We start from the raw sequence: 72,089 nt of genomic DNA, 5'->3' as shown, positions 1-72,089 counted from the left end.
TCGCTTTCATTAGGTTTCCTGAAAATCATTTAGTAAAATAACTGACAGCTTATAATTATGCCATAATATCCTGCAATTAAACTGTAATTTCATCTATAAATTAATTTTCTGTATGCTGCATCTAGCATTCGTTTTAGAGCAAACAACAACAACAGGCCTACACACATTTGCACACTTGGAAGTTTCTCATCGCGGAGGTCTTTCTACACAGTCATTTCTGCCACCGAAGAGCCATTGCAGTCTCTTGATGCTAATTTCACTGGGTTAATTGCTCCCTTTGCTTCTTCTCCATAGCTCAAAGTTTGAATCATTAACATGGCGACAGTAATTCACATTCTGTCTGCTTGCTTGAGCCTTTACTCAGCTGTAAACCAATCAGTCAGCTGTATTTAAATGAGAGGGGAAAATGACTGTATATTTCATGAATTAGATTTTCTGCCTGAAACAGTTGCTTTAATGACTCTCTTGAGCAAGGAGTTGGTGGCGGGGGGGAATAATTCGCAATCTATGTCAAGGTTAGAAGAACATTTATATTAGTTAATCCAGCCTTGAATGAAGTAATCATATTGTGAAAAAGTAATTTAGATTACAACTAATGTATGCAGGCAGTTTCTTAGTAACAACATTTGGTGAGAGATGACACACACACACACACACACACACACACACACACACACACTGTGAGTTGCTTTCATTTAAAATCTGGTTTGGGAAGCCGGGAAAGATCTTCATCATTTAATCAAAAAATGCCTTTTAAAAGTTGAAGCGGAAAATGAAATGAATTGCAGCTGGATAACAGCCATCCTCCCTCAGCATTAACAAATCATTGTATCAGAATAGTTGAACATATTATTTACTATTTAAAAAAAACCTCACTCATGTCTGGCCTGAACTTATGAAATTAATCCTATTAGTGTGACACAAGGTAAATTTAGCATATTTGCATATGTTATGGTGTCAGGTATAATTATGAAAATCTAGAATCGAAATCTAAGTTTCGCTTTTATTGTTTACATTTTCTGACTTTCGTGTTTGTAAGACAGGTGAACGTCTGTAATGAGTATATTTAATGTAGCCATAGAAAAGTTGCATTAATGCAATGAAAATTGTAGGAGTGAGTTGAAATCCGTCACCTTTTAGGTCACCTTCTTGTTTCCAGCACATTCCAGCTCTCATAATTATGTAGGTACAGGAAAAATGGATGGTGGTGAAAATGGAGATGGATGGTTTGATTGAGTTGGGAACCCTGCGTTAAACTCAAGTGCCGCAGCATTTGGATGTTCCCTTTCAAAGTTTAGCAAAGTGAGTAAAAAGGCACGTTCAATTTTTTAAATGGACGTTTCATATTATGCCAAAAAGAAAAGTGGTCTATGCTAAACAGGCAATGAAGCCAGCAACTGCAATGATTCTCTGGGATTGAAGCCCCTTTGTATGAAGCTAAATTGCAGAATTTTGGAGCACATATACAGCCCCAAATGTTCTTTGATCAATATGATATGTCCAAACTATTGTATAGAACATTTGAACACCGGCTTTGTTTCAACATTTCACAGCGTTAAGCTACATTCACTAGTGTTCATTTATGCTATAAAGCAGCGGTCCCCAACCTTTTTTGTGCCATGGGCCAGTTTATGTCCGACAATATTTTCATGGACCGGCCTTTAAGGTGTCGCGGATAAATACAACAAATAAAACCAGTACTGGTACTCAAAAAAAATTTTCATTCATAACACACGGGAAAAGACCCAAGGAAACCGAGTTAACGATATAAAAAAATAATGACAAAAACTGATAAAAACCCTGAAAACCATAAATTTCACACCCGAACCTATCTCACATGTTGATATGATTGTTTAAACTTGGAACAAAGTAGATTTTTTGACATTTATACCCTTTAAAATTCAGAACTACAAAGGATACTAGGATGGTCATGCTTGTTTCTGTCACTATAACTCACAGATATCACATTGGTGCAGTTCTGCTGCGATAAATTACATACAATTTACATTACAAATAGATATCTCCTGTACTTAAGAAGTTATGACAGGTCACACACTGATGCAAAGGTCACCTTGTGGCCGATAGGAAGACACTGCAGATTCAACAAAAAAGCAGCAAATGGCAACCTAGGAATGAGAATTTTCTAAAAACATGAAAAGTCTAAACTTGATATTTTCAAAACTCTACAAACCATGCAATGTATATTTGATTTGGGGGCGAACTATCTCTTCATTTTAGAGGTCCAAGATGCTGTTTCAGCAGTCCTCCAGCAGAGAGAGCAGTTAGCTACAGAGTGGATGCCATAAGAGAGATGAAGAAAGGAGGACTTGTGAAAAAGGAGACAGAAGGAAAGAGAGAGTGTTGCAGAGAGATAGAGGAGAGGGAGGATAAAGGTCAGGAAGAAATGGGGAGAGCTCATTCACACCCCACCAAATACAAATGCCCCTTCAGATATGGTTGAAGGTCACAGACAGATAAACAGGAAGAATAGGGGATTCTCCATCTCCTTGCTTTTGTCCCTGCTATCATTTCACAGATACTAGCAGTCTGTATTAACTATTCACCACTAGAGTCTCAACATTACAGAGAGCAATCTAACCTGGGCTATAAAAGGAAATTTCTTCCTAGCTGTCCTTCCCAACATCTTTCTGCAGAGCAGCAAAGTGATGTCCCCACCTCATGATGCAAGACATTATGCAACCCATTAAACTCATATTGTTGCAAGCATATGGCACATTTGGGAATTTATGCTCTTATGCTTGCTGATGCATACTAAGTGTCTCTGGCTGGCCTTTAAAAATGCCCTTTAATTATCATGCTATTTAATCAAAGAATTTAAAGCAGCAGTCCGCACTACAAGAAATAAAATATAAAAACTGTATCTAGACATGAGCCGACAAAAACAATATGTTGACCCTTGTTTTTCTCCAGATATATTTCCATTAAGACTCAGTTTGGGGAAGTTCCAGTAGATAAAGTCAAGTCTAGTCAAGTGGCTTTATTGTCATTTCAACCATTTGCAGTGGTACAGTACACAATGAAGGGAGACAATGTACCTCTAAGACCACGGTGCTACATATAACATATAACAGACAATGTGTCTGTGAAGGTTCTCAGTCATCCAGGTCATCGTAGTCAAAGGAGCTTGCAAAGAAAAGCGTCTGGACTTCTTTAAGTTGCTTCTTGAAGTTGCTTGAGCAACTTCAAGAAGCAAAAATAGCAACAACAAAAAACCAAACCAGGACAACACCAGACAGAACAGAACGATACAGACACAACAGTGCGATAGAAAAGTGCATCAATGACACTGGGTTGTGCAAAAGACTGAGCATTGTGCAAAAAGTAGCTTGACGTATGAGATTGTGCAGATAAGTGCTTGATAGATAAATAGCTTGTTAGACTCAAACCAAATGACATTCAATTGAGAACTGTGTATTCATACAAGCAGCAGAGTTGGTGTACTGGAGCAGCCATGACCACCACAGACTACAGTGTGCATCAACAAGCTTCTAAGAAGACCACAAACATACTCACAGAACTGGAGTTACAGTTGAGGTCAGAAGTTTAAATACACTCATCGTGGGTATAAATGCCACGTATACTTTAGGCTTCAGTGTAGTTTGAATGTATTTGGGATTTTCTGAAATCCACGCAGGGTTAAAATTATACATAGGCTCGCATATATACAGACATCCTCACTAATATCTATTAAATGTTCCCTAGCAAGTTACATCTTGACCCGATGCTTTTGACAATCTGGCAAAATTCTGCCTGGATATTTGAGTGTGATGCTACCCCCGCCATGCTTGATCGCTGGTACGATATGTGTTTATGTTTGAAAGCCTCACCTTTACCCATCCAAACATACCTTTAAATCAAAAGCAGGACCATGAATTCATCTTAAACAGTTTCTTTTTGTATACTTGTCAGATACTATGAGGCTACAGTGATTTGAAAAAAATTAACAAGACATCTGTTTCTGTATAAGTAAGGACCTATAACACTCAGCCTCTGTTTTTATTTATTTGGCAAATGGACTGGTTCTTGGATAGCGCTTTTCTAATCTACCTGAGCACTCAAAGCGGTTTGTACAACATGCCTCATTCACCCAAGCACTATTTTCTTTGCTTAAGTGCTTTCTGTCTAACAGTCACACTCTGATGGGTGCATTGGAGAGCAACTTGGGGTTATCATCTTGCCCAAGGATATTTGGCATGCAGACGGGAGCAGCCAGGGATCGAACCACCAACTTTCCAATTAGTAGATGACCTGCTGTACCTCCTGACCTTTAGCCACCCAAACAACTAAAACAAAAACAAATAAAACTGGACTAGCAGCTGAATATGATAACGATAAATGTTTGTATATTGTTTAAAAATGAACAACATGGCTTCTAAGGTGCATTTAAAGTCTTGCTGTCCTGGGTTCTGTACCTCGTTTTGATATTACATTTGCCTACATTATGCTTTCACTCTGATCTTGTTAGTTATTAAGGTTTTCCTGTCCTCCTAGTTTCCTCAAGCCTAGTCTGTGTTTCTGTGATGTTTCCTGTGTTTAGTCAGTTTTGTGTTTGTGTTTACTTTGTCCTGTCATGCTCATGTGTTTTAGTCTCTGTCTCTGTTAGGCTACGTTCACACTGCAGGTCTTAATGCTCAATTCCGATTTTTTGACCAAATCTGATTTTTTTGTCTGCTTGTTCACACTACAAATAAAATGCGACAGCAAACGCTCTCTAGTGTGAACGCTCAAAGCGGCCCGCATGCGCAAAAGAAGACGTCACACACAACGCTCTGTGTTTAGACCCAGAACAAACAATATTGTTTGACTGATGGCCCTTAATATAAAGACTTCGGACTTTACGTTTCCCAATTTTTTCTTTAAGTTATTTTGTTATTTACATAATAATGTAAATAACCTAATAATTATCCTTATTGCTGTTTTAGAGGAGCGGTGCTTCAAAGGATAGTTGCAGATTTCTGTCAGAATCTGCAGATTATACAGTATAAATAAAATGTTCACATTTCTCCAACGTTGTCTTCCCAACAGTTTCACTAACATCTACACTGGATGGACAGGAAGCGTTCGCGATGTCTTCTCGGGCGCTGATAATTGGCGTCTGTCTTGTGTCAGTGACGTAAAAGACGGATTTAATGCGACCTGACCGTTCAAACAGCAGTCGCTTTCTAAAACATCGGATATGTATCTGATTCAGTACCACATACGAAAGTGACCCAGATCGGATTTGAAAATATCGTAATGTGTCGTTCACACTGTCATACCATGACCGGATATGGGTCACATAGGGTCAAAAAAATCTGATTTGATGCGCTTTCGCCTGCAGTGTGAACGTAGCCTTAGTTTCCTGTGTGTTCAGTTTTCCTTCCCTCTGACTCGTTAATTGATTCTGTTCACCTGTGCCTTGTTTTCCCAGCTGTGTCTCTTTCCCTGATCACCTTGTGTGTATTTAAGCCCTCAGTTTACTTCATGTATTGCCAGCTTTTGATCATTTTTTAACCTTGTGGCCTTCAGCTATGTGGCTATGCCAGCTCACATAATAAAGGTTTGTTTTTGTTTTTGTTTATTAAATCTGTCCTTTCGAGTCTGCATTTTGCGTCCAGATTTTCCACAACCTCGACACTTTCAGTTAATTCCTTAGATCTGCACCTTTAACTGCACTTTACATTCCAACCATTCTCATCAGTATTGCTTCAATGAAATCATGCAGCTGTTTTATAAAATAAAACTTGATCTACCTGCTCTGCACATACAAATTGCCTTATAGCTGTGAGTGAAGCGTTTAATATCTAAAAAGCCAGATATTTCCCTCAGGAGTGAAGCTAGCAGAGCAAATATTGGACTTAAGATATAGACTTAAACTCCTCATGTCATGAGAAATGGTAGTGAAATGAATACTAATGTTGCCCCTTAATTGCAGGATCAATAAGTAACTGCTCGCAATATCACATGAGAATTTGGCAGACGGCAAATATGGCAGGTGGATTATTATTCATTCATATTTAAAACCCAAGATTGATTTGCCTTTAAATCCCAGTCTCAGTTTTGCTTGCTAGCTTAATAGCTTTGGTATTTCAAACACACATACAAAATCTGCCTGCTGGAAAAATGCAGCTTACAATGACCCAGAGTTTAACCACACATGTTGTCAGCGTGGTATCCTCGAATACCCCGACTATTTCCTTTCCTTATGCATATTAATTTGCCCCAAACTCAGGCCAAGTGTTACGTTTTTTTTTTCTCTTAACTGGAAGTGGATTAGAGTACCAGTTGTATTTTTTTTTTAAACATTAGTCTTGAATTTCCACTAGTATCGCTTCAATTTGCTTCTATAACAAATTCTGACACTAAGAAAAAAAGAATAAGCAGTTCTCTCTTCACCAACATGATCCCTGCGATCAAGGCTCTGCAGGAGAGCTGACGGATGTCTCACCAGCCTGGTTTACACCTTTATTCTAACAAACAGAATCTGGCAGATCTGATGAATGTCTGCACTGCAGGCTACCAGACAAACTAATACAAATATTCTCCACTGTGGGAAAACAGTTTCATCCAACATTAGAGAGGAATCTCATTCATAGCATTCATATGCAACATGTGCAATATTTCAAGCCCATAAATCAGAACTCAGCTGTATATTATAAAAACTGAGTGCGTGTCTTTGTGGGGCTTAAACTGTGCAGTGCTGTTATTCTGCAGCTAATTAAGTATGCACAGTTCCTTTTCTTTGTCAGCCCCCTCACCTTCCCGTACTGTAACATCTATCACTGCCTCCTGCCTTCTGGTCATGTATTCACACATCTTCTCTTTTTTCTCTCTCTCTTTTTTTTTAATGCTTCAAATATCTCTAAGCAGCCATGTCAGCTGGGCTACATCACTGGATCTGATATTGTTTTTGGATCGCCAAAAACAGCTGCTGGTTTCTTCAGGCTGTGCTGTGCCGTGGGTTCAGATGAATCGACTAGACGCCATTAGGGATTCAGTGAGCTTAGCTACAGCAAAAGAGCTCTGAAGGAGAACATACTGGTAAAAATGAAAGATGCTGATGTGTAATTACGCCACATGACGATGCTGTTTAATAGACTGAAAGCTTGCTGTTATAATTCATCACAGTTTCATTGTGAGCACTAATTCACTAACATCTCTCTCAGACGTACTCAGGGCACTAATTTTCTATATTCAGACGTTTTTATGTTCAGGCAAATTGATATTTGGACTTGGCTCTTCTGTTATCTAATAATAGCACATTAGACTCGTATTAATCTGTGTGAGTATACCATTGAACTCACCTCTATAGTGAGTATGCTGGCATGATTTCAGAGAGTATTACAATCTTGTTTTCTTATAGGTCTGATTCTTTGGATGCTCTTAATTTGCTTTAGAGAGTAGAACAAGCAGAAATGGGAGGGAAGGTCCAGGATAAAGGTACATGGCGTATTAGGACATGCCTGCAGCTGCTGTCAATATGTTGACTGCATGTCTGCAAAAAGAAACATCATGATACATCATGATCCTCAACATATATGTCCAACTCCACTCATTTTTAACTAATTTTTCTCCTTACTGCTTCACTGACACACAGACAGACCCTTCCATCTCTGTCTCGCCCTTATTCCCAAATCGAATTACTCTCTTTTCATTGTCATCATTTGTCTCTACTTCCCATCGTTCCCTCGCTCTCTCTCTGTCTGGATGAGGCAGGGGAAGAGGCGATAGTGATCTCCATGGAAACAGCCCAGCAACAGGCTTGGTCCTGGCAACCAATCAGAGTATGCTTTGGCACAGTCTCTCATCCAATGAGAAGGGCAGAGGAGGAGGGTGTGCAGGGGGGAGTTGTGGGTTCGTCAAGGTGAATATTCGGGGAGGTGTGAACACTTCCTGGTTGGTCTGAGAACATCGGCATCTCAGAGTTGAGGAGAGGCAATTTTCCAGTTGTATAAAGAAGTAATCAGCTTAGTTAATTCAGTTTGAATTGAAAATAAATTTACTTTTCAGCAATTATGCAGGACTAGTGGGAAACAGTTACACCACCTGCCAGCTAACAAAATGGATTGTGCACATTAGAGCTGCTCAGATCTTATTCTTGCCAGGCTCATTGAATCCCAGCCAATCTGCCAGGACGCTGATCGAGTAATGGGGAGGCCTTCTGCAAAGGATTATGGGACATGTAGCAACCAATGACTCATGGTTTGATACTAAACTCATTTTGTGCAACTTTACTTGTGCAAAGCATGTACATTTAAAAGTATCTTTTTATTTTTTGTTCCAAAATGATTTTGGAACAAAAAATTGATTTTTAAAGTTGATTTTTAAAGAATCTAACATCCTGTGGCGAACTGAAAATGTCATTTTGACTGTACGCGGTAAAGGGAGATATAATTTTCAAACTGTTAATTACCTTCTCTGAAGTGATTTTTATAAACCCAGTAATAAAATATACTGCAATAAATTCTGCTGTACTTGAGTGCTTACCCACCATTTGTGTTATCATTTTTATGTCGCACTACAATCTTGCTTTGGCAGTTTGAGAATGTTCTTCCATGAAAAAGTATTTATCACTGTTGGCCGGGTGGTTTGGCAAGGATGTCAATGTAAAGTAATTCAAGCACACACGAGTTAACTGTTTGGTTCCCATTTCCTACCAACAGTTATGCTGGTCTCTGAAGAAGGTGCCGGAACCTGAAGTAAGTTCTTATTCTACCCACACAGCCGCGATCTCCACTTAAAGCTCAATAATTTCACCTACAACACAGTAAGCATTTATCTGTGATAAGATCTAAGTACTTCTATGCAGTGTTAGGGTCATTACTCAAAAAAAGCATTAAATTTAATTGCTCAGCAGAGAAAGTAAACTGTTAACTACACTCCATTAAAGCTGAAATCAGTTGACTGTAGTGCACGGGAAGAAAAAGGTATGTCTATTTTTTTTTCTTCTCTGTTCATAAATGAAGAACATTTGTAAAGCAAGTGAAGATAACATTTTTCCCCTCGTCTGTGTGAATGAGGCCAGCATCATTTCACAACCGCACAACTATTCATTATTATTATTATTATTATTATTATTATTATTATTATTATTATTACATCTAATTTCCAGGGCACATTTGCATCTACTGGCAGTTCAACCATATTATTCATGAAACTAAAAAAATCATTGACAAATATGTAGTTCCTGCATTTAAATAATTATTAGCTATACAATTACAGCAAAAGGTTTTGTGGAACAAAAGTCAGGCATTACATGGTTCATGCTTTATTTTAAGACTATTAGAGTTTTTTCACTTCCAGCAGTTTTTTACTGTAGCAAAGACAGATACTACAGATTTATCAAGAAGTTATAAAAACAGTGAATACATAACCTATGCATGAATTTGAAACCACTGCAGCTCATTTATAAGTCATGTTTGTGATTTAGAGGCACAGTGTTGCAGCTCTCTTACTTGCATATATTTAAACAGCCTCCAGACTTCCCTGGAAGTACCTTGTTAAAAGGATTTAAAATGCAAACAGTGAATCAGCACTTAGTCAGAGTGCCAGTACAAATTGCCAAAACAACTGTGACTTCTAACTGGACCGATCATTCATTACAACCAGAACACATACATGTAAAGCAAGATATTGTTTTCAAACGTTTAACTTGTTTTATATCAAACATGATAAATATGACTTAGCCAGACCTTGTGGGTAGTGCAAAAGTCCAAAAATCCCCTGACGTTTCTCTAGGGTAGCATATATAAATAGTACTTTGAAGCTTCACTCTGAAGTGATCCACTAAGTGACATTTCCACAGTGCAATGATGCTAAAACTTTGACACAGGAAAGAGACATCAACAGTAATGTAGCCCACTGAGGTGATAAAACATCTGGCACCATCAGCATATAACATGTGACAAGCTCTAAAAAATTAAGCCAACATGGGAGCTGCAAAGCTGCAATTCCTCTTATGGCCTCATTAAATACCTGAGTAGCCATATTCATGTCTCATATACAGTCCACAGTCAGGTCATTGCACTCCTAGAGGCTCTGCTGAGACTGAATATTTGTTCAGGAGTCATGAAATGTGGAAAAATTACACTTTTCGTAAATGCGGCCTGTTTTAAAAAATAAAATAAAATTCAAACTGTAAAGCACATTATCTGCCACATTTTTCTAATTTTCTAATGTAATTATCTCAGCTTAAAGGTGTTAGCTAAAAAAAATACTCCTGTAAAGAAACAAACATCTTAATTGCCATCAACAGTCAGTGGGTAAAAATCCTGACTCTGACAGCAATGCTTTGCATCACTGTGACGCTACAAGTCCTGTTGCCAGTGATTCATTAGGAAAATGGATATTCCCCCTTTCTCCCCATTTGTAATGGCGCTCATCACATCAATTTCACTATAATGTTGTTTTAGGCAAAGTGTTGTGCTAATAGGCTCATGTACAGTACATTCAGTTCTCTTGGTGGTCCATTAAAGGAGCCACACACCCATTATCCCTCCTCCTAAAAGCCTTGAGACTCCCTGTTACATAACATTGCAGTTAAACCAATCTAGAAGCATCAGGCGGTCGCAGACGTTTCTCTGTCAGCCATGTGTCACTGCTCAATCTGACTGATTTATCAACATATTCAGTTCAATATATAATCAACATGTACAGTTAAGGTACTGTTGTGACAATGCATCAATGGTTAATGACATCAATTCACTCTGTAAACTGAGCCTGGCTGAATGAGTGAGAAGATCTAACTGTGTATATTTCTAATCCTTTACTTTTATGTCTCCATGTTTAAGTGTATGTGTGTGTGTCTGTGTGTCACTATGCATGTGTCCTGCTCTGAGGCACAATTGTGCTACTACCACATACGGTGCCAGTCATTTCCCAGTCACATGACTTGCCAAGTCAGGATACAGTTGCTAAGCAACACCCCCACCCTCCCTTTTTGTCCATCAAACAATGATTGCGTGGGCAAGTGGGGGGTTGAGCGGGGGGAGTGAGCTGAGTTTATTTATAGAAGCCATGCAAAAGAGGGGGAATTACGTGTCGTGTCTAAAATTAAACTTGCCATTTCCCCTTCTCTCCCTCGCTCTCTCTTCTATCTACATTTCACTCACTCACTCTTCTTCGCTGATTCATTCATAGATGCAGTAAGGAGAAGGGTGTAAGATAAGATGACAAGGATGTATGACAATTGTGGGAGTGAGAATTCAGAAGAACTAGTTGTAAAATACGATCCGGTCAATACAGATAAATCACTTTAGATAACAGCAATCATCTAAAAACAAAAGCACCTCTTTACATTTACATAAAATATGTAAATATTTGCATGTTAAAGTGCTTCTCATCAACATACTAGTCATGCTGTAATCCTCCAACTGTAAATCACACAGCGACACAGATTTCCTGCCTGCCAACAAAGCTTCTAAAACACAAACCCTAAAACACTAAATCATAGATTTTCCCATTAACGTTCCTGTCATAGTGAGTTAAATCACCCTGCAGCTTCCACATCCCACGAGTCCTGCGCAGGGGAACCATTTTAGACGGTGCTGTTTGGGAGCTGGTGTTAAAATGGAGTGCCCATCAGAGTGTAGCCACAGCTGCATGTGTAATGGATGGATGGGATCTGCAAGATGACAGGGTAGTAGGTGGAGTAAAAGATGTGAGGAGACAGCAGAAGAGAGTGACTAATAGATGTGTAAAAAAAAAAAAAAACAGGAAGGAAACAGATACACAGAAAAAGATTGACTGAAAGATGAAGGCAGGAAAACACGAGGGCCAAAAGTGCACATAACATAGTTCAGATAATTGTGCTTCTTCCTCATTGAAGGAATATTTTAAATAATATAAATGTGAGATACTTTTTAAAATTACACAAAATAAAGGTTATGGCTGATAAGTGTATATTGTAAAGTAAAGACCCTGCAATAATAGTGAAAAAAAAGTCCTAGCAATCAGATGACCTATTACTAAATCCTTGGTGACTGTGGGAAGGAAGAACTCCCTTTTAACAAAAAGAATCCTCTGGCAGAACCAGGCTCAGGGAGGGGCAGATCTACTGCGACCAGATGGGGGGTGAGAGGAGGGAGATAAGCATAACAGATAAACTATAGAAGAGAGCCAGAGATAAATAATAACTTATTATTTAATGCAGAGTGATGTATAAACACACATAGAGTGAAAAGAGTTGAGTGAAGATGAAACACTCAGTGCATCATGGGAAGCCCCCAGCGCTCAAGGCCTACTTCGGTCTAACTAAGGAAGAGTTCAGGGTCACCTGACCCATAAACTTTTTCAAAAAGAGAAATTTTAAGCCTAATCTTAAAAGTAGAGAACTTGTCTGTCTTATGAATTCAACCTTGAGTTATCAGTCTGATAAATGCACTGTAGATGAAAGATTTAGTGTCTGGATCTTAAAACTGAAGCCAATGCAGAGATTAAAAGATAAAAGTAAATAAGTGTATGGTCATTAAATGTGACATGTTTGTTTTGTATATTAAAATCCTCATTAGTGTCCAGAAACATGATGAAGCTTTAGGTCAGGCCTGCCTTTTGAATGACAATCTCTTATGATGTTGACAACAAAAATGCTCAACTTTAGCTTTAAAAAGCAAGATTTTGCAAACCACTGGGTGATGTCCATCATTTATGTACAGTCTATGGTCAGAATGAGTGGCAAAAATTCTCAAGTCAAGGCTTCAAAACAGGACTTAAGAAACCATAGGTGACGTCCAGGTGTTTACATCCATCTTTTATGTACGGGTTATATATACAGCAGAAAAAGGCACGTTGTTACATGTTGCTGTGTGCTGTTTGATACGATCTTTCTAGACTCCTTATGTCACTTAAGCTGGGATGAAGTTCCTCCCAAATTATGTGACTTCTGGATTTCTGATTTTGAACCAGCAGTTTTTTGAGTTTGTGCCAGTGTGAAAATGTTTGAACAAAATGAGCAATGGAGAGTTGTAACAGTTAGTGAGTTTAGAGGAGCTACAGCCCGCATGTTTGAAACAAATTGACTGAAATGTGAATAAGTTCTGATACGGCCCCTTAATGAGGACTGAAGGTTGCTGTTTTTCTTTGCAGGTTTGTGGTGACAAATGTTTGTCGTGACTGTTGTTTCACAGCTGGGCTCATTCTAGGCTGATTCGTGAAGCTTTTCACTGAGTCACAGCACTCGTTTGTACTTTGAAAATGTACTTTAAAGCCAAAATAGCAGTCGGTTTCAAAAGCAACAGCATCACAGCTTGTTTTTCCTGTGGTCTGTCTTGCGGTCTCTCATCTGTCTTTTTGTCACCTTCATTAAGACTCTAAAAATGAGCTGTACATGTATATGTATGGAGTAACACCTGTACAGTTTGATGCAGTCCAACATTTCAGCATGCAAAAAAACACCAACAAATAGTTGGTGTAGAAAATAACTAACGATGGCTGATTTCCATTAATTGTCCTTCAAATTCGAACGTGCAGAAAAGGGCTCACATACTGTCTGCTGTGAGAGAGTGCTCATATGCCATCATTAATTTGAGATGCTGTTACACCGTGATGCATTTAACTTTAAGTTATTATTGTGTCCACTGGCGGCTTTTTTTGTTTTTGTTTCCCCAAACATGTCACATAAGACAAATGCGAAGACATTTCGGGGCTCGTCCCAGAGCTGCTTCTCCTCATTACTTTGGAGGAAAGGCCAGTGAGTGAGAGGCGTTGGTGTTTATCAGCCTGCACAGGAAGAGTGCAGACTGACAGGTGGATGCAATCTTTGAAGAGATGATTTATTCAGGATGTGGTTTTGCACTTGATTCTTCTGGCACATGCCCACTGGAAGATAGCGAAGCATTTTCAGCACCCGGCCCAAAAATACTTCATTACTAACCCTTCCCTAACTCCCTAACTCCCTAACCCTAAACCTGCTAGTTTCTTTTCAAAAGCATTGAACTCAGTACCCTCTGATATTCAATAATACATAGCATGCTGTCGTCAGGTGATAAACAACTACTGCAGGACCAAACGTACGTTTTTAATGCTCTCAGAGGAATACATTACTCATGCCATTGCATGTGTTACACTAATATTGCTGAGCTTCAGTGCATAGAAATTCTGTCCTTTAAATGGCTTGACTTTCATATTCACTGAACACATTTATACACAAACATCTTTAAATCCACCGACCTAAACAAAAGCCGTTATTTTCGATTTCTTATTATCTGTACCTGACAGTTGGTCATGATTCAAAATGTAGCCTATGCCTTTCACAGTCCAGAGGGTTTTCTCAACACACTGATGGAAAACCTTTATTTTTCAGGGCAGCAAAAGTAAAATCTTGTTTTATGTGATGTTGTAAAATATCAAATGGCAGCACTCTATAGAAAAATGCTCATAAACCTCTTATGTAACACACAGTGGGCTATAACTAGCTTAATGTCTGCCACTCTCTCCAATCCCCAAGTGGCCTTGCAGACATAAATCGACCAAATTTATCTCAAGGTCTTATCAAATCTCCTGCTCCATGCACCACTGGAGCCATAACATGATAAATGACCAGTGATTTCCTCTGCAAGGTCATCCTGACGCCTCTAAATATCTGTGTGTGGGTGTCGATGTTGGTATGTGTGATTCCCAGGGAGACAGAGATGGCATTTGTTTTAGAGGTGTAATGAAAGAGCAGCATCATCGAAGATGAGGAGAAACAGAAGAGATTTATGTACTGTAGTAGTAAAAAAAAGGGAAAAAATGAAACCCGGAGAAACCAAACACAAGTAAATCTGTTTATAATTCAATTATCAGGGAGGACTTTTTTTCTCCTTGTGGTAAAAACCGCAAGACTTTTACAGTGGATCCCTTTCGAGAGCTCAGCTGTGACTGACAGTATGTTACTTCTCTGCAAAAGTGCAGTTGCAAAAGCCACAGTCCATATGATTCAAGGCTAATAATACTAGTGTAGTTTATAGGCCACATGCCAAGAGGACTGCACTAGTAAAATTGTTACATAAAACAACATCATTTTCTTTTAATGTAAAATTACAAGTTTATGTCACATCTTAACTTTTCTGCATGCATAGTGTAGACGAACACAAAGTCCTTGATGATAAAATACCTTCTGGTCCTTTCCAAAGCCTGATGGTTCAGACTTTCAAGGTACTAGTTCAGTTATTTGCTTGAATTTACCATTTCTTCCCTTTTATTTTTTATCTTTTTACCACTTCTGTTATTATTAAAAAATAGACTAGTACTTATTCCTGAAAAATCTATTTTTCACATACTTGTTCCCAGTGGACACCTAGAGCCAACGCACATATTTCTTGTCTAAAATTGTAGCTGCATATTAAACATTTACACTTTCTTGAATAATAGCTGCAACACATACAATAAGTCACCTTTTGTGTAATATTTCTAAAGTGAGAATAATCTGTTTTCACACCACGTGACATCAGACGTCTCATCTCTTATTCATGATCCGTGTTATGGCTCTGTTGAGAAACGATCTTTCACTCCTTATTGGATTTCTAACGAAGCGGGCATGCAACACATTAAAATTCAAGCATCACTTGCTGAGCTGAGAACAAAGCTTAATTAGTCAATGTGAATTGTTGCCGCACTGAAAACCTGCAAAGAACATTCATCCAAAAGAAAATAAGCTAAGGATAAGTGGAAAATTGCTCCCTGATTGTGATAAACTCTGTGGCACTGGATGATTTCAATAGTTGAGCTGAGTGTGGCGTTGTGGTGCATGTTGCATCATGAGTCATTCTCCCTGCTGCCTCTCTCGCCCTTCCTCACCTCCATCCCTCCCTCCCTCCATCCATCCTGTCCTCCCTCCCCCACGCTGGGAATTATGCAACACTCTGCAGGGCTGACAGGAGAGAGGATTGAAGGGAGCACTGTGCGTATATGTGAGTGTGACAGAGTGACGTCGGAGAGGGATGGAGAAAGAGAGTATATATGAGAGAAAATGAAAGAATAACAGTGAGCGACTCATCCTCATTTATAAACCTTCGTCTCGATCTTTCTCTTTCATTCATTCACATCTGCTCTCACACATCTTCCATTCCTTCGTTCCGCTTCTTATCAAGGTCGTTGACAAGGACAGTCTAACCACATTTTCTGGCTTGTGATTGGTTTTTGCAGCAGAGCGGGGCCTTAAAGAGACAGCAGCATAGTGGGGCTTTTCACCTCAACAGCAGCCATCTTTACCACAGCAAAGGCACCAGCTGGGGGAGGCGTGACTGCATTTGACCGCTCCTGCTCACAGTCACGGATTTTCCCAAAATGCTCTTTTTCCTCCTCCTGAAATATTAATTATGAACAGTTAAAATAGCTTTTAGAGCAGACAGTTAACTTTTGTTGCACCTCCAAACAATTAAGGTCAGAGTAATTTCCTGCCCTTCAGTAGTTATTGATTGTTTTAGACTCACTGCGTATTTATAGTTACAACACATTAACATAACTCTGCAGCCACACACTGTCTGAAACCAGGAAGACTCTGGTGTCTAAACCGTGTGGGCTGACAAGTTCCATGTTTGAATGCAGAGCAGCTGAAAAAGTGAATTTAAAATTGTATCAGATATTCTTCATATGAATGTTTATTTATTTCTCGCACCATGTCAGTGTCTGTGTTAATACTAAAGGAGGGGGAAACATGGAACAGCTGTAATAGATTGCAGACTTTGCTTTCAGCACACAACACCTGAAATAGCGAGGTTGAAATTATACCTGACAGCTTTTTTGGAGACTAATGGTTGTCTCATTCTTCAGACCAAAGAGTGACAAGAACATTACAAAATCTATTCGGAGAAGCACAAAAAGGCTCTTTTTGACCTGAGAAGAATCATGAATACTCACTAAAGAAAGTTATGAATCCACTGCCAACAGTCAGCAAATACTCATGACGTAGTTTCTTGTAAAGCATGAAAAGTAGGATGTACATGTAGTGACTCATTATTCAGTCCTATATTGCTTAAGTGTCTGTGTAGCTTGGTTTATGATTATAAAAATGGCTTCAAGATGTACCTATGGTTCTAATTCCTTAATGTCTTAATAATTTACTTAGTTTTTCCACTGTACATATTTTTGAGGCATTTGCATATGACAGGAAGTTTTCAACCCAGGATGTGGATTATGGTCAGCACTTTGAAATCTGTGACTTAAGCTATACGTAGCACTGAGTTTAAAATTGAGAGAAACTATATTTTATAATGGAAAGAAAATCACAAATGGCCAATAAAAAGAAAAAAAGCCCAGACATAGAAGCCTATTTTGGATTATCTAACTGATAAAATAATTATTAAAAAAAAAATTACATTCAGTAGTTTATAGCCTTTAATGACTACAAAAGCAATGCATCAGTAGCAAGGAGGAAGACTTGTTTCAGAGAGTCAGCAGGCAGGTGTTCAGGACAGGTAAACTGGCTGGTACACCAGCAAGTGATTCCTGAGAGCAGGAAAAGAGGCCAGGTAAGTGCAAATGCTAAAGAATCAAAATCACAAATGATCCTCTATGTATGTTTTTTTAAATCGCCAAGTGACTCTACCAATCATAGTGGCATATGATTTGGCAATAGTGCTTTATCTAAGGTTAAAAGTCATTGGATCAGACAAAGATCTGTGTTCAATCTCGGAAAATCGGGTAGTGAAGAATACATTGTTAACCATCATGACCATGTTTTGTTCAGAAAGTTGCTCTAAACTACTTTGTACACTGATGTAGAACAAATAGATATTTAAAATCTTTAGTTATTAGGTCACTTGATTGATGATCATGTGAATATTAACATGCCCGTGTTATTTTACGTCTTTGGTTTTGTTTCTTACATTTATGCAAAAGTATTTGTGATTATTGTTTAAGGACTGTAAGTTGTGTGAGTAGGTTTTGTGGGTCAGCTGAAAATAAACTGCCCTTCTGTGGGATTGATAAAGTTATCTGAATCTGAATAGATGGAACACTCCACCTGGGCTTTAAACTGTAATAGATAGATATGCCCAGGCAGAAATCAGCAGAACTCAAACACAAAGGTCATACTTATACAAATAGAGAGGAGAGACAGGAAACAAGGAAGAAAAGATAGAGGACAGAGGAGACCATAACAACCAGCACTTCCTTTATGCATTTCCCATCTGTCTTTACAAGAAAAAGCATTCCTGTTGTAAATCCAGATCGTTGCAGTATCTTTCCCAGTGTTTCTATAATAAGATCAGAAAACTGACTGGAGCAGAAAGTGCACTAAGTGTAGGTGGGGGAGAAGGATGGTAAGGTAAGACAAATAGAGACATCAGAAAATGGTCAAAATTACATCTTGCTGTATAATGTCCAACTGATAAATATTATGTATACATTCTAAGCTCTAACACCTTTAAAAAGTTATCCAACTCTAAAAAGAATATTGTCCTTGAGAGCTCGTCTCCTTCATACAGTGTATGTGTCATTGGTATTGGAGAAGAAATGGGCTGGTGACTCTGCTGATAATGTGACCTCTGGAGAGATAAATGAAACTACCATATCACTCCAAAGGGGCCCATGATGGGAAATGATGGAGACAGAAAGGCAGATAGAGGGTATTTATATCTCTAATTGTTCAAACAAAGTCAGTCAGCTGCTACTGTCGTTGTTCTGAAACAACAGGATGACAGGAGAAGGCAAAGAGAGGCAGAGGGAGGTTGCAAGTCGTGGGAAGACAGTGAAGAGCGAGATCAAACAGCTGGAGGCAGATTAGGTGCAACAGAGGAAAAGAAGAAAGGCAGAAAGGAATTGAAGTGGAGAGAAAGAGGCCAATTAATTAGAACGCACAGTCATAGTTGCTGTAAATGTCTCTGGGTTATGTGCTCATAAATTATCATACATATTGACTGTTCATTCTCAAACAACCTCCACAATCCTCTTCCACTGAGTTGTCTATTTAGATAGAGACTTACAGAATAGTTCCTTGAGGCAGATGTGTGATGAGCGCTGTCCAGAGTGCTGAACCTTGAGCTGGGCAGGATATTTGCCATTATATACTACAATGACTGACATCAGTAACCTTTATGGCATTTAGATACAGTCTTTGGAAGATACTACATCTATTTTCTAATATATGTTTCAAATCCTCTTTTCTCTGGTTCCAGCTGAACGACTCACTCATGTCTGTTTCCAGGTATGCATATTGTTGTATAGCTGCTTATAAGAGTTTCTCACTACCTTCGGGTGTTTTCTATAATTTCAAAACATGCCCATCATGAGGATGAGATTTTGTCCACTTTAATTTCCCCTTTTTTTGACCTTAATTTTATAACACTCACCATCCACTTCAGGCTTAAGGGGCCCAGAAGAGCCCCTTGTTCTAAGTTGTCAGGACATTACACAACACACAGTTGAGTGTGTATCTTTGTGTGTGTGGATCCTGCAATTACCTGTATCTCTTGGACTGTGCCATCATTACAGCTGAACCATGCTGTAAACACCTGTCATCTTAGTATGGCTGTGTGTCCACTCATTTGCCTCTCAGAAGCGTGTACTCGGGTGCATTTTTCTCTGTATGTTTCTGTTTATATCTGCAGGGTATGTCTGTGCTTAGCGAGGCAGTGATAATGTTCATCAGAGCAAGAATGGCATCCTGCCCATTTCCAGGTACTGACTCACACACATGGATACATTTACACACACATACACTTGAGAGAAACATATCAATACTTTGGTATTGGGTTTTTTTATTCTGTACTGTATGCAAATAACATGTTTTTTTCTTTTATTTGTGAATTTAAATGGGAATTTTTCATATGTAATAGGAATTGTAAGGTACTATGGATAAAGACACACCCACAATGCACAGTATGTATATTTATTATATGTATCTAATTATGTACTTTGATAATTAGAGCTTGTGAATATTGTTTATATCCCTTTTATTTTGTTCTGTATTTTGTTTGAAATGCTCGATAAAGAGGTTTGGTTTTCCTTTAATAACTATTTCAATAATAAGCTAAAATTGGTGAGAGGTGATCCAGCACCAGCTTTAGTAAGGGAATAAGCAGGACAGATACTGTGGCATTTACAGAGTCTCTGAGCTAAAGGTTAAAGCTGCTGACCTGAATCCTCAGAGAAGCTGGGAATGTCTTGGCAAAGGAAATGAGAGAGTAACAACCTCCACTGAATGAATGAATAGCACAGAGTTCCCCTGAGCAAGGCACTTAACCCTGCAGCTGTTCACAGAGTGGCTTCAAGGACTTCTTTTCAGAAGCCCCCAGATGTGAAAGCTCTTGGGTGAATATAAAAATATAGTTTGTAAATAGTAAATGCTGTTAGTATATAACAGATTCTATTAATAGCAGCTTTGATCAGTGAACCATTCTAGTCCAAACTGAAATTTTCCAACTGCAAACGGATGAATTGGCTCGGCAATTAGTAGCCTATAAATAGTCATGATTCCCAGAGGATTGATCCTAGTGTATTTAATGATCCCTTTATTTTTCCATCTTGCCTCACCAGGTCAGAATAAGTCACATTACATGTACAGCCCAAAGACACTACTCACATTTTCAAAGATCAGAATTTTCACTTTTTTCCTGATATGTGTATATACATATGAACTGGCATAAAACAGTTCTTAGATGGCTTTGGTAATCCCCTAGAAAATTTACACTATATAATACATTATATGTAATTATGCTATATTAACACAATTACCGGCCACAACTTATAATCTTAGAACTCAGAGTTCTAGTGCCACAGGTACCACAAGTGTAGAAAAAGAAGCACTTCTTATCATCGTTACAATAAGCCTGCAGTTAGTGTTTTAGGTCGCTTATGCTTGAACCAGCTAGCTTTGATCAGAATTTGCTTTGGTGAACCATCCATCCACTCCAACCTCCTCACTAAGTGAAACCAATATATCTCTATAACAATAACATCTGTCTTTATGGTTTGTTTTCAACATAATTACTGGGGCCATTTTGCGATTTTTGTCAACTGAACATAAGCATTTACCATTCGGTAAACATCACATGTTATGCCACACACCTGTTGTGACTGCAGACTGCTTAAAATTAAAACATCCCCATAGTTTGTAATAAGCTGCTTCATGATTTTACTATTGAGCTTTTTGCACCTCGTTTCTACCTGTTTTATGATATTTCTCAGTCTCTGGAAAATGATTCTGGTTCTTCTTGTATGTGGAAAAGCAGCTGTGACTAAAAGGCATTCCCAACTCATCTAGTATGTTATCTACACAAAATGATACAAAATTAGAACTTTCTCATTTCTTTCACAAACAAAGCAAATCGAAGGTTCGGGTAAAGAAATTGTTCTAGGTCCTTCAGTTGTATTTGCTGGTGTGTGTGTGTGTGTGTGTGTGTGTGTGTGTGTGTGTGTGTGTGTGTGTGTGTGTGTGTGTGTGTGTGTGTGCGTGCGTGCGTGTGCGTGTGCGTGCGTGCGTGCGTGCGTGCGTTTCGGTGACAGCAGTTGTCTCCTGCTGTCATCCACTTTGTGATTATGAGAGAAAACTAGCTCCCATTTGTCTGCAGTAATAACAGTGACAAAGCTTTTTTCACCACAGGATCTACATTTTACACCTATTTGCTTAGTTTGTTCTTTTACAGATAATTAAAAAACAAAAACAAATTATAGGGTTTTTTTTTTTACCATACACTTGTTTTCCACTGCATCTGCTTTTATCTCTGTCCTTTCCTTCATCTCATCCAATTTCCCTGATTTTGTTTTGCATCAGCTAGATGATTAGGAAGTCACTGTACCTGGCAGTTGTTGCTATGGTTACCAGGTCTCTGAAATGTTTTTCTTCTGTTCTTTTCGCTCTGCCTGGCATCTCAGCTTTTCTCTCAGACCTTAAAATACACTCTTTGTTGTCTAACCTTTATGAAACGATGCAGTGAGCATTTCAGATGCTCTTTTTCTCTGGTTATTTTCAGCTGCATGCTGCTTAAACTCTGCTGTGCACCTGGGAGTTGCACAGAATATCCAGACTGTACGAAAGAAATAAAGACAGAAAGAAAGAAGAAGAAAGGGGGAGATGGGTAATGGTCAGTGAAAAGAATTGATCTTTTGTCTTGTGGAGAAGAAAAATTCATGACTTTGCAGTGGGTCATTTCAATAACAAAGCCTTGTGGTCAAAGAAACCATCCATTACTTCCAACTCTAATGGAAAAACTGGTCAGACCAGGTTTTCCTCAAGCAGAAATAACCCTTTTGGAAATTTAAAGTATAAATGAAGAGATAAATCTGTTATGGAAATGCTCTAGATCAATAAAAAGAAAGATGAGCACACGTTACTGCAGGAGTGCTCATCCCATTCTGAAGTTTATCCTTCCACCGGGAGCTTTCTTTATGCGTTGCTCCATATTTTTTCTCATTTTATGTATAGCACTTGATCAGTGCTAGCTGTTTTTTAAAGTGCATTATAAATAAAGTTGGCTTGGTGTAGCTTGGCCCCAGATAAGGGATCACACTGAACAGCCAGGCTGACTTGAGGCTTTTGGCAGAGGCAGAACAAAAGGCGCCAAACATAAGACAGTGAGGTCACTGTGCACCAAAATGATTCCTTTGAGCCTCATAGCAAAAAGTCCCCAAATAGAAGTGCCAACTCAAAAAAAAAAAAACTCCAACACCACTGATGTCTCCACACAGTTAAGTTGTTTTCTGAATGGGTTGGTCTGTCATGCTTATAAAGTGCTCAGATTGTAAAAAAAAAAAGTGAACAACTAGTTTAAAACAAGAGCCAAGTTGATACTTTGTAATGCAATAATATGTTGTTCACTTCAGCTGATATAAAAAACCTGTAATATGAAGTCAGAAAAGACCTGAAATCTGAGCCCAAAATTCTGTTTGGCTGTTTGCCAAATTAATCTCCAAAATCTGGAACTGTTGTGTTCGTCCACAACAGTAATTTCATTTGGAGAAACAAATTTGCAAGTAAAATAAGTGATTGATTGCCCTTTCTGACTTGGGTATTAGCAGTTGCCTCAAGCAGAGGAGTTCAAGTACCCCGGAGTTTTAGCACCACTGTGGATTCTCCTAATTGATCTGTTCCCATCCTCACCTGTAGCTGGTAGCTGTGGATAGTTACTGAAAAAAGAAAACTGCAGATACAAGAAACAGAAATTGGCATCCTCTGACGGGGGCCTTTCCTCGCCCTTAAATATAGGTTGGAAGAGCTCAAGCATTGGGAAGGACCTCAAATTAAAGCAGCTGTTATTTGTTTATTTGCAGCTGCATAGATTGGCACAGCTCAATCTATGAATATATTTACATACTTCATCCCATATGCCAAACACAAATTATTAAGTACTATGGCTGCTGCATAGTCTAAGCCAGGGGTTTTCAGAGTTTAAGGGACCAAATGGCAATTTAAATTACCAGCAGATGATTGATGCCTTCACAAGAAACATGTACACATCACACCCTGTTAGTCAGTGTTTGTAATGTGTCTTCTTATAGGACAATGGTTATTTTTCTGATGGTTTTTGCCTTTCTTATACATTATGAGGGGCTTTTACAGTCCTGCTGTATTTTTTCTGTATTAGCAAGATTTAACTTGTTATTATGAGAAGAACTAAAAAGAAATGCTTCCTTGGTCTTGTTATGTAAAGCTAAAATATCATATGCCATGAACTGTGGCTAAAATAAATGTGCAATTGTTATTTTTTTTTACTTGTTGTTTAAAGGTTGTTACAGCGTTCTTGCACTGAGAACTTTATCTTTACCTGCTCCCGCTGTCACGAATTACTGGTGACAAAGCAGGGTACAAACCAGGCCACACTTGACCTATGATAGAGGAGCGTATTGATCACATCTGGCCGCAGTAATGCACAGAGCCTGCAGACATAGATTTACATAGCAACACATACATGCCCATGCAGTGACATTCACACACATACGCACGCAGATGCATAATCACGTTTATACATGTGTTATGCAACATATGTTTTTCCTTTCATTCGATTGCTTACTGCGTGTGATTGCATCGCCTCAGCTAGGATGTGCACATGCATGTTTGTGCATATAGCAGCTGCACAGTATTCATAGCCTCTTGCTCCAAGGTTCTAAAAACAGTGATATAATTTTCTAATCTGCCACAGCAGGTGGTGCATACACAAATAAAGCATGTACTCTGCCCACCATTGATAACATGTTGTTTCCTTGTGGTGTCTGTTTTCATAATGTGCTGCTTACACTGTGTACCATGATTCTCGTCTTCTCTTTGCTTTCTCCATTTTTCTTATTTTTCTTCCTTGCTTCTATGAATTGTTGTTTTGTTATTGTTGTTCTTACAACAATATCATGTTTTGTGCAGCGCACTGCTGCTCACATCTGCTTCATTATGATGCAGGCTAGATTCTGCGTTTGGAGAATACTCTGTATGTGTCTGGCCTTTCCCCTGACGATACTGATGATGCAGATGTTCACTTTGTCCATGACAGATCCGTCTTTTTCACAACAGCAGAACAGCTGCACGCTGAACAGCTGATGCCAGCCAGCAACGAAACAAAACAAAAATTTTAAAAAGGTTTTCTATGCCACAGGTGATTAAAATGATATCTTTATAACTAAATCGATGCAATATGATTATGTTATGTTATGTTATGATATGATACGATTTTTTTTGTTTTCCTACTACAGTACAGACAACATTAGTGGGCTCGTTTGGGTGTCGGGACGGAGGTGTGACGGGAGGGTTTGGTGAAAGGTGTGCATGTGTTTGTATTTTTGTTTATTTTCTGCTTTTAATGTGTACAAAACTTTGCGTTGCATTAATTGTATAAAAGGAATAAGTGTAAAGTATTGATTGATTGACTGGCTTTTCGTGAGTCTTGTCTGTGAAAAGCACTTATAAATATAAGTGGTGTGAATGAATATTTGGCCTCCTTCTTGAAGGGGTCATATTTATCACGCTTACATTTTCCTTGTCAATCTAATTTTAATATTAGACAAAGATAACCTGAGTAAATGCAAAAGCAATTTTTTAAAAGATGATTGAATTTACGAAGGGAAAGAATGATCCAATCCACCCTAGAACCATGGAAACATAATAACTGATAACTGATAGCGCCACCCTTGGCAGCAAGAACTGCAATAAAGTATTTGCGATATCTCCATCACTGTGGAGGAATTTTGGCCCACTGTTGTTTGCAGAATTATTCTAATTCAGCCATCCAGGACCTTTTTTTCTTTTCTTTTTTTTTTTGTTCTTTTTTAGACTTTGAGAGGTGGACTTGCTGGTGTGTTTTGCATTATTTTCCTACTGCATAACCTGAGTGATGCCAACCATGAAACAGTGGCCTGACAATCTTCTACAGGATTTTCTGGTAGAGAGCAGAATTTGTGGTTCCATCAATTAAGGTAAGTCGTCCTGAAGTAGCAAAGCAGCCTCACAACATCACACTATCACAGGGGTGGGCAACTCCAGGCCTCAAGGGCCGATGTCCTGCAGGTTTTAGATGTGTCCTTGATCCAACACAGCTGATTCAAATGGCTAAATTACCTCCTCAACATGTCTTGTAGTTCTCTAGAGGCCTGGTAATGAACTAATCATTTGATTCAGGTGTGTTGACCCAAGGTGAGATCTAAACCCTGCAGGACACCGGCCCTCGAGGCCTGGAGTTGCCCATCCCTGCACTATCACCACCATGTTTAATTGCTGGTATGATTTTCTTTTTATGAAATGTTGTGTTTGATTTACTGCAGATGTAACGGGACACAAACCTTCCAAAAAGTTCAAATTTTGTCTCATCAGTCCACAGAACATTTTCCCAAAAGTCTTTGGGCCTTTGGGCTCACCAAGATGTTTTTGGTACATTTGAGACGAGGTTTTCTGCTCTTTTTGGTCAGCTGTGTTTTTCTCCTCTGAACTCTCCCATGAGTGCCAATTTTGCCCATGAACAATGACTTTAACTGAGACAGGTGACGCCTGTAGTTCTTTAGATGTTGTTCTGAGTGTTTTTGTGACCTCTTGGATTTTGATGTGCTCTTGGAGTAATTTTAGTAGTCTGGCATTCCTTAAAGGCTCACCACTCTTCCAAGTTTTATTCATTTTAGACGGATCCTACATTGAAGTGAAGTAGGCTATACTTCACTTTTCAGACAAATTTTTACTTAATTGATTTCTCATTTCAGCTTATTGGCAGGGTGTGAGTAGTTAAACTGAAGTCAGTTTTCCAAAACAATGTGGTTAATCACAATTAGTTCATGATTTAACGTTTTTACATAGGACATTGGGACAGCTATTTTCCATTAAAAAATGAAATCATTGTTTAAAAACTACATATTGTATTTACTCCACTTATCTTTGTCTAATATCAAAAATGATTCTGATGATCTTGATGATCTGAAGAATGTGATAAATATGCAAAAGGAAAAAGAAAATCAGGGCAGGAATTTTAAATAATACAGTGAAAATAAAGAAGATAAGTGTTTGTATTTTTACCATATTACTGCAAATTAAGACAAAATGTTATTCCAATATCAAATTAGGTCAAATTTACCTAACATTTTTTTTTATTCCAGACATTCCAGTAACAGTATTCAGAACAAACTGAAATGATTTCACATGTATTTGTTTGTTTGTCTTATATCACTCATCCAACTTGTCTATTGTATTTTACATAGATTATTTGTAAATATGTTTTCCTCTATTTTACTTATAATTGTGCGGAATGTCTGGTGACAAGTACAGATACTTTTTCAATCACAGTCTGAACTCAGCCCCACTTTACTTAGGACCTATCTGTTCATTCGCGGAGTGATAACTGGGGAACCCTGGGTGCCACGGCAGCCTGCTCACAGCCGCGGAGGGAGACGGCATCCGAAGAAGAAGCCTGCCGCCCGGCTCTTCTTTCCCCCGGCATCAGTTGAGCCTCGCAGGGACACGGCTGGTGAAGTATCACCAGCGGCTGCGTTTAATTTAACATTTTACTCAACAGAACACATCTTTTTGATGTTCATCTGAACGGGATGAAGATTTGATTAAGTGTTTTATGAGCCGTCGCTTTGTCAGGGTAACCTTAGTCCCGTTCCTCTTAAGAAATTATATTTTAGGGTATTATGATAGCTAGTTAATTGATTTTTTTTGTCGTTTGAGCAATAGCTAACGTAATCAGCCGAAGGGGGCATTTTTTCTTCTGTCCTCTGCCCTGTCTCCTCGCCTTATAGAGCCAGTTTTTCTGGTTGAATCGAGCCTAAAAAAGCAACTCGTCTGAGGAGAGCCGACTGAAAGCGCCAAAATGGGGGTAAGAGACGAATTTCTTGCGTCTTTCTTAGCTAGCATGCTATAAATGATATATATATATGTCGGCTAAAGTGTGAGTTAGTAATGTTAAAGGTCTGTGGCCATCGACGTAAGGGTTAACTGTACATGGAGGCACATGCATGATGTTACAATGACATTGAACGTGCTGGGATATGTATGACTTGCCTAATCAAGTGGTTGGCGTTATTTTGGCAGTGCTGCGTTAATTTTTCAGTCTCCCAAATGGATGCGATCGCCCATTATGTGCCTGTCACTGACGCCATTTACCACACCAAATCAGCGCACTTGTAATTAACGGGTAATGGAGGTGATTCCTGTTGCCTGCACACCAGGTCTTCTTTTTCCTTCGGATCATGCGCCAGATTTGTGAGTCAGTCCGCCGCATCCAGACTCCAGCCGGTGCGACGGAGCCAGTGCAGGGTGGAAACCCGCCACAGTAACGTTGGCCATTTAGTGTTTGAGTTCAAGTAGCATATGTGCAGCTCCCTACCATACGACAAGCCCCTTAGTGTTGCTGCTTGACCTGCGAAATCTGATTCATTTTCCCCAGTGGGTGAAAAGTGCTGTCACGGCTTCATGTTTAATCATTCAGCAGACAAAAGGGGCGTTTAGCTCACTGACCCTGCACTGCAAACCCACTGAGATTAATCCCGATTTTTAAAGATGTCATAGGAGCTTTCTCCCAGAATGGTGCTGTAACGCTTTCAGTAATCTAACGATGACCCCAAGCAGGCCCAGTGTAGACATAAGTATCGTCTCTCTCTGGTTTTAGCAAGAATTGGTGATGAAGTGACAGAAAAATGTGCTGCTTCATGCACCGGTTCCAAAAAACGGGATTACACGGACCGCACATCTGTGGCGTTGGACCTGCTGCAGACGATTGAGGAAATTCACAAATCCAAAATGCACAATTATTCAGACAGCGTAACGACACGGATAAGCCCGGTCCGAAATGAAATCTTTTGTGAATAATACGCGTGTGAAACGCGGAATTACGCGTGGGATACGTGTAACCTTTTGCCGGTAAACCCGCAGTCCGGACTGCGGAATATCATCTCATCCCTCCAAGTCTGACTGCGGTAACTCTCAGCTGTCGCAAATGTGCGTCTCCTCAGTTATTATTAAAAGAAAAAGAGCGATCACGATGTCCTGAATTCATTTGATTATTTGAAAGCCATAATGTTAAACGTCCAGATGCACAGAGAGGGTGGTGTCTGGGACTCTGAACCATAAAGGCTACGACCCCCACCCCTAAAATTTCCCCACCCGCCATTTGCTGCGTTTTCATTCAAACATTACATAATGCGACGATGCGTCGTGCTGCTGTCATTGAGGATACGGGCTCGGTGGATGTGGAGGCATCTTAGGTCTGGGTACCAAATGGGCACGGAGGCAAATGCGTCAAAATGGTTCCTCAGCAGTGGTCGACCCCCACCCCCAATTTTTCACATCCCACACACAAAAATATCAACTGCTTAGAACTCAAAGGAAGATGGGCTTATATCTACCTGTTTTACCCCATTAGACTCATAAAACGTCAGTGATCTGTCAGTTCATAATACATCCTGTTCCAGCAACAACATTTCGATGTCACAGCTTCAGTCATATATTATTACTTTGATTATAACGGGTTAATTAATATAATGACTCAGTGTCCATATTCATTAATGTAGTATTACAGCCTGTATTTTTATTAGTTTTTTTTAATCTTCCGAAGTTACTTTCACTAAATACTGAGTTTCTCCTGCATACCAAAAATGATGCCCTAATCAAAGCCACCATATTGTAATAAAAGCAGCTTATAAGTGCTCTCTTATGTAATTAAAGAATAAAACATTTTGCTTTATCAAATGGCCCGAGGTGACAGGAAAAAAACACTGACTTCTGTTCAGTAAGGAAACACAGAGTCTGTGCTTAAGTAATGATTTGTATTTCTTTGCATAGTCATGTACCCAAGGCTCATTTTACGCCAGGAAAAACCCTATTTTGCATCTTAGTGTTTTTTTTTTTTTATATATACATAAATATATTGAGTTGATAAAATCTGGTTAACATGTACGTTAGAAAACTGTAGCTGCTCTTCTTTAGTGCCTTCCCCTCCCTGTGCAATGTAGTCGCTTTCTCTTCTGTTCTACATCCGAGTTTGGATGGGATGAGAGTGGAGGCTGAGTTGTGGAAATACGAATGGTTGTAATGCTTTCCACTAGATTGCCGAAGGGGGAAACCATACACATCTTTGACCACTGCGTGAAAGAGAGGAGGAGGAAGAGGAGCTGAGGAGGAGGGTGTGTCAGTGCATGTGGGGGGAGTGGAAATTCCCATTTTCAAGCTGTGGTTTGCCTGAAGACTGGACAGATAGATAAAGCGGATTTGAGTGAAATGCACTGTGGTGGGGGTGGGGAACACCAGAGGGAGGCTCAGTTGACAAGGCAACTACAGGGTCATTTGATCCAAGCCAATCAATCGATAGAGATGGATGCTGCAGAAGGCAGCGATTGGATTGGTGGTGTGAAAGGATGGAGGTCAGCAGCCACAGGCTTCACACGGAGGTCCTTGTAATTGGTAGAGTGACCAAGATACTGTGACTGACACTAGCTGATGGAGGTAGAGAGAGAGGGTGAGAAAGAGACGGCTGTGTGGTGAGTCACCTTGAGAAGGGTGAACACTGAAAAAGATGGAGGAGGCAGAAATGCAAAAAGAGCTGGTGGGATGCTGCTCCTGTGCAGCGATGACACAGAGGAGGGAACAATGATGGAGCCCCAGCAGAAAAAATGGAGAAATAAATGCTGAGATTCAGAAAGAGAAGAAAAATGTACAAGGATGAAAGCATCTGCTCATATCCCATAATGCACTTGGTGCGGAAGCTTCAGGAGAAGAGCCAATCACAGTGGAGAATGGTGTGGCTGTGTGAGTGTAAGCATGTGTGAGGCAGGCAGCTCTCATGACTAAACCCGCTCTCACTGACGATGTGTAATTCATACAGATGAAGCTCTCGACACTGTCAGACTTCTTTACTGTAGTGGCTGCACTGAAGCTAACTGAGTGAGTTTACATTCTTGTACACCAGTTAATGTTAGTGTACAGTCATTTGTGGTTGAAACACTCATGTCAAAAAATAGCAGATGAAAGCATTAAGTGTTGTCTCGCTCTATAACCTATAAAAATATGTCAAACTGTTGTTTTAGTCATTGCTATCAGTCTCGTGTCTTAAACATTCATTAACATGATGACAGTCAGTATGAGCTCATTGTGCTAAAGTGAATTACTCAATTCAAGTCACTTATTCAGACTAAAGTGTTATCATTATTATTAAGGTTTTGGCCAGACTTTTCACATGGTCTGATTGTAGAAGCCAATTTGTAATGTGTCATAGATGATGATGTAAGATGGGTGGTGACACAGTGATGCAGTGTTTAGCATTCTCCCCTCACAACAAGAAGGTTCTGGGTAAGATTAAGAAACTGAATTTTAAATACGTTCTCACTATTAAATTTGCGACCAAGCTAAACCAAAATAAAGCAGCCTGAGCCATTCTGATGTCCAGAGGTGTATTGAACTTTACTGTAGGAGAGTTTTAAATGTAAACAGGAATTTGATTAGCCTATAAACACTGAATTCTGCTTCTTGTCGTCTGTCCTAATGTCCACTCACCTTCTACAAGAACCACAAAAAAACCAACAAATACAGCTGTGGGTTTAATGGCTGCAGAGTATAGTTTTAGCTGTAAACCATATACTGAGCTAAGGCTTTAAGTTGTGGGGTTAAAGGCCCGATATTAGTCACAGGTAACTTCATAATTGGGGATTAAAAAGTGGGCTGGAATGATCTGGAACATCATTCCAGGACCTCCAGTTAATGAATGATTCAATCTTATAAGCATCTTAGTGCATATTACTATCAAATTAGTTTAATTTTCATGTGCTTGCTTAGTGACAGCATGAAAATACCTGCTCACTAATAATAAACATCCTGTGGACTTTTTACATCTTCAACACATTCAGTTTTCACAAAATACTTCTGTGACCTAAAAGTACAGCTGATGTATTTCCTCAGGAAAGAATAAAACATTAATGTGCCAATCTGATAAATGGAAAAAGATGAAAAAAGGACAGGAGAGGAAAATGAGAGATTATTTTTAAAGGTAAGCATAGCCCAGCAATTGATATGTTATAAACTTGAAATTTAAGTCTGACATAAAATTTCAGACTAAAAATTCATTTTAAAGTTTTTAAATGAGATACTGTATCTATGCATGATGTTTTGCTGATTATTTTTGGCTGAATCCACAAATAGTTGCACAGGTTAATAATAATAATCACAGACCCTACACAAAGAAAAATCTACTGGACCTCATGAAATAAATTATTTTGTGACTTATTTCTAAGTCATTCTCTCTCCCACGATGTGTCGCTATACCAAACCTTGGTATTCCCACATGCCAATTCCTACCTAAACGCCTGACAATAACTGTGCATTGATGAAAAGTGTGATTTATTTTTATTTTTTTTAAATTAAATATATTGTCCCAGTAGCAGACGACGAATTTTATAAAATTGTGTGTAATTATTTTTTCTGTTCTTTAGTACAAATAGTCTGTGCTGCCACAGTTTGTTATTATATATGTAATAGCAGTTACAACATAGTCTGTTCTCATGGTCATGTTGTGTAATTGTTCCAGTCTATCTACATTTCATTTCATTAATACTTAGTCGTAGCTTCCTGTGTCTAACTAGTTTCCATCTGTGTGTGTGAGTGTGCAAATAGCATTGATCCACACTCCAGCAAATCAGTGATCAGGGTTTTCCGATATCACAGTTTGTGCTCTCTGGTCAGTGTAACATAAACCTCCTGGAATGTGGAGTGATGTCACCTTGACATCACTAACTATCTGTATGACGTCTCTGGTCTGAGTTAGAAATAAGTCTGAAATTAAGGAGGATAATGAAGGTGAACCACTCAATGCATTCCTGCACTACCATACAGACACACTGCATGCAGAGCAGTATTGTTACATAACATACCATCACATTAAACATTACATTATTAAAACATTTTAATTGCACCTACACCCTCCTATCAGTCACAGGAAACCTCACATTACCCACTGAAAAGTTGATGCCATCACTCTGAGCCTTTCAGCAACTGCGGTTTTCTGTCATACTCATAGACCTAATGCACTGCAGGGGGTGGCACAAAGCCCAATGGTGGAGAATGCTGCAAAATGCACTTTGTGTTATTAGGAATGTACGGCCAGTGATAACCAAGTCTAAACTGTGCCTTTGACCAAATCACAATGGCTTTACTCAGTGTTCGATGTTCATCACTGTAAATACATATTCTAAGACATTATCATTACATAGTCTGCATCATGGTAATGGTTCAAACTGTCTCCTTTTGATTAAATCTTTGCTCGAATGAGCAGATAAGAGTAGTAGACAGCACAGAAACAGATGGACAGCCTGGAGGGAGGAGAATGTAAACAAAGTGGGAGGAGAGGGTGAAGGGGGGCAGTGCCCTCTTAGTCAGTGTGTGTGAGTGACAGGCAGTTCATCTGTGTTTTCCAGGTCGGTCAGTCCACTGATCTGTGTGATAATCCATTTCTTTGTGTATGTGGTTATGTTGAGCCACTGTGTCCCCATCAGAGCTACTGAACTCCAGTGAATGCAGTACACCAGCAGCAGCATCCTTCATTCAAAAATCTGAGCTGAGACTATGATGTTCTGTTCACTGGAGCATCTTCAGATTTAGCTGAAAATAGGCTAAATACTACATACTGAACATGGTTAAATACTAGACAATTTAGTGCCAGCTGGTGGGTTGTTGTTGTTTTTTTGTTGCCAAGGTCATGTCCCAGTCTTGCTTTGCAAAGTGTGAAATTGCAGCAAAATCTTTAATTTCTTTACATTTACAGTCAGATGTCTCATTCCAAAAACTGTACATGTGAACATTTAATGGTTTCGTATTTCATATAATGTGTAATGCACATGATAAGACATCATTGAAGATGGCTCAGGCTGTTCATCCGTTTTAAAAATGGATGTATCATTGAATTTGAACTTTTATTGGTTACAATTTCAGTCTGTAGTCTAGCCCACTTGGAATTAAATTGGGCTATATGTGGCCTTTTAACTAAAGTGGGTTTGATATCCCCAGTATAGAGGCTGCTTTATGAGTGTTTGTGGGCCATTTTGCAAACCATAAATCATTACCAATCATTATACTTGATGTATTTCCAAAATAGAATCAGTAGCTAGGCTTGGGTAACAGCAGCATAATTTGCTTGCTCCCTGCTTTTTTTTTGTTCAGCCTCTATAAAAACAGGTTAAATCATGCCAATAAGACATGATCTTGATGAGATAAATCATGTCTTATTGACACCAAATGTTGATTATAAGCTTGCCTTTAGTTATATAAGCTCAAGTCTGTAGGACGAGATCAGCTGACAGGCATTTTAAGTCTGTCAGCTGATCTCGTCCAGTAAAATGTTATAGTTTAGCATACATTCATTTGCCTCTGTTCACATCACCTGGCCTAAAGTTTTGTCTTTGCATAAACTTTGAATCTAACTGCATCATGTAAAAATTGCTTCACATCTGGCCTGAAGTTCAGTTGATAATGATTCTGATAATTACTGGCAGTAAATAAACAAAAAAATATTTGTCCTGCAAAGATGTGGCAGTGTTATATGTTAGTTGTCATAGTAACCCAAAAATAAAAGTTTAGACATTTGGGGACATTTGAAGATTTGTATATATTTCATTTGATGGTTGCCCACCAGGTTGCCGACTTTGATTTGTTGTATCAGAATCCTAGTGTTGTTGTTTTGTTTTAATTCTCCTTATGTTATTTTAACTAGGATGCCTCCATAAATGTCCCTGTCTGATGTCTGAGATTTGAGCAAGCAGTGATTTCAGCAGATTAAGTAGTGGCTTATCCAGCACCTCTCCTTGCTGTGGTGTCATGAGCCAGGGGCCATACACCAACAGATTGAGCAGACTACAAATGTTCAGCATGTACAATCTGTCCCGTACCTCAGCTTACAACATCTGCTGCTCAGACCTCCTCAGGTTTTACAGCCTGTAACTAGACAGAGACTAGAAAGTGTGTATTTTAGCAGAGAAAGATAAAATCATCAGTATGAAGTAGAATTGAACTAGATCAGTTTGACAGGTGGTGCTGAGAGAAATCGACTGTTGTTTGGTGCATATTCTACTTATTGCTTATAATAGGACTTGTACCAGCTCTAAATTACCCTAATGTGACGCAGTGAGTTCATGTGTGGTCTTCTGTGGTTTTCTTCCTTTTTCACAGTATTTTCACAGTTGGATGTCAGGGTTTCTTTTGTAGGGTTTCCAGTTATTATAGTTTATATGCTTATGTCCTCGGTACCCAAATGTCACAGTAAAGCACCAGCGCCAGGTGTTTTCTATCCGTGTTGCTTACTGTGGCACTGCTGTCTCTCTCCAATTTCCATCCCAACACTATGACTTATGAAAAGTGAAGTAAATCAGGTTTTCCTGTTTAAAATTTTGAGTATATAGAAAATACTTTCTGAAAAGGTTGACACCTTTTTTGGAAATTTAAGAACCTATCCTGGCTCTAGTTTGGTTCAGGAATACCTTTAAATGTCACATTGACTGGGAGAATGTAATTAGGTGTTCTTTGTTGTCTTTTGACACTGTTCAATAAATCTATTGTTGTTTTGCATTTTGTGTTAGGAAAATCTTTAAAAAGTCATCAAGTATGTCTCCTCCAGCTGAGTAAATGTTAGGAAAAACATGACTGGGAATGAATATGCACAGGCCAATGTTAGAGCAGCAAGTGCAGTGCTCACCTGCAGGATTTCTGAATCCTACTTGTACTGAAGGAGAACAAACCGACTTAACTCTGAGACAGAAAGTGTGGATGCATTACTGATTGCCTGATTTCTGTCAGACTGTGTAGTACAGATGGTTTTATATATGAGAGCAGTGTTTATTCACAGAAATCTTTTTATCAGTGTACACTGTGAAGTTTTCTTACGTACTTTTCATCTTATGTGATCATGAATAACCATCATCACAGTAATCTGACCCACAGTTGAAAGCTGGTGAAAATCCTTCATTTGGTTAAATTTATATTGAGGCACAAACCACAAACATTTTTTAAAAGCTTAGTGATGTGTGTGTCATACTTATTCATATTAGAAACGTTGCAAAATCTCTGTGTAGAAGTTTCTCAGAGTTAAACAGTCAAGCTAAAGTATTTAAACGTTTTAAAAGATATGAGTCTGCCATTTAATTTTAGCAGTGCTACCATACTTTTCTGATAGACAGCACAATCATGGCAGTGGTGCTTTTGTAAACCTGAATCTCGTGCAGTCCTTAGACTGTTATTATACTGAAAAACTCAACTTTTTACCACACAGTAAAGAAAAGCATAATCAAGATAAAGAATCAGACTTACATTGGCAAGTTTTTGCCTAACACTATTGATATTTAATTAACAATTTGGCATTTGTAATGTACAGTAAAGATGGAAAAAAGGAAGTTAGAAAAATGCAGGATAGCAGTATCATTTTCCTTCATTGGTTCAGTCAGTGGTAATTCTCACATTTAAACATATTCACTGCATTTTTGCCAGAGACTTGATAAGAAAGACGTGCCACGCAAAGATTTCTGCGAAGAAATCTATAAAATTTACACGATTCTCCAGCAGCAAAGATTGTTTGAGAGGTATAACTTCTGCTTTCTAAAATCTTATATTTGGTGCCAAACTTTATGAGCTATTTAATGATATATATTTTAGCTGATGACTCTATATGTGCAAGTTTTTTAATCAGTGTTTTCTTTTCTTCAGACGTTTCAGTGTTGAGTAAGGATGCAAATGAGTAAGGATGAATGAGAGAGTAGTATTGGGAAGATAGTAAAGAGAAAGGGAGAGAGAGTGATGGAAAGGGATTATTGTTGTTCACTGGGTTAATCTGTTAGTGTAGTAAACAGCCGTAATCTGATGGCCTGCTGGATCAGTGTCCAGGGAACACTTCGCCTCCTGACAGATGGCAAAAAAATAGATACTCTCATACACACAGACAAATAGAAATCTATGTGCACACACTGAAACCACAAACTTGTAGCTAAGCAGAAAATAAACACGTGCACTGATTAAATCACTACTGCACACATATATACATTTTAAAATGGCCAGTTTTAATATTACTTCCTGTTATTTTTTTAAAGTAATTAATTGCCTGTCACGCAATAAAAAGGTCAGCAGTGATGCATTGTCTCTATAGAGTGGCTAAACAGTTGTTTATTTCTCAGTATCATGATGTGCAGTCACTAACACATTTGAATTATAAACACACAAGTTCATGTGTGAGGTAGTCAATAAGTTTTATTGTTTTTAAACCAACAGAAGTCATTCATTCCAAATGAACGTAAAGAGAGAATAGAACCAAACATCCAGCCATAACATTTTGTCTGTTGCACCACATTGAACAGGAGTACTACTAGGCTGGATAAGAGCTATTTGCAAGTTATATTATAGCACCTATCCTAATACACCACTTTGTTGTGTAAAGTAGCATTTAGACATTTGTGGTCCTTAAGGGTTTTCTCCACAGTAAAAGATGCTGATGCAATTTTGACATGGAACTATTTGGCATATGCACAAACTCTAAGACTGCACATAGGCAGATGTGAAAAGCAAAATGTCATTGGCTGTCAACAAGCCATCACTCTATCAGCTTTCATTCCAGTTAGGAAAAAACAGATGGTAAACAGTATAAAGCAACCATCAAATCAGTGTGAAATCTCTCGGCCCAGACTAATCCACATGAGAGCTTTCCCAAAATAAGTCACTTCTCTCATCTTATCATGCAAGGTTAAACAGAATCTGATTGCCAGTATGTGGCTGTTCACAGAGTACATTGTCACATTTGGATGGTAGCAAACATCTGTGTAGTGTTACACACAAAATAGTCACACGTTTTTCAGGGTCAAAACCCTTTCAGGAAATGTGGACTGACTTTAGACCCAAACTACATTTTAAATTTAAATTTAAACTTCATAGATCTGATTAGACTGTTCAATGTTCACAATCAGGGAAAGAGATTTCCTTTCCATGTTTTTATAAATGCATCACTTTATTGACCCAGCTTCATGAACCAAATCAGTATGTCATAAATTGCCTCAGTGTACCTCTCACATTTGTTCCTAATGATACTAAGCATTAGGTTGTATCAATGTCACCCTAATAACACATAAAAGTTAAGTGATTAACTTTTGATTAACCTCTGCCAGTGAAAGAAGCAGCACAGCAGCAGACCTGAATAAGTCACTTATAATTTTGTCTCTGAGAAATAAGTTTGCATGTATAAAGTATATGTAAAGACTGCCTTGACTATTACAGCAAAGGATCAAGTGAGAAAATAAAAATGGAAAAAAGGACCTGTCTTTTCATACAGCACATTTTATCTAATTATGTTTAAAAACAATGGGAAATATTGTTTTTTTGCTATTTGGTCTCTTTACTTTTACAGTAAAGCATTTATATATCACTGTGCTTGAAATGTAAATCACGTGGCGTGGCTTTGTAAATCATAACTTGTAAATCATGAACGTGTCATGCAAATCAAGTGTTGTAAATCTAGTGTCACAGCTACTGTAAGCTTAGCCTCAGTTTACCAGTGAGACATGCACTAATGTTGTCTGGTGATGCGTTTCATTTGGCAAGTAATCACAGCATAAATAGTGACTGGCTAGGAATGTACCACTGGTGAAAATAGTCAACTCTGGTATCTTTGTATTGCAGATTATTTTATTTCTTTTTCAATATGGACAAATTTAACATGTAGGACTGTGTGCAAAAGACAAAGAAGTAATTAGATCTAACAAGAAAATCTATAGATTTCTGACAAATAAGATGGATGAGAGTGTTTTTAATAGAACGACATAATTTAGAAAATGAATGCACAATGAAATTAAATTGTGAGACCTTGCTGGTGCATTCATCTAAATAAATGTAGCATACACACATTATGTGCAATAATTTGCACATTAGGAAACTGCTTCAGATTTTGTTGTTTCTGTCTTATCACATATTAATTTCCCTTGATCCTCCTCTCAGCCACAACAACAGTTTAAACAGCAGAAGCCTAAATAGAGACTTGTGTAAACAGCAGTTTAAGAGGAGCTCTTGATTCAAGCCTGTTCTCTAATGATGCCAGATTTAATCAGGAAGTTTGACACACCAGGGGATTATAGCCAAGTTTAGATCTCAACATTAGTGTTTTGTCTGGGGCTTAATATGGAAGAGGTAGAGACGGAATCACACAAGCCACAAAGTTTATTAACAAGTTTATGGTCCAGCCAAACAGTTCTCTGTAGTCATTGTTGTGTTATTTTGTGAATACTGGTAAAAACTATAGATTATAACAGCTACAACTCTGGCGGTCAAATCTTTTTCTTTGTCCCTTGATGGCTCAATAAAGCAGTGTTGTGATTTGGATTTTTTTTTTTGTTGTGAAGTTGTTTGTTGTATTTAAAGAAAGCTCCTGTGCTGCATTGATAAATTAAACAATGATATACATGTTTTCTTTCTGCGTTACAGTATGGACGGTCGGACAGCTACCGCGTGGCTACCACGCAGGACAAGGATGAGAAGGAGTCGCCCAAGAAGAAGGGAGGCAAGGATCTCGATGACCTGAAGAAGGAAGTTCCCATAGTATGTACACTTTTTAAAACCACTTCATCTTAGCCCACTGCTTTCACCTGCAGGTTTTGGCCAGGTGCTGATGTATAAAATGGAACTCTTACTGAGGTTTGAGAAATGAAAATTCAGAAAGACCACATACAAAGTATGAGTAGGCTTTTTTGTAGACAGAGTAAACAAAAACCTTGAAATCCCAGCTGAGTACTGAGAAGTTTGTTAAGCTTCCTGGCCCAAGTCCAGCATTCAAAGAGCTGTGATCCAACTGTAATCTAATCTCCCTGGTTAAAAAGGAGATGGCAGAGATGTGGTGTTCAGCAGCAGCTGGTGCACAGTAATGTTACAGTGTGGTTTGACATAACATGCCAGAGCAATTTAATCCTCCTGTGGAAGGATATTCTTCTGTGTGAGGTAGGAAGCCAAAGCCACAGGAAATCCCAGTGATACAAAACTGTATCAGATGTTCAGATAATAAAATCATAAATAAATGTTATCAGTCTCTATTATTATTTACAATTATTTGAAACATTTGTAAAATACCAAAAATATTGATGAAATTTTATGCTGGCAACCAGAAATCTGCAATATTTAAAACTCAGTGACTGCTTCATGTAAGTGGTGATTTGCTTTTATTTGCTTCTTGAAGTTAATTTGTAGTGTTATCAAAATAAATAAATACATTGTGACTGAGGTTTTGATTGATTTCATGATAAATCTTTATTCTTTGTAGACTGAACACAAAATGTCTGTTGAGGAGGTTTGCCGGAAGTACAACACCGATATCGTTCAAGTAAGTACTTTATTTCAAATCAAAATTACACTTTTGCACTTTTTGATATTTCTGTCTGGTGTACAAGTTGGTGTATGTTGCACCGCTTATGAAGACTTTTTAAAGTGCAAATGGATGTTATACATAAGTAGGCCATACCTACTATACTACCTTTATTTCCTTTCCTGTTTTTTCACCTCTATTCTATTTTTCTTCCACTCACATCACATCATTCAATCGTTTTCTGTCCATTGCTTTTATAATTTCTAGGGTTTGACCAATGCCAGGGCTGCAGAGTATCTGGCCAGGGATGGCCCCAACGCTTTGACTCCACCCCCTACCACCCCAGAATGGGTCAAGTTCTGTCGTCAGCTGTTCGGTGGCTTCTCCATCTTGCTGTGGATTGGTGCCATCCTCTGCTTCCTGGCCTATGCCATCCAGGCTGCCACAGAGGATGAACCTGCTGGGGATAATGTAAGTGGTTTCCCAGGATGGGTGGATAGATGATAGACTAGATTATTAATCCTCATTCATTTTAAGTAGGCAGGGTTTGTTGCTTAAAATACAAACATCAGCACCTATGAGAAGCTATACACAAAATAAGGATGAACACATTGTTTGTAGTGTGTGTGTGCTCTGTCCTGTAGCATATCACTTTACAAAGCAATTTGCTGACTCACTACTCTTTAGGGATGAGGCTGCATCTCATCCCTATGATAAAATATGTGTCAGCTGTTTGTAGAAACCATGTCAGCTGACCCATCTCTGGAGTGACAGACACCGTCTTGTCTGTATCCACTCTGGACTCGCCACAGGGAGCATATGACTCCTGGCATTGGTAATTGCAGGGTAAGAGTAGGGCATTTACAGGTCAGCACTGTTTCATGCCAGGTCAGAGCACTGAGTAGAGCAAAGGACTGAGGCTAAATGACTCTGACACACACACAGCATTAAAGGACAACATGCTTTGTTCAGACCACAGGGAGGTCTCGGGGTGAAACATCACCAGTTTTGAGTCATGAGTTACGAGTGGCCAAGAGTGTGTCAACAAACTGTATTTTCACACACTGTCAGATGCTGAACGCAAGATATGAAAGACAAGATTCAGATTTAGAGCTTAAGATGGTAAAACATATGACAGCAAACCAACATAGTCATAAAACCACTAATAAAGTACACTGCAAACAGATGGACAGCGTTCAGTTCATTGAGTCCAAATCAAACCACGTGCTGCTGTCAGCTCCAGGATACGAGACTTAAATGAAAGACTTAAAGATGATTTATGTTATTTCTAGATTTCAAACTTTACAGAAGCCTTGAGTTCCTGAAATAGCTTTGGTCTTTAGCTCTTACATGCCTCTGAAGTCCAGCATTTATTGACACGAAGTTAGCTTCTGACTTTGTATCTCTGCTAGTCTGTCTTTTTTTTCCCTTCCTTTCCTCTCATGTGATCAAGTTTTAGATAAAAGTTGAGTCTTTTGGTTATTTTCTTTATAAATATGACAGTCTGACACCTTTTCCCCCTTTCTGTCTTTCTCTACAGTTGTATCTGGGTATCGTGCTGTCAGCTGTTGTCATCATCACCGGCTGCTTCTCTTACTTCCAGGAAGCTAAGAGCTCCAAGATCATGGAATCATTTAAGAACATGGTCCCTCAGGTACCAGACTTCCTAGTCATCGTCAGGATCATGCTAGGATGTTTTTGTGGTGATTGTTGTGCCAGAAGGGGATTTCACTAAATGTATTGCTTGATTAAATCCCGTTTTCCAACTGAATTTGCTTGAAGGAGGTTTGAAATAAATTATGCTGCAGTTTGTGGAGTGACTAAACATTTAGAATTCAAAGACCAAAGGGTGCTCAAAATTAATGAGTGTATTGCTTGTCGAGTTCTGTGGTTATGTATTATATGAAGTGATCCTCCAAATAGCATGTTTACGTCTTTCTTTGTCACTCTGTGATCCAGCAAGCCTTGGTGATCCGCGAGGGAGAAAAGATGCAGATCAATGCTGAGCAGGTGGTTGCAGGAGATCTGGTGGAGGTGAAAGGAGGAGACCGGATCCCTGCCGACCTCCGCATCATCTCCTCACATGGCTGCAAGGTGAGCTACAGGCACAGACAGATTCATGATGACAGACATTCAGAGATAGTAGAAGTAAGGATCTAGAGACAGATCCACAGGGGAAGCGATTCACAACAGTGTGGATAAAGGAGACCTCAGAAAGTCAATGGCATTCGGCAACTTCAAGCAATAGCAAGAAAAATAATCACTGAAAAGCATAAGTGGGTCCCAAGTGAAACTTTTCTCAAAATCAAGGAAACCAATTAGAGTACCACCATTAACAGTGCAATACACTGTTTATTGACATGGTGGTAAGTGCATTAGAGGGTTACCTAGGCAACTGGACTCTGGAATGTCCACTAAGAGCAAACCATCAGCAACATAAATATTTGTGGCAAGTGAAACGCTTCCTGTGTGGATTCTGCTGGAAGATCTGTGTCTGTATCTCTCTCTCTGGATTTGTATGTAGCCCTCAACAAGTTTCTCTCTCTTGTCTTTCTCTTTTTCTTTGACCCAGACGGCCGATCTCACAAACTAATCAAGTGTCTGTCTTTCTTTCTTTTTTGTCAATCCTGCTCTGTCCAGGTGGACAACTCATCCCTGACTGGTGAATCAGAGCCCCAGACCAGGTCACCTGACTGTACCCATGACAACCCCCTGGAAACCCGAAACATTGCCTTCTTCTCTACCAACTGTGTTGAGGGTAAGTTTATCACCATTATCATCATCACCATTTTCCAACAGTCAAATACACCTTTATTCTAATAATGTACATAATATTGTACCTGTTGTTGGTTTTGGCGGGGGTTGTATTCTGTTATTTTAACAAGACATGACCCAGGATTTCATTGCATTTCTTCATTTTCCCACGGTGACAGTGAGTTAGATATGGAATGAGTGACTTCTCTGGTCATCAAAAGTAGATCTAGAAATGTGATCCTATTTAACCTTGTACCAGTTCCTTTCTAGTGGATCCTGTTGTAGCCATTGTATTATCAGCATTGCAGCAAAACGCATTATGAATCTCACAGTGTATTAATTGGAAAATAGTAAGATGTGGTGCCCTCTGGTGGACACGTTACATTTTTCACTACGTCTCCAATCATCATCACTCTGTCCGCTTGTTCATCTATATTAACACACTCTATTTATTTATTTTTTCGTTCTCTATTTTTTTCCCCTGCAGCCAGTGTTGAAGTGCATATATTTTAAAACCTTTCCCTCTGTTTTTCCAGGAACTGCACGTGGTATTGTTGTGTGTACTGGTGATCGCACAGTGATGGGACGCATTGCCACCCTCACCTCAGGTCTGGAGACTGGGAAGGTAAATATATTATATATAATAACTGCTCACATCCATTACAGCAAGAAACTAAAACTGTGTAACTATACACTCATTCACTAAAACTCTTGTAATATTATTTAAAGCCTATATATTGTCTTAGTTGTGTCTCCTTATCAGAAATTAAATATCAATTAAACATCTTCTTTTTTTATCCTCAGACACCCATTGCCAAGGAGATTGAGCACTTCATCCACATCATCACAGGCGTGGCTGTTTTCCTTGGCGTGACCTTCTTCATCCTCTCAATCATCCTGGGTTACTCCTGGCTGGAGGCTGTAATCTTCCTCATTGGTATCATTGTGGCTAATGTGCCCGAGGGACTGCTGGCCACAGTCACTGTGAGTTGGCAGAGAGATGTGAAACTAGTGGATGGTGCAATATGGAGTGTCTGTGTGTGTCCAAGATCCTTAGGTGTGGTTCAGGTTTTTGTTTTGTTTTGTTTTTTGAAATTCGTCAATAAGGCTGAAATGTTAGGATTGGTAGTATATGTGTGTGTCTGACATTGATTTGTCCAGACTTGGGTCAAACTGTAGCTTCACATAATATGAAATACAAAGAAATTAGATGAAGCTTTGAAAACTTTTTGTATCATGAAACCTGTTTTTTTTAAGACTGTAACAAAAATTTTATTCCAACACTCACTGGTATTAAAAATAGTAATATTTCTCATTTTTAGTGTGTTAGTAAGTCACTCTAATATCGATTTTCTCACAGAGAGAAGGTAACAGACTAAAGGTGGCGTCACCAATCACACTCCTTGGGTTGTTAGCGGTTTAACCCACGTCTGAATGTGTGTTATTTACATTCGTTTCTGTTTTATTTTGTGTTGTTTCTGTGGTTTTTGGCTGGTGTTGTGTTGTGTGTGGTTTGATCATGTCTGTTTGCTTGTGTGCTCTCTGTGTGGTTTGATATTGTGATTGTTATATTTCGTGCTTTAACATTCTCAGTTTGTTTCTGTGGTGAAATGTTGTGTCGCCTCTGTGTATTTGTCCTTTCATCTCCCACTTCCTCTCTCTTTCTATTAAGGCAGTCCCATATGTGTTTGTGTTTCTCTCTCTCCATCTTCCTTTTCGTATGTCTCTCTCTTTTCCAGGCCAGTGGCGGTGCTGTCTGCAATGACAAGGACTAGCTAATGTAATGACATTAGGCAAATGTTTCTCAGCACCATGAACTGAATTTAGGCCTCCTGTGCTTGGCCTTGGCTAGTTTGACCCACTGGTCTTGCCATACTTGGCATGGTACCATAATGCACTGCTGCTCTGCTTCACAGCATCGCTCTTTCATGCTTCATGTTCTCTCTGCATTGCTTGTTGGGCTGTGTTTTTATGTCCTGAAAGGACTTTTCTGTTCTTACTGCATTGTTATGTATAGAGTGCTATGTTGGTGAGCAGAATGAACGTTTCCAGGCATCTGGGTGTTTTTTATTTCCTAGTTGGGGTTATGTGTTTCAGGTTGTTGGCAGAAATTAGTTAAGTGTCTGGAGATGCTCATCTGTTCTTTTAGTTTACAACAAAAATACTAATTATATTTTTCTCTCTCTCTTATTGATTATGTCCATTTGTTTGTGACGATCATCAACAACTCCTTTCCACTTGTTTTCTTTCTTTCTCTCCCTCTCACTTTGCCTTTGATGCCTTTCCTCTGCCACTCCCATTTCCTCCTTGTTTTTGTCTCCTGCTTCATCACTCTCCTCCAGGTGTGTCTGACACTGACTGCCAAGCGAATGGCTCGCAAGAACTGTCTGGTAAAGAACTTGGAGGCTGTGGAAACTCTGGGCTCCACCTCCACCATCTGCTCTGATAAGACAGGCACCCTGACCCAGAACAGGATGACCGTGGCCCACATGTGGTTTGACAATCAGATTCATGAAGCTGACACGACTGAGGATCAGTCTGGTGAGATTTTGTTCTCTTTTTATTTAGTAAGCATTAAATGTGTGCCTCCATGCAGTATATATTAAGTAATGTGCAAATAAACAGGATTGTGAAATGTGTGGATTTTAAAGGGTGCGAACAAAAAATTTTGCCTGTAAAAAGGAACCTGCTTTAAATATAGCAAACCAGTCACCGTGTGCAGATACACTGCCTCCAGTGCTCCTGCCATGCTTGTACTACCAAGCTGATTGAGCACCATCTGCAGTTCAAACTGAATCTTAGAAACTCTTAAAATGGTGAACCTGAACTTGGACGTGTCTGAACATTTTAATCACACCTTGTATTCAGTAGTTTTTAATCTGTTTTTGTGCTTTGAAAAAGAGCAACAAACAGATTAGCTGTTTCAGTGCTAAAAGCAAAATGTGAGACTGGAACTACATTCTGTTCTAAGTAATGTCTATTTACATGCCACATAATGCATGGAAACAAAGCACTGAAGTAAAGCTCAAGATAAAATGGCAAGATTTAACCGTAACCCTTCGCTGTATCAGCAGCTGGATGCTTGGATGAGTGAGGTTCAATTACTTCCTTTTTGCTTCTTGTAGGCTCCTCCTTCGACAAGAGCTCAACAACATGGGTGTCTCTGGCTCGCATTGCTGCCCTGTGCAACCGCGCTGTGTTCAAAGCAGGTCAGGAATCTTTGCCCATTCTGAAACGAGACGTAGCCGGTGACGCCTCAGAGTCAGCTCTACTGAAGTGTATCGAACTGTCCTGTGGCTCCGTCAAGGCCATGAGGGACAAGAATAAGAAAGTTGCAGAGATCCCGTTCAACTCCACTAACAAGTACCAGGTGAGTACCAAGTACTTGTTTGTGCAGAAAGAAAATATAATAAGCAATTACACACATTGCCAGTTCATTTTAACATGAGCTGAATCAGGCCATTTGTAGCAAACCGGCTTACACATGCAAAGAACTGCATACCAAATATTCATTCATACTAATAGTTCAATCCATTCCCATCAGCTCTCAATTCATGAAACTGAGGAGGAAAATGACAATCATTACCTGCTGGTGATGAAGGGAGCCCCAGAGAGGATCCTTGACCGCTGCTCCACCATCATGGTGCAGGGCAAGGAGCAGCCGATGGACGATGAGATGAAGGAGGCTTTCCAGAATGCCTATCTGGAATTGGGAGGGCTGGGAGAGAGAGTGCTGGGTAAGGATGATCGGAAAACAGTAATTATTTCAAATGCCATGGAAAACAATTAGTGAAATACAATTTTGACTTTTCTTGCTCTCTGTGTTCAGACTGTACTAAATAAAATAAATTAATTGTGTGAGAATTTAACATCCCTCTTCCTTCAGGGTTCTGCCACCTGTTTCTGCCTGAGGACAAGTACCCAAAAGGTTTTGCCTTCGACACCGATGACGTCAACTTCCAAACTGACAACCTTTGCTTCGTTGGCCTCATGTCCATGATTGACCCTCCCCGCGCTGCCGTGCCTGATGCTGTGGGCAAATGCCGCTCAGCTGGCATCAAGGTGGACACCTTTCTGTTCTGACAGTCTGTTATTTGTCTCTCATTCTCTGAAAATATGTGTCTTCTGTTTATGATCTTCTAATCTTATTTCTTCTTTTCTTTCTTTAGGTTATTATGGTGACTGGTGACCACCCAATCACAGCCAAGGCCATTGCTAAGGGTGTGGGTATCATCTCTGAGGGAAACGAGACAGTGGAAGACATTGCTGCACGCCTCAACATTCCTGTCAGCCAAGTGAACCCCAGGTAACATTTACTCCTGTGGCTTCATTATCACTGCTAAAGCTGTTTTGAGCCATAATACATAATACTGAAGAAAAGGAAAAAAAAAAAAAAAAAAATATATATATATATATATATATATATATATATATATATATATATATATATATATATATATATATATATATATATATATATATATATATATATATATATATATATATATATAAAAAATTATATTTCTTTCTTTTTGGAATGCAGGGATGCAAAGGCCTGTGTGATCCATGGTACGGATCTAAAAGACCTCACACAGGACCAGATGGATGACATTTTGAGGAATCACACAGAGATTGTCTTTGCCAGAACCTCCCCACAGCAGAAGCTCATCATTGTTGAAGGTTGCCAGAGACAGGTACGGTTACTGCACTGCCACTGATTTACAGGTGAACAGAGATAAACAAAAGTGTAATTAGTTTTTATCTCTGGGGCTGTAAAGTGAGTTTATGTGGCCTCTTCCTCTGTCAGGGTGCTATCGTGGCTGTGACCGGTGATGGTGTGAATGACTCTCCTGCCTTAAAGAAGGCTGACATTGGTGTTGCCATGGGAATCTCTGGCTCAGACGTATCCAAACAAGCTGCAGATATGATCCTGTTAGATGACAACTTTGCCTCCATCGTCACTGGAGTGGAAGAAGGTGAGGGACAAACAAAAGGTGGAAAGGTGGAGTGTGGCGAGGAATCTGGGCTACAGATGACAAAACAGACATAAAAGGTGTAGGAAAAGGTTCAGCTGAGTTTTAAAAAAGTATCCTATTTGTTCGCGGTTGTCATGTTTGCAACAGGAACACAGCAAAAGTGACGCCACAACTGCTAGCACACGCAGTCATTATTTCTGCCTGTTGTGCACCTCTCAATATTTGATGCTCACAGCAGGACTAGTGGACTGAGATTCATATTGGAGACACAAGTGTACAAACAGTTTTGTCTTTACTGCAATTTCAGTTTTATATCAACACAGGAGAGAGGCCGATGTTGCAACAGCTTTAAAAGTGAGAGATTTTGGAGAAAACTTTGCTTCCTGTTTCAACATCTTCTAGTCACTTTTTATTTCTGATTGTCAACACCGGCCCTGCACGAGAAAACTGCAGCTCCTCAAGGACCAGTGTAATGGTTAAAGGACTGTAGTGATTTTCATGAAAAGAAGTTCAACAACTACTTAGATGGGCAAAGCACAGTTCACTCAAGTTTTGTTCGACCATGTGGTATTTTGTTTGTTGTATTTATACACCACCTTTGTCTTTCCAGGACGTCTGATCTTTGACAACCTGAAGAAATCTATTGCGTACACTCTGACCAGCAACATCCCAGAAATCACCCCCTTCCTCTTTTTCATCTTGGTCAACATCCCCCTGCCTCTGGGTACCATCACTATCCTCTGCATCGACCTGGGAACTGACATGGTGAGAAAAAAGCTCAGGACAATGACTCAAAGACGAGACGTGCTGTTCAGGCTATAAAAATAAGAAAGCACTGTGTGAAATAACCTTTCTGAACAGATTGTCTCAGTGAATTCATCACTCAAAACATTTTAACGTACACACAGTAAACCAGTAAAACCATGCTGGACACTTGAAGCTGTTAACTGCATGCGCTCATGTCAGATGCATACCTGATTAATGCCTTTTATTTATTATAGCAGCCACGAGAACAGCTATTCAGTGTGGTCACTTATGATCAGCATCGCTGTGAAGAGTAAAATATTAAACATGGAACAGAGGTGGAATTCAAGGTCATTTTAAATGGGACCTTTAAAGAACACTAGGTGGCAGTGTTGAACCACTATTTATAAGAAGCAGCTCTCACATTTTCCACCCTGTCAAAGAACAGAATATATTAATACCAAACCCTAGATACAGAAAGACCAAATTTTCATAAACTTTATAAAAACACACATCAAGAATATATAAGTGAAGTTACCAATGAGTATCTCAAATAAGACAGAAGTGTCTCTTTTTCCTTTCTCCTCTTCCAGGTACCAGCCATCTCTCTTGCTTATGAAGCAGCAGAGAGCGACATCATGAAGCGACAGCCCAGGAACCCACTGAGGGACAAACTGGTCAATGAGCGACTCATCAGTATTGCCTACGGACAGATTGGTAGGTACATTTATTCTTTACAGTTTGTGGCATTTATTGGAAACAGTGTTCAGGCAGCTACATGGAAATGGTTTGCACTCTACAGCAGGTAAGTGTCTTAGAAACTGTCAACATAAAGGTATTAACAGTCTGATGAGGATGAGTCCACTGCACTCAACAGGCAACAAATCAAAATATCCTTTAGTAAATATCAGCCGATATCTATTAGTGCTCATTTAATTTAAATGTCACTGTTCTTTTCCAACTGTCTAAAACGACAGATGGAAAATCAGTCTTTAATGACCATGTCGATTCTACAGGATTTTACTGTGTCAAATAAAATGTATCATTTGATTAAGGGACTCTGTTTGTCTCTGTAGGTATGATCCAGGCTCTTGGAGGCTTCTTTGCCTATTTTGTCATCATGGCTGAAAATGGTTTTCTGCCATCTCTGCTTGTCGGCATTCGACTCAACTGGGACGATCGCTCCAACAATGACCTGGAGGACAGCTATGGACAGCAATGGGTATGAGTGAAATGTTATAATGTCAGTGTCTCTTGTTTCAGATATGTTCACTTATGTAGTGGAGCCACTGAGTGACTTGATGAATTTGTGACATTCAAACAAACCTTTTGTTTTTGTGCCATAATCTTTGAATGATTAATGTAAGTCTTAATTTAATGCTGATGTAATAAAAGCTATTTATAAACAAATCTATTGTAGAAAGCAGACAGGAGATATTCTCTTTCTCATTTCCTGTGCAGACCTATGAACAACGTAAGATTGTGGAGTTTACTTGCCACACAGCCTTCTTTGTCAGTATTGTGGTGGTGCAGTGGGCAGATGTGATCATCTGCAAGACCAGGCGTAACTCTGTGTTCCAGCAGGGCATGAGGTAAGTACAGGTTATTGAAGAGATCGTACGATAAAAAGAATTCCTTTTAAAAATGGTGGGAAAAAATAATCTAATTGATCTCAGGCTTTAAAAACCTAAGCAATTCTGATAAACCACATTAGATATTAATAGTGAACTTTTTGATTGTGTGTTGAATTTTGTAAGGTATGCAATTTTACCTTCTTCTTACAGTCAATTTGTATGAATGAAATGACAAAACACAGTGACGACAGACATCTATTGCAAAGGCAGCCATGCTGAACCAATTTTAGGTTTATTTTAAAGGGAAACATGTAGGAAAACTGTAGCTCAATAGAAACGATTACAATATACAGTCTACAAAGTAAATATATCTAGGCATAGTACTTATTTTTGATGGATCAGTTCTGTATTGCTGTATTAGTACTTGGAGTACTTTCAGAAGTATACAGGTCTCGTATCTAAAGAAAAGGCATCAGTTTCTTGTTTGATTGCTTTTTGGTTGTTGTTTTGGAAAAACAGAAAATTGATACTGAACGTGAGAGAATGGATGAATGGATCACGACCATGATTCATCAATAAGATTTGATTTGGTTTTTGTATTTATTTTCCCCATATCATCCACTAGGTGTCACTAGATAACCACATTTACCCATGTGCGCTATCACATATGTTGCTCTTTTTCTTCCGTCCATCTTGTTTGGTCTTACGCTGTGTGTCCTCTGCCCATGATGCTGTGTTCTGCAGGCAGCATTTGTAGGTCAGGCACACAAACTAATATAATGTTACTATAACTGTCGGCCTGCAGGGAGTTGCCTTTGAAGCTTTTTTTTTTTTTTTTGGATTCAGAAGTAGGTTGATGCCAGCAAAAACACGGCTGCCAACTATTCAGAAAACAGACAGTGTAGTGGTCTGTTTTCTGAAGAGCATCACTGACGAATGTCCGAGATTTTTGAGTAACAGGGGATACTTCTTTGCTTGGTGACTCTTCATCTACTTATGTGTTTTTTGGCTCTTCGCATCTGTTTTTGGATTTTTTTTTATCCATACATGTGAGTGTTTTAATAGCCTCTCTTGTTTTGCATTTGTTTTCTTTCAGGAATAAGATTTTGATCTTTGGCCTGTTTGAGGAAACGGCTCTGGCTGCTTTCCTGTCCTACTGCCCTGGTATGGACTTGGCACTACGGATGTACCCACTCAAGTAAGTGGCATTTAATTAATAAAGAGAATCATCAAACAGCAGATCAAAACATCATCATAGTAACTATGTATATTCAATCCATAAAATGTATATTTTCAGGTAAGGAATTGCAAAAACAGTTTTTTTTGTCCTGAATCTCAGCGGACTCTCTTTTGTCCCGTCCTGTCATGACACCCTATTCATTCAAATATTCTCACTCTGTCCTTTGTTCCCACTTGTTCCCTCACAGGCCCAGTTGGTGGTTCTGTGCGTTCCCATACAGTTTCCTCATCTTTGTTTACGATGAGATCCGAAAACTCATCCTGCGCCGAAACCCCGGAGGTGAGCTCGCACACAACCATATATATTTACCTGTTTAGTGGTAGGGTGGTGTCAGTGAACTGGAAAGTGGTGATATATTTTATAGGAGAAACAGAGGAGGCATAGTGTGGGATGTGAACAGTAATATAACTTGATAAAGTAGAGGTGTATCTATAAAATATTTTCCTTCAGTCCATTGATGGCTAACGTTTCTCTCTTTCTTGTGCTTCTTTCCCTCTTTGTCTCCATGCAGGCTGGGTGGAAAAAGAGACATACTATTAAATTATCAAAGCATCATTTACTTCTTGTACCATTTTTCCCTGAATTCATCCCTTCTTCTCTATCTCCCTCTGACTTTCTCTTTCCTCCTTCCTTGCCTCCACCCATCTCTCCTCTCGGCATACTCGAAATGTACAAGAAAAAAATGTTTACTCCTCATCTTTGTTCCTCCATCTTCATTTCCTAAAGAAACAAAAAATCAAAATGCCAAGACGACAAGAGGACCAATGACAGAGGAGGAGAGGATGGGGAAGAGGGTGCATTTGTAAATCTTCCCTGTCCTTTCGGTCCCTCTGTCCCCCTTTTTTGTATCCAAAGTCTACACAGCAGTAGTCTGCCAGTAACACTGTTTGTGCCGATGCTTACTACACTGTTAGCTACAGCAACTCTTCGTACATGTACTCAAATTACATCGCCGTGTGGAACCAAATAAAGAAAACATCTTGAGAATAAAGCAGAAAATCTGACTGCTCCACTGCAATCTCTCGGGCCAAGCAGCACAACAAAACGGCAGCTCCGGTCTAGACTACGACCTGGCAATTTGAGCGGGTGGGTGGCATCATTTTTGTTTCGTTTTTTATTTTTATTTGTATTTATTTATTTTCCCTGCCAGAGAAAAGCTGCCCAGATCCAGCTCAGTAATCACTGCCATTTCCTGCCATTCGCCTACCGCGACTTTCCTTGCCTTTTTTTTCTCTCTCTATTTCTATTTACTCACTGCCAGTCTTTCACTGCCGTTCTCTCTTTCTCCTCCTCGCCTCCTTTCCTATCAATAAAGAATCGGTGTCACCATAATACCAACCCACTGTCTCACTCACGCCCACAGCAGGGTGGAAAAAAGTTCACTTCCTCCGACTCCCCTGTCCATCCTCCCTTCCCAGTGTTGTTTTCTGTTTGTGTTATTGTTGTTTTCTAATAGACAGCTGGGTGGTTTTTTTTGTTTGTTTGTTTTTTTAAAAAAAAACAAAACAAAGTTGTTCGTAAAAGTTTTACGTGTTTTTTTTTGTTTTTGTTTTTTTTTTAAGTTCGGAGTGAGTCTGAGAGCTGCTTGTTTTCATTCAGACATGACAAAGCACACTTTCTCTCCCTCTTCCTGTTCATCTCATCTTCACCTTTTCCTTTAACACGTGTGCCCTCCACCACCAACCTCACCCCCCTCCTGCCTGTCTATCTGTCCCTGTTTGTCTGTCTGTTTGTGAACACCGTGCAAACCCTCCGTCCTTGTAAACTTCCACCCACTTTCACCGCCTGCCTCCTCTTATTCTCCCACCCGTGACCGACCTACAACCTCCCAACCCCACCCAGCCCTACCCCCGTTGAAAAAAAAAAATTACAATCTTTCTGTGTCCTCGGAAAAAGAGATTTCTCTCAAGTTTCATTCTTAAATCAGTGGAATTCTGGAATAAGGCACTGTACCTTACACTGCGAAACAGCAGCAAAAAAAAAGGAAATGAAATAAAACCGAAGGATCTCTCTTTTTTCAGCTTGGCCTCGACTTTGTTTTTGTGTGGAGTCTTGTCAGAAAATGGAAATAAATGCTGTGACCAACTTACTTTTGGCGGGAGTGTCAAGTAATCTGTTTGAACTTTAGCTTATCACTGGCTCATGGGAAATTGCATATCTGTATACTGCATGCTGTTTAGTGCACAGAATTTGGGAAAAATGTTATGAATGCAGTTTGTAGACAATGAAGAATGCAGGACTGAAGGAGCTGAAGAAATTTCATAGTCAAGAAAGGTTTTATGTCCACGTGGCTGCTGAAATTAAAGATAATTTTGATAACAGAGACATTTCAAGACAGCTGCCAGTGGTGAGAATGACTTGCTGTCATATTGGCTCAACATGGGCGATGAAGATTGTGTTAGATGACCAAAAAGCTCCATAAGAGAAACTAATTGAATCTTTCTTTTAAATGCTTCAAAGTGCTATTTACAGATTCAACAACTAAAGTGATAAATAGATGGATGATTTTACATAGCATTGCAGTAATCTGATAACTTGGTTATATCCTAGCAGCCAAAACATTCCTGATAATTCAGTCTGTTAAGAATGTTTAAATTTTAATGCAAATATCATACTAGCTGTATGTTTGGTTGTTCACTGCACACACGAAGCTGCGCTGTGTTCAGACAGCCTCTTCTTGTAGCCGGTCTGAAGCTTTTTCAGCAGTGTTTGCAAGCACTTCAGACCACAAAGGACAGCCAGCGAGGCTTGGCTACACGTGACCCTGTCTTCAGCTCACCTGTTGCACTTCCTTGGATAACTTTTGGTGGGTACTACTGTTGCACATTGAAAACACCCTACAATGCTTCCTACTTTGGAGAAGCACTGACCCGATCATCTAACGGTCACATTATCATCATATTATTAAAGCAGAAAAAAGGTATGATAGCTTACATCCAAATGCCGGACATTACTCCAGCTTTCAACATAACAGCTTTACTCACTGCAATGAGGTAATGTTATTATGTGTCAGTGGTTTAATATTGTCTGTTTAAATAAAATTAAAACTAACAAAAGATTTCAGAACTGGCAAATGGAAGTTAGATGTAATATACTGCTGATAGTATCTGTTGCATAAACAAATTATTTTCCTAATATCGTCTTGTTTTTAATATACATAGAACTGTTTTAAATAAGTGAAAATGTTAGCCAGTTGTAAACTTCTATAAAATTACTGGTTATTTCTGACATCAAAATTGTAGGTGCATGACCCAAAGACCCAGTTTAAGATTGCTGTTCCTTAAAATATTATCCCCAGGTCACCTCAGTGGGTGAGCAGTCGACCATATGCCTTATAGCCAGAGAGCAGTAGGCCCAGTAGTTCTGAATCATGGCCCTTTGCTGCATGTCTTCCCCACTTTCCTGTCTATCTACACTTTCTCTATCCAATAACAGCTAAAAGGCCAAAATATAAATATATATATATATATATATATATATATATATATATATAAATAAAAATAAAAATAAAAAAGCTGGTTTAAAAATACTTTAAAACCTTCTAAATTAACTAAATCTATCAACACAATTCTTTAAAGAATATTACCATGACACAATATTTGGAAAAGATAGGAATTAAAGTTGAACTAATTTGGTGCTGCAGTGAGTTAAAAATAAGTATCAAACGTTAACAGCAGCACACGCAGTGCTAAAATGCTGGCCCTAGAAGTTTTAGCTTTTGTAGAGGCTAATTTTATAATATCCTTCAGATATCTCAGCTGAAGGAATACCTTCCACAAAGACATGCAGCTACAGGAATGAAGACCTAAAGAAATCTTTGCAGTAAAACTCAACAGAACCACAAGTCAAAACATTTAATATGCATAATACCAGAAGCTTAGCAATGTCTAATTTGTCAGTAATTTAATTTAGCTAGGGGCTGAGTAGCAGGAAAATCAGCTGTTAGCAGGAAAATGCCAAATAATGGCACACACTAGTTTTACCTTTCACTGAAAATCTAAATATTGTAATGCAGGGGATTCTTAATATGTTCATTTATATAACAAGGATAACTATGAAAAACAATAAGGTTGTTAATTCTTACTCAGGAATTAACACCTTTAAGTAATGAACACTTGAACATCCTTTTTGGTTTTTATTTGCACTTATTTACACTTTATTATAATTTTTTTTAAATAACCACATTGTTTAGGTTAAAGGTTTGGTCGTCATCTACCTCTTTAATGAGCCTTTCTTCATCTGTCCCATTGAAATAGGTTGATTTGTACACTGATTGCAGCAGTGGTTATTTAGAGATCAGAGAAAACAGCTTCTGACTGCGTGTTATGCTGCTTGTGTACTTGTGAACAGATGAGTCTCTTATGTGTGTGTATATATATCTGTGTCTGTACACACACACACACACAGTGACTGAGTGCAATGGTGTTCGTGTTTCATGAATATTATTACAAGGCTCACAGAGCAAATGAGTGCTCCTGCCCACTTGACACACACCCTCTTGTAACCCAAGGATATAGGTCACCTCTTTTGTTAGTTTGTTTTCTGCTTCTTCCTCTGAGGATTTTCATCCAACCTGATACGTTATAGCCCTGATGCTCTCTAGCTACAGTTTATCACCTGTTTACTCCTTGAAATGATCCAATTTTTATGATTTATCACCGACATATGAGTGATATTAATATGTAATAAGTTTTGTCTCTGCTTAGCAGCTGGTCTTCATCCTAGATAATACTGACATAAAGTTTCCTGTTTTGCAATAAAGGACTGATCAAATCAATACTGTACACTGCATCACGCTTCACTGCCAGCTCTGCAAACCTTTAAAGTTACCCAGTGTAGATAATGAAAAAAAATTATATATACAGTGAAGAAATAAAAGTCCCATCTTTGATCTGAACTGTCTCTATCATGATCATTACTGTACTCAAGCCTTTGCTCAAAATTCTTCCTAAGTTTCCAAACTCTTATAAATCCAGAAAAGTGTCAGTCCCATCTCTCAGTCCTGTGGAGAGCTGTGTAGGTGAGGGTGTAATACCAATTGCATAGTTGTCATGGAGCAAATGGAAAGATGCCTTGCATGTATCTGTGTGACTCAAGCAGCTTTGACAAAACAGCGGTAGTTAGTTTCTTAGAAATGGAACTGTTCTACACACAAGGGTAGGGGTTGGTGCTAGCTGCTTAGCATGCTAACTTCAGTAGATATCTTTGCGACACAGTGCATACTCAGTGTCGCATAATTTCAGATGCCCCTTTTTTTGTAATTTAACCTTGCAACAGGGGGGTTCTGTAGCCAAACAGAAACTTCCAGCACAGAAAAATGAAGCCAGTATGTCAGGTCCAAAAACCGCAGTTCCTGTAGTGGCCACTTGAGGCTCACTCCAAAAGCACCGGTCCCTATACTTCCATGTTAAAATGCCCAACTTTACAGCCATAAAGAAAACTCTACAAACAGTGATATTTTTTAAACATATATATAATACTCGAGTTAGGGGCATTAACAGTCTCATCATTCAGTAAGCTGGAACCACTCTGTGTCGGCTAGGCATCAGTTCCCCTAACTTGAGTCACTGAACTGAACCTCGTCACCATATTTGTGCTATCAGTGTTTTTTGGACATTTTTTAGCATTGGCCTCTAAATGACAAAAATATTGGTTATTGTGTGATTCAGTTTTGGTAAGTGTTATTTATTTTTGTTTTTCTAGCAGTTGACACTAATCAGTTGATATTGTTATGGAGATCAGATTGTTAACCAGATTGTTAACCAGATTGTTAGGGTTAGCTGATAACTTAGCGCCTCATGTTTTAATGCAAATATAGTTATGTCTAGAAAAGTGATGGAAAAAAACAACATGTCATCAGTCAAAACCGTCTGTGATACCATCCGATGGACATTTATAACATCTGTGCTGAAACAAGATGATGATATTTGGCGTCCTGGAAATGGGTGAGTACTGGGCTGGTGAATCATTCTCCTACTGAGGTACAAAGTAGCCCAATATTCCTAAAGGGTACATTCTAGCTGGTTAGTTTGCTCTCTTGAATATATACCAATGCAACACAACGCACAGATATCCACCTGTTTTTTAATGGTTTATCTAACTTTAGGTTGTAGGGAGGCTGGACCCTCTCCAAGGTGACAAAGAGCAAAAGGCATGAAGCACCCTGGACAGGTGACCAGAGAGAGATAGATGGCCATACACTCTGACATTCACGCCTACAGCCAGTCTAGATTCACCACTGTGGATGAAAAACACACAGAGACACCAGAACACCAGGCTGACCAGGAGGTTTGGACCCAAAACTGTCTTGCTGTGTGGCAACAATGCCAAACGCTGCACCACCCATTTTCAAATATTAATATTAAACCGATAACAGATGAACGCCGATTAATTCTTTCCACACACGGCATTTGACTTCAGCTCAGATTTTGTAAAATACTCAAATATAAAAGTGCCATGTAGTAAATTTTAAAACATGGGTATGGATATTGTGCGTTGTGTTTGCTTTCTCTTTATCTCCTCCTGCCTCTTTATGTGAGTAAAGTCTTAGAAGCCCATGAGGGCTGAGCACCCTCAGGTGTGTGACACTTGAATGAAAGTATTCTATTCATACAGACACACACAACCAGGAATAGACTAACAAACATCTGTTAGAATATAAAAGAGAGGAGATGCCTTATAGCAGTGCAGCTCCACTCATTATGACACACACACACACACACACACATCCCTTTCTTATCCCCCATAACAGCCACACCAAAACGCCTTTCCTCTGGCATACACACACACCCTCTCTCAATCTTCTACCCACTTATTCTCTCAACCCAACACACGCGCACACACACACACACTCTCTCTCTCTACCTCTTTCTTCCAAATCACACATGCACACACCATCTCTCAATCTCCTACCCGATTACACCCACACGCTAAAATCCCTTTTTGCACACGTCCCCAATACACACATCTCCTACCTTCCCTGAAACCCTTTTCGTTTCCTCTGACTCTGACACACACACACATACACACAGGGCTCTCTTTTTGTCAACCACTAACCCCTCCATCCTCCCCCCGTCCCTCCCCCTCCTCCCAGTAATCTGGCTGGCCCGTGGCCTCCTCTCTCTCGCTCCACTGTTCTGTGTGATAGAATATCGATCGGTTTGCCTCGGCTCGGCGTGGAGCAGGAGGAGGGGGCGGCTGTAGGGCTATAGGGAGAGCGTGTGTGCGAGTATATATGTGTGTGTGTGTGTTGGATGTTTTGGGGTGGAGGGGAGGCAATGGTCAGACATGCTCCAAGGTTGTTACCACAGCAACAGAGGGATGGGTCAGAGGGTTGCCATGGCGCCTAGGTCGCAGGGTCAGGGTGTGGGTCCTGGAGGGCTCTCGTTCTGCGGTTGTATGTATGTGTGTTTGTGTTAATAGGAAGGGAGGGGGAGACGGAGGTGTCCAGTCCAGCTATATTGGGTGTGTTAATAATGAATGGTGTTGTATGTGGTCGCTGTCTCTTTCTCTCCCCCTCCATCGGTGTCTGTCTTCTTCCTCGGCCCGCGCGCGCTTGTTTTGTCGCCGCAACAATATATGAAGCTGTAGCACATCGGCTCGGTTCAGGTGCATGTTGTTTAAACAAATACAGCTGATGTGGCTCAGCGTACATTAAGAACAACATAAGCAGCTTTACATTTAAAAAAAAATCTAAATTTCTCAATAAAACAGAAATACAGGCCTGACATGAGATTTTTATTTTCATCACGTTTCTCCTCATACGTTCACGGCTCCTTTGGCTCACGTTAAAATGCTGCTGCAGAGGGAATTTAATCACCACGTTTGGAGAGTTATTTAATTGTTATCTTTGCACTTTTTATCTGGTGTTGTTAAAAGTTTTTTTTTCTTATGCATGCATCATCTTCATTTCATTCAAGTTTAACACTTTAATAATTCTCCTTAAATCCATTATATTAAAAAAGGTTAGACAATTATTTTGGGTGGATTTTTTATTTTTTAACAGCTCATGTTTCTACCCTATGAATCCGGAAGTGCACATTCCAGGCTGTTATCAGTTTTGAGCTTATGTTTCTGCCATTCCCTAAAAGAAGAAGTGCGACAGCTTTTAGCACTGTCACATATTAACCCGCTCTAGTCCTGTTTTCGTGACCTAGCGAGCCTCGTGTTTAGAGTTACTCCGTCTTTAATTACACCTGCTGGATGAGACCAGAGATTGTTTTCACTTCCTCCTTCATCGGCGGCGTGAATTCTGTCTTCTTCATTTTATTTTTCACGATGCAAGGAGCCACAGCGACTACAGTGTACACAAAAAGACAGAATCCAACATCAGCACGCCAGCAAAGGTAAAACTGAGCCAAACTGTGTCCATGCAGAGCCATGAAATCAAATACAAAACCTCTGTGTTAAAACAAAGGCTTTGGAATTCATTCCTAAATAAATTCCTACATTTTTCCATAATTATTGAGGACATATTCAAGCTGCACTTTATAATTTTTATATAAACATGCGCCAATTTATGCAGAATGGTGGCACAGAACAACAAATGTCACACGTCTCAGATTTTCAACAAGAAAAGAAGGCTGAATTCATTTTTGAAATCTTGCATTTGATAAGATCATACACCTGGTTTTATGATACTGTGTCCAAGCTGTGCGTGCCACTTCTCGGCCCTAAAGTCAGTTAAATACAACGACGAATGCTCGAGTGACAATGTTGCCAAGCTGTGGTTCAGAATACAAATTCAGATCCAGCTTGACTTATCTGGTCAAAAGCACCTTAGTAGTGAGATTTCCTTTTTTTAGATTTTAAGCCAGTGGACCAAATAGGATCTTAAAGTCACAAGGCGTCCGTGCAAAGCCAATCTCTCAGCACTGCGGACCCTCAGCCCCTTCTCCTCCCATACCCTGCACTACCACTGCAGGGTTATCAAACAGTCCCCGTGCAGCTTGGACGACTACATGTGTGACTGATTTCCGGCACATTTCAGCGCCACTGCTGATGTTTGCCATGTTTGCCATGTGTGCATGTAAGAAAACTTCGAGGCAAGGAATGAATATGAATCCAGGTTTAACCATTACTCACCGAGCATCACTGGCACCATGACTCCACTCCAGTAAAGCAGATAAAACAGGTTATGCATCATGGAATATTCATATAATATCCTGTTTAGGGCAGAAGGCAGAAAGAAATCAGATACACTTAGTAGGTAAATATAGGCAAGTACAGGTAAGTATAACACATCATAATTCAGGTTTGACTACATCCTGCAAATTAAGTTTCCCTCTGTGAGTGATTTATTCTGTGAAATTATACTTTACTGTAGATTAAAATAAGCAAACTGAATGATCAGTGACTTAACTGATGAGAGTAGTCCCAAAAAATGTGTATCAATTTGATCAACTATTGTTCAGTTCTGCAAATATGTCACAAAATAACTAGTTGATTCATTTATAATATGTCAGGCTGACTGATCACTGATCTGGAGGATGTGTATCTGTTTCTTTCATAATTTCCTTTCATTTTAGTCTACCCTCCAAATAATTTTGGAAAATATATGTTTGTTTTTCTGTTGTTGTTGTTTTGGGGTTTTTAGTGAGGCCCTCGTGTCTCCCTGCCCTAGTGAATAGTTACAAAATCAATTTACTTTATTAAACTCAAGCTGAGTACGAGAAGGAAGAAGATCCGCAAGAACCGGTTGAATGAGTCGTCAGGCGATCTGGCGGCGTTGGGAACTCTGAAGTCAGGTGGAGGAGGGCAGTAGTTCAGCCATCTGTGCACACGGTGGCGCTCGAAGCCCTCCAGCCGTCTAAACAACGGCCTACAGGTAGATGGGGGAAAAAAAACAATCAGCTCTCACCACTGATTTTTGAACACAATCAGCGCAATCTGATTATTATTAGTAGTATAGTAGTAGTATTATTAGTGTTGTTGTGTAAGTTTGGTCAGAAATTCCTTTGTAAGTGCGTATGCGCCATTAGCGTGCCGCCTGCTGTAACCTATAATTTCCTTCGGGATTAATAAAGTATTCTGATTCTGAGTATTCGTATTATTATTGGTCGTGGTGCTTTTAATTTTGAAGGACTGCACATGAAACAATTTCCAAAAGTTTTTAAGAAAATGTTGCGTTTTTGTCAAAAGCCAGCGATTATGTGGAGCCACAGTTTATCTGGAGGTAAGCTCACCAAGTAGCTCTAAACAAATCTCTTCAAACGAACCGACAGACAACCCGCATAAACGTGTTTACAGACCTCAGGTTGCAAAGCTGGGCGACCCTTGGAGATCCTTCCTCCCTGAGTAAGATCTCCATATCCTCCATGTGGTCCGATTATTTTCGACTGTAGATCTTTTAACGCTTTTTTGTTTGTTTGTTTGTTTGTTTGTTTCTGTTGAGACTTGTTGAAGCTTCGTGTTTTGTTACGTTTTCTCGAACATTACTTCCTTGTTGGTGTCGAAGCGCTCATGACGGGAAGTTTCTGCCCACAGAATGGGTAGTGGGAGGAGAGAGTGGACGTTTTGAAACTTTGATGGCCTCAGGGCAGAAGGCAGAAATGGTCTCACATTTGATGTGACTTAAGTAATCTTTATGCAGACTTACAGTTTTGGAAAATTCTTGTGTTACAACAGACAGTTTATGAATTTTAACCAAAAACATACATGTTGGGGAAAAATAGCTTTGATGTATTTTATATTGATGATGAAAATTATTTTATGTGACTCCTGACTTCCAGGACTTGGTAGAAGAAATTTCAAAAGCCAAAAATCACATATTTTGACTGTGTTGAGGTCTAGGCTGAGGGTTAAGGTACTTAACCCTAAGCCCCAAAAGATGCTGACAAGCTTCCAAGCATCGAGTCTGCAAAATGTTTCTTTATTTAGTCACATTTTCAGTGTACATTGATCCACCTTAGATATAACTTGCTGGTTTTTAATTGCTGCTGTCTAATGAAAACGAGCACTAGCCTTGATGTTAGCAGGATGAATGTGTAAATATTCTTTAGTTCATTTGTCTTAAGCGACATAAATAAACTTGTGACACTGGTTACTACTGCAGGAGAATTAGAACTGGTTTGTGCGTCCTTATTTCCATCACTGTACCCTTGTTAATTATTGCTGTATTCACAGATCATTACGATTTAATTTAAACACTGCTTGGCTGCACTCGTACTGTGTTCCCCAAGGTCACCGGCAGAAAGTGTTTGTTGCACTTGGGCCTATTTTACAATGATATTTTAAATAACACCGTAAGTGGAGTTATTAAGAGTAAATTAGTGGTGGCTGAATTTCTTGTTGCACTGTTAAGGCAATCTAAAGGACACTGTTAATATTATTAGTAACAGTTCTATTTTTTTAGCTGTTAGGTTAAACGTCTGCAGTGATAAAGGCCTTTTCAGCGTTGGGTGAACCCTGATGGCAGAGGGGTCAGGGCTGTAACGTAGCTCTGCAGCTGTGGCCCTCTGCCTCACGTTACTCCTCTCACTTCACTTCCTACTGAGCTGCTGGATCTTGCAAAGGCATTAAAACCACCCAGGAATTATTTAAGAAAAGTACAAGACCCACTAAGAATTACAACATTCTCTCAAAATAATTCCACCACAAAGAAATTGGGACATATTTACACAGGGTCCCCTTCACGGAGTGTTATCTATAACGTGTACAAGGGGGAGGGCCACAGTGACTTAAAGGGCCACACTGAATCATGAACATGATTACAGTGAAAGTATTATTAGTATAACAAGTCAACACTTAAATTAGGAAACACCCCAGCATGCAGCAGTTTGCTGTATAGGTCAGTGGTGAACACAGTGCATTAAACAGCAGCACAGACTCACTGTAGTGACTTGGCTTGAGATTCCTCAGCTTGATTCTGCCTGTTGTTGATTTTTGGTGTTTTGTTGTTTTCTTTTTAGGACATCGCAGGCTGAACTGTAACATTTGCCCATGTATGATCCTTCTACTCAAGTCGGTTTAATTTATAATGCCCCATATCACAAAACTTTGTCAGGGGCCTTTGGATGATTTCTTTCATAATTTCATTGAGTCAGTGCACAACTTAACATTTACAGGACATGTTTATTTTGTATCTTAAATAGTTTAAATTAAAATGAGTAAAATTTAGGATTTGCCTTAAGTGTTGGAAAAGCAGGATGAGAGGGGGAAAGTAGCTTGTTTCACCTTTGCTGACTTTGCCTCTACCTTCTGTCCAGGTCATTTCTTTATTTCTTTTTTTTCCAGCTGTGAGGTCTGTTTTCTGCTCTAATGATGGTTACAATGTGTGTTTCTTTTTCTTTCTCTATGACCTTAATATAACTTTTATTAGATGGGAGAGAAATCACTTTCCCAGATGCTGAAGCACTGTCTGCCATGAGCTGAGCCTCATCACCTGCTGCTCCTGCTGCTGCTGTTGTACACACACACACACACACACACACACACAAACACACACTCAAGAGCACACATAAAAACGCACGTGCCCCCCGCCCCACCCTTTGCTGGTTGCAGTCTCAACTCCAGTCGCCATGGAAACAGCTAAGATGCTGAGTGAAGGAGAGGTACGGGATGTGTGTGTTGGTTGGTGTGTGTGTGTGTGTGTGAGAGAGAGACAGAGAAAGAAACTGTGAAGTTATAGAAAAACCCTCTGAAGGACACGTATGGATTAAAGGTGAGTATGTCTTATCGACAGTTTCTGAATACACACACTTAATTTGACACCACAGTAAAAATATGCCTGAATGGTTTCCACAAATAGAAATCTTTTACTCTTATATGTTTTTTTCTTTTCTTTCTGAACATTTTTGTTCTCCTCGACGCCCATTTGCTCTCTTGTTTTCGTCACCTGCTCGCCTCTGACACCAACATCAACCCTTTCACTTAAAAGCACCTGACATCTCATTGCGTTTAACATTTATGCCATTAGTGACTTAAAACTATTAACACACTATCCTGTGTATTGAGCAGCGCAGAAGCCCCTTCTCTATCTCTATCGCTCTCTCTCTTACCTGCTTTCTTTCTATGTCTCTCGGCCTCTCCCTCTTTCCCCTTTCTTCGCCTCCCAGAAAAGCCAGATGGGCCGGAGCTCTTTTTATTCTCGAGGCCTGGTGCACGTGCCGAGGACACTGGGCCTCACAGCGTTTAATTCACAAGCTTTAGACGCCTCCTTCTTTTAACCCCCTGTGACCAACACCATCACCCACCTCCCTCCTTCCCTCCCCAACTCTCTTTCTGTTTCCTGTCCTTCCCAGCCCCTTCTATTCTACTCTATTATCTCCTCTTCGCACTCTTTTCTCTTCTGTCCTGCTCTGTTTTGTACTGCTTTTGTCAAGTTTTACTTTGCCTCCTTTCTCTTTCTGCTCCCCCCCCCAAAAAAAAAGATCTTATGTTTTCTGTTTAATGCTGTTTTGTCTGTTCTTAAAAATGTTTTACACAGAATTGGTATTCACTGTTCACTATCCATGTGCCTCCAATTTAGACAGTTTCATTCTCCACTTTTTTCTTTTTTCTTCTGACACCACTGGCCAAAACAATATGTAAAATAACTGAAGTCTTATAATCAAACTTATAAATGAAATACACTGTTTATATGTTTATTCACCTGAAGCAACATTTCCCAGTAAATGCTGATTTTTAACTCAATATATTTAATTAATATATGAGACACACATAAATACAAATCTGTAGGACATATAACACTTGATTTCTGAGGTTGCTTTAATTTTAATATATTTAAAGAGCAAGTCCTGCAAACATGCATGAAAAAGTGCATGCTCATATTCAGTCACTTTGCTTCCAGACGTACAACTTAATACTTCCAATGTATAAAGAAAATGATGGCATGATGGTGAAGCCTTCAACGTTATCCATAAAATATATATCTGCTGGTTATAGGATGAAACATTAAGGAGGTGGAGGGAGGCAGAAGTCGATGCTGAGTGCCGGTTGAACTGCTGCCTGCAGGCTAGTTTGACCTCCTCCTCCTCCCCTCTTACAAAGCCACTGAACCTGACAGAGGGATGTTACAGCTAGACATTTCACACACTGCCCAGAGTCAAAGTGACTGATGTGCACCGCATGCCTTTTAATTGGCTGAGCTGCTGTGAAACGGGATTAAATCTGGTTAATTGGTCAAATGGTAAAGGAGAAGGACATTGCAGTATAAGCAGGTGCGGGTCACCTCGAGGCTTCAGGTGATGTCAGAACGCATTTTCTGGTTTTTCTTTTTCCAACATTTTTCACTCTGTTGATCTTTCAAAAGGAAAGAATTTTTTTGAAGGTGGTTCTCGATTCTACCAACTTACAGCTCCAGAGTAAAGTATTCTGTCCTCGTCTCAGCACCCGGCCTGAAAGGTAAACGGGTCACCCAGAGGAAACTGGATTATTTAGTGCTGCCTGAGTCAAATTGTTATTGAATGCGCTGAGTATTTATTCGGGATTATTCGGGGTTAACGTGGAAATAATGAGGTTGGCCATCTCGAGGCTGTGTTCGGGAAATCGATAAACACACTGAGTTAATTACGGTAAATCAATTAAAAAGAGGGAGAGGGTGCTCTGAGAGCAAACACCCCACCAGGCCAGAGACACGAGAAGGGTCACAAGAAGAGGAAACTGACGTCCCCTTTCTTTGGTGGCTCTAGAATAAAGAGGAAGCGCTTTATGGTGTGTTTTCTATAGGCTATGAGCTCCCATATCAGTGTGTTTTATGATCCAGACTTTTCTTTCTCTATCTCTTTCAAACACACCCACGCACACGTGCCCACACGTGGCAGCAATTGACACCAAACAAAAGCCCGTTTTCTCACTCTCCTCTGGCTCATCCTGACAGACTCCCTGACACGCGTTTGGCTTTCCTCTAAAACCTCCGAGGCTGCAGGTAAATTAATGGAAATCCTATCGGTCAGGGGTGTGAAACACACACACACACACACACACACACACACACACACACAGGTCAGTGGGTTTTCACCCTGATCTCGAGTCGCATTGTAAACACACACGCCCCCCCCCCCCCCCCCACCCAAACACACACCCCCAAAAATCTGCTGCCCATTAAAACCCTTGCACGAGGACGCGCGCTGCATGCAACGCTGGTCCCGCTAATACAGCCACAAACGCCGATCAATAAATTGCCCAGGCTGTAATTATTTCATCGCCATGCGCGTTTGCACGTCTGCACACACACTTCACCAACCAGACGTTTTTTTTCCCCCAAAAAACATATTTTTAAACTAAGCCTCAAAATGAATTTCAGTCCAAATCCAAATTATTATATCAGTTGCTACTTGATTGTATGAGTAGTTACCTCAGATATAATGTGATATAAAACTTTTTTAAACCCCCACTTTAACTTATTCGTATTTTACCCACACCTAGATCACTTAAGGTATATTTTTAATAAAAAGTAAATATAATAACCTACAAAAACCGCATAACTGGGTTATCACACAGTCACATTTTTAATTTGATGTTTCCAACATAGAGAAGGCTGATTATTGAATATCTGCTGGAGTCTCCTTTTAACAATAAATGTGACAAATGTGATTGTGACCTGATGGAAAACAGAAGCTGTACTTTCAGTGTAATTATTGCACGTGTTGCTGTCTTTTGATATATTAAACAAAAAATGACGTTCAACCATTTCGTTTTCTTTTTTTAAAAAAAGGCCTATTTTTATTCAAATTTACCTAAAAATGGAAATTTAAAATAGCTGTTATGTTTGTTTGGGGCAATTTGTGCGCTACTTTGTCGAGTTGAAACGAAAAGAAGAAGCTCAATCTTGTGCGCAAAATTCCGAAGTATTTGCTTATATGCAAATAAGCTTCACTCAAAAGAAAAAGAGAAGAAGACCATAATCTGTGACGATAAATCCAGGATATTAATGCTGCACACAATATTTATTCAGTCTGCACTTATTTCCTTAGATTTCGCTAAAGTCTGTTTTATGCATTGGATGTAAATGGCCTGCCAGGTTCACCGGAAGAACGGAAGCGAGGTTAAATATTTCTCACTGAAAAACAAAAAAATCTAAATTAGAGAAATATTTTTTAGAATAAATAATTATTTATTTAAAGCAGATAAGTGTAAGAAAACGAAATTAAAATCTTGACTAAATGATTTTAAAAATAAATCAAACGTCGTTCTACAAAACAACCAGACAGACGTGTCTCATTTTATGATCGTTATTTTTTCTTTGCATAATAGAATTCAACTTTATTGTCATTGCACATGCACAGGTACAGGGCAACGAAATGTATTCAAATAATATGCAGTTGGATATTGCTTTGCAAACAAAGTTAAATATATATAGTAACTGATCTGATTGTTGTTTTTAATCCTCTTTGAAATCGCCCAGACTTTTTAATGTCCATTTGTCATCGATCGATTTTCCATCCACACTGCGACACTTTCATTTAAATTGATGAATAATAACAATTTTATATCTGGAGGGCCACACATCCCCCTGGCACCAAACACAACCTTTATAATTCCCACTCCAAATTCTGAACATTTACTATTATTTTTATTTTTTTTTATAAAGAATAATATCGAAATAAACATTTAAACTCGACATTCGGTTGTCTGGTTCCTGATAAGTGAAGGCCTTAATTGGGCAATATTGACAAACTGGAGAAAAAGAATATTATTTATTTGGTGTTTATAGATTTTATTTATGGAAGAAAAAAAAGTAACCGCGCTTGAATCGTAAAACAGATGTTTGCATAAATTGTGCAGACAAATCTGGAAATCCAAGACATCCTGAGAGACTCTTGATAAACTCTTACTTACAGGAAACCTGTTTAAAACATCAATAACGGCGCAGGAGCCATTATGTGATTATGTGGTGCTGGCGGTTCTTTATTTTTATTATAAAAGCTATTGCCTTTTTCATCAATTTGCAGGGAGCGTCTGTCACTGCGGGCCCCAGAGCCGCAGCCGCTCTGACCCCCGGGTCAAAGGTCAGCTAGCCACTCCACCGGTACTGCAGCTCATCAGCCGCTGCACCAGAAGAGCCGGCTCGTTTTAAAATATAGACAAGTGTCACGTGGAGGTTAAAGCGACTGTTTTTCCTTTAGAAAATACAGTAAATTATGAAGAAGTATACAAACAAAATGGGAGACGTGGAGTTGCAACGCTTAGAAGATATCCCTCCGCCTGTAGGAACAGCGTCGCGGACACACAGGTGAGTGTTCTGCGCATTGATATTTAAATTAGCCCTTAGCTTTCCAGCTACCTGTTTATCAGGTAAGTTTACTGGAAAATTTCCCCGAAATTTTAAAGTTTACACCAAAACATTAGTGTCAGTCTTTCTGTTACCTACCTGCCCAAACACACTCGGTGTGAGGAGAAGACTTGGCATAATTAGGTGGTTTATTGGTGCAGGCTAAATCCTTCCTTTAGCCTCACGGCACTTGAAATAGTCCCCGTTTTATTGTGACTAATAGCCTGACGTTAAGGCTTCACGAGGCCTTTTAAAGCTTTTTAAAAGCCGAATCGTATTTTTATGTTCACTTGTGAAAAACATGGTGGTTCCAGCCGTACTGAACCATGCCAGTAGCAGGTTTCTGGAGATTAACTGTAGTTGTAATAAACACAACAATTATCAAATAAATCAAATTATTAAGAAGGCATGCTCCAAAAAAAAAAAAAAAAAAGCAAATTGTCTAATGTCCTTATGAGGAATTTCATATTGTGACTGTATTGTGCATAATGTAGGTCTACTGATGGTTAAATGCAGATAAACACGTGAAATATTTGTGAAGGAACTGAGAAAGTATGAAAATATGGTGGCAGTGAAATGTCACTGAGCTGTGACTGCAGGCTGTTAAATAATATTTCCTCATTGCTCCGTGGAAAATAAGGATCAGGACTGCCCAGTGACTGATAAGAAAGAAAAGCCCCTCACATACAGACGCCCCCTCTTCTTCCACCCTCTGGTTTCCCTGTCATCTCTGTGGAACTCACAGGTTTTAAATTAATTAATTTCATATTGACTGATAACATCAATAAATATTTGTGTTTCTTATACTGTATGAGAAATTCTTGCAATCAGCTTGACGTAAACAGTTAAATCTAAACTCCAGATAACAAGCTGCTTTCTCCTGATGTCACACAGTATGCTGGGTAATGTCTGATTTATGAACCTCAGCCATCATCACAGTCATTGCATATTGACTCTCATCATTGTGTTTATTGACATCTGTGTGAACCTCATAATAGTCGTCATTTGATCAGTGTTCCTCAATAAATACTGCAACTGAAGCATGGGAGGTCAGGGAAACAGTAACTCCCTCGGATTGATTTCCAATAATCTGGTCGCTGCCTGTGTGATCCGCAGGCTGCAGGCTGCGAGGAATTGTCAGCTCCTGTCCTGATACCTGTTTCCTTGGCGACTGGCGTGGAGATAATAGCCATTAATGAGATATTAACCCCAAATAGGGACGAAGACAGGAAGTGATGAGCGTTTGTGGAAAACGCTTCAGTCGGGCTTCGTCAATGGACGACCCCGACCTGATCAATATTGTTTTGTTATTCAGCGACAGTAACAACCGGTGAGACCCCGGTCGCTTGAAACTCAGGAGGTAAATCCAATTCTTCAGTATGGATGCACGGAAACATGAGAGGAAGCATTAAAGCGCAGACAAATAATCCAATCACATAGAAAAAATATAGATACAGCATACAGCACTACACACACACACACACACACATAACAGAATTATATGGCTGGCTCTTTGTCCAGCTGGTTAGGATGGAAGCAGGCGATTGCACCCTGCAGGTCAAAGGTCAACTTCATCCCAGACACCTGACCTCATCCACCAAAGGTTGACCTCCCTGGATCAGGAGTGTGTGTGTCTGTGTGTGTATGGGTGTAAGTGTGAGAGTAGAAAGGGAGGGTGGACGATAAGGAGAGAAACATGTGAATTATTGCCAAATGGTGAACATAAAAATTGAAGTGTGTCTGCGTCTGTGTGTGATTGTCGCAGATGGCCGTGGATGAGAGGTTAACAAATTTGAAGATATTTATGATTTCAAGATGAGAAAAATGTTATTTCGTGTTAGTTTGTGTCCGAGTATGAAATCCTGCCCTCATCCTAAACTTGGATTTTCTCATTCGGAGCCGAGAGGCGTGATATAGAGACAAGAAGTAGATGAACTGAGAAAGGATGACAAATTAGAGACAAAGCAAAGGACAAGTAGAGGGAAGCTGGTTAAAGAAAAACAATGACAGATTGGTGGATAGTTGCAGCTGCAGCTTTTCCTCTTCCTTCACCATCATTTCATTTTTCTTTTACTTTCTCCTTCTGTCCTTCTGCTCCTCCGTCCCTCCATCCCCGCATCTCACTGCAGCTTTCTGGCAAATTATCACCTGACCTTGACTCATGTGACCCCCCCCCCCCAATGAACACACACACACAAATACAGCACACACAGGCTTGTAAATACTGCACTTGCAGCAAGTTGCACATAGTCGAGTACATGGTCAAATTTACAGAGATGTCAATAAATTCCTAGAATTTACGTTTTAGTCATCTCTAAAAGTAAATTTAAAACTTATCTTTCTTTTAGAAGTGCGCTGTGTCCATTTTACATCATGTTTCTTCTAATATGCTGCACAAACAGATTGAATATGTCACTATAGTAAGAGTAATGTAAATAATTTATCCTTATTTACCTTGAGTCTGGTGCATACATTTTTTAACATGTTTTCGTGTTGATTATTTTCTACAAAAATGAAATATTTAATATGGTAGGAAAACAGTCTGCGTAGGGAAAGTTCACCCCACAATAATACATATTTTAGTTAATAGTTACGTAGTGTTACTTATCCATCTACACTGTATAGGTTTGAGCTGCGCTGTTTTGAAGATGCTGGCTGCAGAGTCGAATGCTTTCTCTTCAGTGTAGTGGGGCTTCATGGCATCTTCCATGTGGTACTCAAAGTACCAAAAAATACACCGTAAAAAAACTGAGAATCGGTGTCCCCTTCCTGAAACGATGACCTGGTTACTCAAAGTAATCCAACACCCTTTTGGGCAGTTTTTTGTGCACCTGCTCACTGTGTCACTGCACTGGAGGAAGTGTGAATACGCACCACGAGAGGCTTGTGTTCATGACATTGTGACAGCATCTAAACGTGTATTGCAGCCCCCTCAGCACAGCTGTAATGTTACCTATTTCCACTCTGCCTGGGTGGGTGTAGTTCAGTAGAAAAAGTAATAATTCCAGCATGAAACTCCTCTCGCAATAAGATTTGTGGATTTTTTTTTTTTTTCTTTGAGTTACCTGGTTAGGGGACTCTGAGATTTTCAAATGCGTTTTTCGATGATTTGAACAGCACAAAGTGAGTGTCATCTAGGTCCATTATAATCAAGAGCGGGCCCACATCTCTCTACAGCCGAAATGCCCAAAACTGGGAAACCAAAATAATTTTGAGGAAATATGCTTTTCAAGTGTGTTTCTAAACTTGAAATCTTAAATGCAAAAAGAACGGTAGATCTCTTGATCAAGTGTTTGGACCTTTTTATTAATCTTTTGAGATTAACAAATGGAATAAAGTTTTTATAAATGAATGACATCTAAAGTGCTCGTGGTATTTGCAGAGAATAACTACACCCAAAGGATGGTGCCAGTAAGCTGCCTCCTTCCATGTCTCTCTCCAAGTCCTTGCACACCAGTCTCGTCATCCCAGAGGTTCAAAGATGAAGGTGAGTAGGTGGGAGGAGGCGGAGGGGGGTGGTAGACGAGGGGATGTAGGATAAAAGCAGGGTGGAAATACGCCTGGCCGAGCACTTGTGTTTCCATCCCTCCCCTTCACCCCTCCTTTCCTCCCCAAAAAGCATTCTTTCCCTTCTTCCAGCTCTCATTCACCCTTTAATCCCTCGCTACTCCACTGCATATGTTTCCTAATCCGGAGTGTGTGGGAGGCCCACCCTCACCCCTCCCCGTGCCCCCTCCTCATCCACCTCCGCCCTTGCCTTTCTCTTGGTGGCTGTAATGCTGTAACCTGCCTCTATTCCTCTTTCTTTTAGCCCCAGACTCGCTCTCTCTTTCTTTCTGCGGCTCTTATCGTTAGACAGCAGTGCGGTTCCAGCCTGCCCCCAACCAATCCTCTGATTTCGGA

The 72,089-nt window shown here is 39.5% G+C and overlaps 2 protein-coding genes across 2 annotated transcripts; one reads left to right on the top strand and one right to left on the bottom strand.

Moving 5' to 3' along the window:
• Window positions 1-26,799: 26,799 nt before the first annotated feature.
• Window positions 26,800-53,063, top strand: atp1a3a (ATPase Na+/K+ transporting subunit alpha 3a). The gene is made up of 23 exons (XM_084919486.1): window positions 26,800-27,203; window positions 38,816-38,929; window positions 39,645-39,704; window positions 39,954-40,157; window positions 41,227-41,340; window positions 41,646-41,780; window positions 42,327-42,444; window positions 42,977-43,065; window positions 43,245-43,424; window positions 44,783-44,981; window positions 45,566-45,810; window positions 45,985-46,177; window positions 46,327-46,502; window positions 46,610-46,746; window positions 46,984-47,134; window positions 47,248-47,416; window positions 48,027-48,181; window positions 48,754-48,877; window positions 49,237-49,382; window positions 49,622-49,752; window positions 50,831-50,932; window positions 51,162-51,253; window positions 51,486-53,063. The coding sequence occupies exons 1-23, from the start codon at window positions 27,198-27,200 to the stop codon at window positions 51,512-51,514; spliced, it is 3,069 nt and encodes a 1,022-aa protein (XP_084775612.1). The 5' UTR covers window positions 26,800-27,197; the 3' UTR covers window positions 51,515-53,063.
• A 1,435-nt stretch (window positions 53,064-54,498) lies between these two features.
• LOC146363392 (uncharacterized) lies at window positions 54,499-61,446 on the bottom strand. The gene is made up of 4 exons (XM_084919487.1): window positions 61,225-61,446; window positions 60,621-60,794; window positions 60,059-60,138; window positions 54,499-59,270 (listed from the first exon to the last, which is right to left on the bottom strand). The coding sequence occupies exons 1-4, from the start codon at window positions 61,290-61,292 to the stop codon at window positions 59,164-59,166; spliced, it is 429 nt and encodes a 142-aa protein (XP_084775613.1). The 5' UTR covers window positions 61,293-61,446; the 3' UTR covers window positions 54,499-59,163.
• Between the last annotated feature and the right edge of the window lie 10,643 nt (window positions 61,447-72,089).

The sequence above is a fragment of the Perissodus microlepis genome, chromosome 22, assembly GCF_051167445.1.
Source record: "Perissodus microlepis isolate ML-2025 ecotype Zambia chromosome 22, ASM5116744v1, whole genome shotgun sequence".
NCBI lineage: Eukaryota > Metazoa > Chordata > Actinopteri > Cichliformes > Cichlidae > Perissodus > Perissodus microlepis.
This window is presented reverse-complemented; position numbering and strand designations above follow the sequence as displayed.

Bases quoted from the DNA above. Each gene is read 5' to 3' on its own strand.
- LOC146363392 (XM_084919487.1), bottom strand. From the start codon at position 61,292: ATGGAGGATATGGAGATCTTACTCAGGGAGGAAGGATCTCCAAGGGTC. The intron at 60,795-61,224 runs GTCTGTAAACAC...ATCTACCTGTAG, and splicing joins GCCCAGCTTTGCAACCTGAG to GCCGTTGTTTAGACGGCTGG. The intron at 60,139-60,620 runs GTAAATTGATTT...TGCCCTAAACAG, and splicing joins CTCAGCTTGAGTTTAATAAA to GATATTATATGAATATTCCA.
- atp1a3a (XM_084919486.1), top strand. The intron at 49,753-50,830 runs GTAAGTACAGGT...GTTTTCTTTCAG, and splicing joins GTGTTCCAGCAGGGCATGAG to GAATAAGATTTTGATCTTTG. The intron at 51,254-51,485 runs GTGAGCTCGCAC...GTCTCCATGCAG, and splicing joins CCTGCGCCGAAACCCCGGAG to GCTGGGTGGAAAAAGAGACA.